Source organism: Momordica charantia (assembly GCF_013281855.1).
Source record: "Momordica charantia cultivar OHB3-1 chromosome 6 unlocalized genomic scaffold, Mcharantia_2.0 BLBB01000006.1, whole genome shotgun sequence".
Classification (NCBI taxonomy): domain Eukaryota; kingdom Viridiplantae; phylum Streptophyta; class Magnoliopsida; order Cucurbitales; family Cucurbitaceae; genus Momordica; species Momordica charantia.
In genome coordinates, this window is record NW_028275164.1 from 21,018,072 (window position 1) to 21,090,160 (window position 72,089).

The 72,089-nt window shown below is 36.4% G+C and overlaps 3 protein-coding genes and 2 long non-coding RNA genes across 7 annotated transcripts; 2 read left to right on the forward strand and 3 right to left on the reverse strand.

Annotated features, from left to right (window-relative positions):
- Positions 1–31,153: 31,153 nt before the first annotated feature.
- On the forward strand, positions 31,154–34,066 carry LOC111021014 (uncharacterized). 3 transcript variants are annotated; one of them, XR_015791751.1, is made up of 5 exons: positions 31,154–31,592; positions 31,871–32,140; positions 32,223–32,510; positions 32,906–32,961; positions 33,875–34,066. It is a non-coding gene; the product is annotated as an uncharacterized LOC111021014 (long non-coding RNA). The 3 variants fall into 3 exon arrangements; XR_015791752.1 differs by having other exon boundaries at positions 31,157–31,592; positions 31,871–32,073; XR_002602786.2 differs by having other exon boundaries at positions 31,155–31,592; positions 31,871–32,510.
- A 7,436-nt stretch (positions 34,067–41,502) lies between these two features.
- LOC148210914 (uncharacterized) lies at positions 41,503–43,420 on the reverse strand. The gene is made up of 5 exons (XM_088125246.1): positions 42,930–43,420; positions 42,355–42,540; positions 42,173–42,270; positions 41,885–42,065; positions 41,503–41,797 (listed from the first exon to the last, which is right to left on the reverse strand). Exons 1-5 carry the CDS (start codon positions 43,418–43,420, stop codon positions 41,503–41,505), a joined length of 1,251 nt encoding a protein of 416 aa, XP_087981372.1.
- Positions 43,421–44,901: 1,481 nt separating this feature from the next.
- Positions 44,902–45,531, reverse strand: LOC148210915 (uncharacterized). The gene has a single exon (XM_088125247.1). It carries the CDS (start codon positions 45,529–45,531, stop codon positions 44,902–44,904), a length of 630 nt encoding a protein of 209 aa, XP_087981373.1.
- Positions 45,532–51,547: 6,016 nt separating this feature from the next.
- On the reverse strand, positions 51,548–53,002 carry LOC148210916 (uncharacterized). Its single transcript, XR_015791756.1, has 2 exons — positions 52,799–53,002; positions 51,548–52,703 (listed from the first exon to the last, which is right to left on the reverse strand). It is a non-coding gene; the product is annotated as an uncharacterized LOC148210916 (long non-coding RNA).
- A 6,092-nt stretch (positions 53,003–59,094) lies between these two features.
- LOC111021011 (uncharacterized) lies at positions 59,095–59,895 on the forward strand. The gene has a single exon (XM_022297835.1). It carries the CDS (start codon positions 59,095–59,097, stop codon positions 59,893–59,895), a length of 801 nt encoding a protein of 266 aa, XP_022153527.1.
- Positions 59,896–72,089: the final 12,194 nt, after the last annotated feature.

Consider the following 72,089-nt stretch of genomic DNA (forward strand, 5'->3'; position numbering starts at 1 on the left):
ATTGGGTATCGAGGCCTCGAGTATAAATGGTCGGGGGTCGATACGCCAATATTGGATAAAGATGAGCGTCGAAGCCTCGGGTATAAATGGTCGGGGGTCGATGCGAGGAGTCTTTCGAAAGGAGAACTATTGGGGCCTTGGGTATAAATGGTCAAGGGCCAATAGATTGTAAGACATCGAGGCCTCGGGTATAAATGGTCGAGGGGCGATGCTGCAGGGTCGGGGCTCTGGGTATAAATGGTCAGGGGCCGACTCTGCTCGAAGGAGTTAACTGTGGAAGGCTAGAGTAGCTGTGATAAGCGTAGAGATACTTGAGATATTAGGGAGACTAGAGGTTAGTATTGGTAGTTAATGTGTTCCTGGTTGTGGTTGTCACCGAATTTTATAGAATGTGTCTGTGTTTGAATGCATAATGTGATGAAAAGCTTGACTGTGAATGTTTCATGATTTGGTTGAGCATGATGTGTGTGTGTTGATCCTTTAATAAGCATGACACGAAGTTCCTTGATAAGTATGCTGTTTGTGCGTGACCCTTCAGATAAGGGCTGCTTACTGAGTACTGTGGTTGTACTCACCCCTCTTTTCCCCTCTAGTTTGCAGGTATCGAGCTAGTTCTTGGGATGGTGATGGCGAGGAGGAGGTTTGATCGGAAGGACCATTAGCTTTGCTGCGTGCAATTAATTTCTTTTAGTGAGGATAGTGGTGGCCATTTAATCTTGTAGTTGAGTTGGTAGTGGTTGGTTTTGTTTAGTTCTATTGTCTAAAGGATGTTGTAAGGTTGCCGATCCATTATTCTTTTAGAGCATTAATTTTGTTAGCCTCTTGAACTACGGGATTGTAATCTACTTAGGATATTTATGTATACATTCGTTTAAGTTGTTCGTACTTGAATTAGTTTTTGCTTTAATGCCATTCGAGATGTTAAAATTCAGTTAGTGGATGGTTTATAGTTGGTAAAGGTTTCCTTGAAGGGTTTGGTTAACGTGAAGTCGGTATTAAATGGTTTATCTGTATAGGATTTGAGTTTCTCTTAAAACTTTAGTGTTGTTGTTCTAATTGTTCAAGCTCTCGTGAGTGTTGAAAATCAGAGTAGCGCAGCGGAAGCGTGGTAGTTCTATTGCTTAGTATTGTTGTGAAGAAAATTCTCTTGTTTATGTGAAAATTTTAGGTAGGCCTAACGGTCCCTGTTTGGAGATGGTGAAATTCCTGGGGCGTTACAGTTGGTATCAGAGCCGAGTTGTTCCTGTAGACTAGCCTAGATCCTAGGTCATTTAGTGTTATGGTCTTCCTTGGTCTCCTCTCCATCACCAGGTACGTGAGCTTGTTATCTTACGATTGGTTATTTACTTATAGACTTGTGATACTCTTAAAATTTACCGAAGTTGCTTATGCTTGATTTGCTTGTCTTTTGTATTGTTATTATTGATGCTTTACTTGGCATAGGGTGCTCCCTTAGATGCCTAGATAGTTTTGTGCTTAAGTTCGTGTATGCTTTTGCAGAGTTTTTGGTTGTTATCTTTGATTAAAGACCTTGTGTTAGTCTATTGCACGTATCAACCTAGCTAGTGACCTTAGTATTCTTTTCTCAAGGTTAAAAGTTTACCAAATGACTAAATTCTGCAAGTTCGTAACTCTTAATGGACCTACTACCTGTTGCAGCTAATAGGGTGCCTTAGTTAAGGATAAGAATTTTCCCCAGGTAGCAATACCTCAAAAGAGTGCTTGGTAGCGAACAAGAGAAGACATCCTTGCGATCACTAAAGAAGAAGTAAAAGATATGAATGTTATGGTAGCAGGTACCCTTCCACTAAATTTTATCTCTTTTAAGCGCTTGTTGGGACTCTATCATGTCCCTTGGATTTGTCGTTGTATGAGGTATTTTAGTCTGCTGGGTTTTGCTTGTGTATTTTGGTGGCTCAAGGTGAGTCATTTCCTTGTTCCCTACTTGTTGATGGCGAGTGAACATAGAGTTTGAGGTTGTTGGTTTGGTTGTTGATTCTTACTCAAGTAGTGGAAGTGGGAAAAGGTTCTCCAATGATATTTGAACCTATAAGAGCTTAAGAATTTCGTCAAAAGGTCTCAGGAAGACTTGATGACCCATGAAAGGAACTAGATGTTGAGTCATCCCTTGTTCCCCATGCCTGTGTTGGTAATCTAGTTAAGGTTGGAAGCATTAGGTTAATTGTTGTAGGTCCTCACATCGTTCGGCTCGATGTTGGTTATCATATAGTTTTGATGGTAGGAAAAGCTCTTTAAATGAGTCCATAAAGAGTTAAGGATCTCCTCTGAAGAAAAAAAAACAAAAAAACAACAAAAAAACAACGAAGACCATCACTTGACTGGACCGCAAGTTAGCTTAGGTAGGTGAAGACGCTTTTGTTTTGAGTGAGACTTATTAAGATCTCAGTTAGAGAAACCAAAAGAATGGCAAAAGAATGGACCAGGTCGAGATTATTTATAGCCTACGTGAAAGTCATTCTGGCTGCGTCATCCGAGCAATCGGGGACCTTAACTTTTTCTACCATAAATCTTCCGACAAAATCACGCAGCGACTCGTCCTCTGCCTGATAATTGGTAAGAAGATCGGTGTCGGGCGTTTTTCTGTCCTGTTGGGCAGAGAACTGGCTTATTAAAACCTTTCTCAATTGCTTCCAGGACCAGATGGTCTTGGGTTTTAGTTGTTTGTACCAAGACCGGGCTTGGCCCTTCAAAGTGACAGAGAAAGCTCTGCACTTCATTTCATCCCCTACTGCATTTAGTTACATCAAACCCTCGTACAGCTCGATGTGGTTGATTGGATCAGTTAATCCGTCACATGGCTTCATATCTGGCTTTTTCATTTTTGGTGGAAGTGGATATGCCATTATAGCGGTGATGAATGAGGGATCTTCACGTTCGCCTAACTCTACCCAATGTGCATCATCCGTCTTGCAACTTTGTTTTAAAGCTTCAAAATCACTCTGAAGCTTGCTGATTACTTCCTTAATGGAATCCTGCACTTTCGGTATATCGATCGTGGCCTGATATGTCGACGTGGTGGCAGTTGCCGCGATAGGTGGCCGTTGAATTGTATTTGAGTTGACCCCCTCCCCCCCGTAGCTGGGGTAGACCCCAAATTTGGCGTAACCGAAGTTTGTTGCCCGACCTATTGAGGTATGTTGCGTTCATCCAACGTCTGACATAGGTCAAGAGTTTCTGCCGTTACGTGCACACGCAAACCTTCCCTTGGGTAGATTGTAGCAGTTTATCTCACTACTAAATTTAGGCGCTCGCAAACTGACACCCGTGGTGGAACATCTTCCTCCTCTAACAACGCTGGAGCCTTTCTGCGCGCTGGATCCTTTGGAACGGGAGACTCGGTAGTATGTTCGTGTATGTCAGCCTCTCCGACCCTAGTAGATGGTCCTAGTGCATGTACGTCTCCTACTACTACCTCTGGGATTTGACTGCGACGCAAAGCCGCAGTTAAGTTGGCTATCTCCGCCCTCAACTAGGCGACTCCGCCCAACTTCAATCGGACCTCATTGAGTTCCATACGCAGTCCCGTTAACTCCTGGTCCATTTGTCGGGCAGTACTTGAGGAGTTGAGTCGTGCAACATTCCTTCTTCCTCCACCGCCTCGCATCAACAGTGGTCTCCCTAGCCCGCGGGTCGGAGTGCGCACTATGTTCTGTGTGCGGCTGCTGGTGAATGACTTCGCTGAGACATTTCTTCGTCCGCCATTGCTCTGTCTGGTTGGCTACCAAGCTTGTTCGATTAATTTAAAAGTTAAAGAGAACTCTCGTTCCCACAGACGGCGCCAATTGTTCTTACCAAAAAATCGATAATCACAATAAACTCCTGAGAACACTCGCGGTTTGAAACCTGTAAAAACAAGTTAGCACTCCGACAGTCTAGTTAGTCTCTGTGCCGAATGAAGATAATAATAGATCAATTATCAGTTTGTTTTTGCATACCCTCTTCATTGATTTCTGAGGTAGTTATAAGGAGACAAGAAAAAGTAACTTTGTGTGTGTGCCTATTTGAACGATGCGATTCCCACTCCGTAAGAATAGGGAAATTACGCATTGTGAGGGGGAGCAGTTGAAGCGTGTCATCGTGGGAAGCGAGATAACCGCTCTACCAGATTCTTAATTCGGCTAAATACCTAGTTAGGCAGTGGTTCGACCTAGTACATCTTACTTCTGTAGGATGCTCACCCTCGTGATTAAATAAATCGAGTGACGTGTCCTTTGGGGATCGAAGAATAAAAAGAAAGTAAAGAAGAAAACAAAAATCTTATTATTTTAAAAATCTTATTCTTTCAAAAAAAAAACTTTCATCCCAAAAATATTTATTTTTTGTTTTAAAAAAAAGTTTCCTTCTAAAACGATTTTCTTCTTCTTGTTTTTTTTTTTTTTTGTTTTCTTCTTTCTATTTTCAAACTCACCTTCTCACCTAGGTAGTTTTATTGAAGCTCGCCAGAATATCGTCGTTCGTCGAAAATTGATGTGGAAGACAATGCTCGAAGTGGTTGATGTCGTTTGCTTGGGACGCCAGTGAGGAGTTCGGGGTGTCACCGGATCTACTTTTGAGGTTATGGAGGTGTAGATCCGATCGGGTTTGTCGTCGGCTCACTGTTCATGCCACTGCCAGAGTGCTCACCGGAATAGATCGTGGTTGCCAGAGGTCAAAGGATGCTATCCGTGGTCACGGCTATTCGGAATTGTGGGAGCCACCGGAAATCGCCACTACACGTACGTGGTTGTGTTGGTGGTTGGTCTCAAAGTTCGTGAGGTAGTCACTGTAGGTCGTTGGAATGTTGTGCCGGAGCGCTCTTGTCGCCGTTGCCAGCATGTCGCCGGAGGTCTATGGCCGCCGGAGGTGTGTGAATATGGTCGATGAGTTTGCTTGAAAGTGAGAAGGGAGAAGAAGAAAAGATGGAAGAAGAACATGAGTTGTAGAGAGAGAAAGAAAATAAGGGGAAAACAAAAAGAAAACAAAATAAAAGAGGAAAAGGCAATGGGTGCTTCAAGAGTGAGAAAGATGGGTTTTCATAAGAGAGAATGAGGTTCTTTTGTTTATGCTCCAACGGTAACAAATGGGAGGGTAGAGAAAAGAGGGGAAGGAGAGGAACAAATGATGCCACGTTGTATGGCTTTGACAGAAAAATAACCAACTTAAAAAAATCAAATCTTTATTATTATGGGGCAACTTGAGATATGGCAAAAAAAAGTTAAGAAAATAAGCAAAATAGCAACAAGATTTGGATTTTTCAAATATAGCACTTTTTTTAGCAAAAAAACGGAGGCCCACGTTCTAATTGACAAGTATACCTTGTAGGCCCGAACCAACAATAAATTATTTCTGATTGACTTCTAATATACTAATGATTGACAGATGTACTCCTGATATATATGTAATATATGTTTGCTATACATATGGTATGAAATTGATATATTTCTAATATAACTATGATATCTACTACTATAGGTGACATATAATTGATTGACTTCTGATATACTATTGATTTACTTATGATATAACTATGATTGACATATATACTCCTGATATATATGTGGTATATGTTTCATATACATCTGATATGAAATTGATTTACTTATGATATAACTATGATATATATTACTATAGGTGATATAGAACTTATTGATTTCTGATGTATTATTGATTTACTTATGATATAACTATGATTGACAAATATACTCCTAATATATATGTGATATATGTTTGATATACAAATGACATGAAATTGATTTACTTCTAATATAACTATGATATTTACTACTATTGGTGATATAGAACTGGTTGACTTGTTATATACTATTGATTTACTTCTAATATAACTATGATTGATAAATATACTCTTGATATATATGTGATATATGTTTGATATACATATGATATGAAATTGATTTACTTCTGATATAACTATGATATCTACTAATTATTTCGAACATATTACCTCTAATATGTTTTCTGATATACTATTAATATATGAAATAATTTTTTTTCTAGATAAAAGCAATGGTACAAACACGAAAAATGAAATAAAAAAACATCGTCGAAAATGTTGATGTCGTTCGTCCCAAAAGACAACATAAACGAACGCCAAAAATGTTGTCTATGGAAAAAAGGAAAGCTTCAAAGATATTATCTCCAAAGACACAACAATCACCAAGAACGAAGATTGATGTCCCAAGCTTTTTCCTAAAGATTATACAAGAATGAAACTTACACTTTTCTAGACTGTTGGAACTTATGCTTCTTCTTTTATAGAATTTTAAGAATGACATTGTTAGCCTACTTTTGGTTTATGCTACTGGTTCGTTTTGATGTTTAAATCTTTAAGTTTTTGGTTGAAGGACTTTGCTGCCGGTTTGATATTGATTTTGATACCCAATAATGATGTTTAAACCTTTTAAGAATGGCATTGTTGCTGATTTGGTTTTGATCTTTAAAACTTTAAATAAAACTTAATTGTACTACTGATTTATGTACGATGTATACTTGATATATCACTGATATGTTATTGATATACAGAAAAACCCTAAGTTTCTATTTACCTCTGATTTCTAATTGATTGCTCATTGATCTTCTTCCCTTCGATTTCTCATTCACAGTTATTTCAAAAATCACCATTGACATTCACATTCACGTTCCTTCAAGTTTTCTTTCTCATTTTCAGTAAGTATAAAGTTTTTTCTCATTTTCCATGTATGCCAATACCTATTGATTTCTAATTGATCAAAAATATACAAGACAAAGGGTTAAAGCACTTAAAACAGTGATTTACTATTATACAACTGATATAGAACTTATTGACTTCTGATATACTATTGATATACTAACGTTGTCAGATATACTCCTGATATATATGTGATATATGTTTGATATATAATAACGAAAAGAAATTGAGAAAGTTTACGCGCAATAACTGAAAAGGGTAATTTGGGAATACTGAAAATTTTAAAATCAAGATTTTCAAAAAATGCTATATCTCAAAATATCAAAAAGGCATACTATTTTGTGAATTATAGAAAACTGATATGCTACCCATTGAAAATCCCCTATTATTATTAAATGATAAATAAAATTCTTTTAAAACAAAATCTAATCATTTTTTAAATTTCTTATTAATAAAATCAAAACCTCTAACATTTTTTAATTTAAGTTAATTTAAACTTTATCTTAAAACTAATAATAAAGTAAACTTCGGATATTTTAAACCAAAACAATTAAGATACAACTTTATAAAAATAAATAAATAAAAAAATTAAGCCGAACTAAATATGATGTCTACACTTTTCATTTGGTAACCCATCTATTCTTCCATAGTCACCATTAATATTTTCCATTATAGTCGTTTCGATATTTACATTTAAAATTAATAATTAAAAAAGTCATTTAAATATTAGTCTATTTTATGAAACTAGTTAATAAGTCATTTATATGGATTAAAGTTAAAATGTTTTAACACCTGAACTTCCCCGAGTAAATAACTAAAATCTTAATTATCATGCAAAATTCAAACAAATTTATAATTTTAAAATACCAATTGAGTTGGTTACATCAAAACCATATTCATGAACCTTAATAGGAGCATCAATTGATTAAATATCATTAATCAAAAAGATTTGAGACAATCTATAATCCCGCGTGTTGTTTAATTAAAAAAAGAATCACATAGATGGAAACTATAACATATGAAAAAGAAAACTATAATATGTATTATAATCCTAATGTTTGACTGTTGTTTCAAGTTAGTTATTTAAAATTTTTCAATTTAATCTATTAGGTTATAAGATTTTCAAGTTAGTCTCCCAATCGATGAAGGTTAAAATTTACTAATTATAAACTTACATGACACAATACTTAATGAATTGGCGGAAATTTAGAGGAAAAAATATTATAATACTTGTCCACAAAAATTTATATAAGAAAAAAATTATCTAAGATAAGAAAAATTGAAATTTCTATTAATTTCTTAAAATTTTGGAGGAGGAATTAGAGACACTCCCCTTAAAATTATATTTTTTTTGTCTCCTCCAAATTCTCACCAATTTCATGTAAATTTGGTTTGGACCTTTAAGGAATATCCTTGAGGTTTTGACTTCAAGCCAGACAATTCGTACAAAGGGCATACAAAGGGCAGCCGACTATTGGGTAATATAAAAAATAAAAAAGAAACTTTAAAATGATCAATCTTTGAGTTAAGTGAACCTAAAAATAAAGTTTAAAAATGATTTTTTTAAAATTAAAAACTTTTACATTAATATTATTAAAACTCTTCCCATCAACTCCCTTTTTTTAGCATTTTAAATATATATTTTTACTATTATTTTTAAATTTGTTAAAATATTTTTAGAATTGCAATAAAAAATTTTAAAACTAATAAATATTATGTTCTATTTTTAAAATTTTAAAAACAAATTTTATTAATATTTTTTTTAATTAAAAACCTTCACAATAATATTATTAAAACTCATTTACAAATTTTTTAAAAAACAATTAATTATTTAATTTATATTAAATAATTAAAATATGATTAAAAAAAGTAAAGACAAAACTCATTTTCATTCTCCCTCTTTAACCCTCTCGTCCCTCTCTAATTCCCTCCAAAATCTAAATCTTTCATTCTTCCACATTCACAGGCGCCCACAATTTTTTCTTCTCCCGCTCTCTCCGTCGCTATCTGTGTTGCTGGTCACCGCTAGGGGCAGATCTACGTTGGGCCCAGAGGGGGCTCGAGCACCCCTGTACTTTAAAAAATATACAATTAGTATTAAAAAGTCCAATTTGTTTTTTATAATGCACCAGTGGTGTAGTGGTTGTACAATACCCAGCCCCCTCCAATACTGATGATACATGACAACCCAATCGTATTAAGCTACTCGAGCCACAAGCCACTTGAATCCAATCGTATAGTTGGTTCAACCCAAAACGTCGAGGTTAGAAGGATTACCTTTGCAGTCGTTACCTTAGCAGACAGATGACTCACTATGCTCGAGGCCAGAAACACTCCACGAATTTGTTGACCAATCAAACAAGCATGCTCCGAGGGGTTCAAATACGAAGGCTTAAGTTCAACCACACAAAGGGATTCAAAATTTGAGACGGGTTTGCACAAAGCAATGAGAGAAACACTTAATTCTATTCAAAGACAATTCCAAGATGATGTTACAATTGGGGGAACAAGCCTATTTATAGGCCAGGGCCCTTGGCCTTTTAACGAAAATAACAAAATTAAAAAGAAAAATTAAAATTGATAAATTTCTAAAATGTCTAAAACTTGCCTAAAGATGAAATTTAAATTTAATAAATAAAACAATAAATAAAAATAAATCCTAAATCAAATCTCCAAAGAATAAATCAAAATCATAAGGAGAGACATCCCTTATTTGGGAGGAGTGGCCGGCAAGACATGGCTGGCAAGAGTGGCGCGCGCGTATGGGTGTCGGAATGGGGCACGCTGGGTGGGTGACATGTGTGCTGGTGATGTGCGGCAGGGATGCTGGCGATGTGCAGCAGGGCGTTGGCACTGATGTTGGGTGTGTTGCCCTAAACTCGTAGTTTGTATTTTGTAAAAACATATGTCTATTTAATAAAGTTTTATTCAATAAATTTGTTGTTGAATCATAGTTTTGCATTTTCCAAAATCCAATAAACTAAACATCCAAGGTTATTTATGATGTAATCGGGACAGTATATATACTGGGTATATAGTTGATATACGGGGTATATATTTGATATACCCCTGATATATGAATGGATAATGTCCCGTGAATAACCTAAAGGGTCAATAGTATATGGATAAGGCTGGGTACCTTATCCTGGCAACACTATAGATACGGCTCACTCTGTAAAGGTTACAGACGACTCGATCCAGGTCGTTCGTGTGGAGACATGCGAGTGGGGGTATCCTATACAATGAGTTTGTATAAGACCGGACCGCGAAATAGGCAATCTTTAGATGTAACACCGTTAACTAATAGATTGCCATTTCTTAGGATGACCAAGCAACTCATTCTCAATCCTGAGTGAGTTATGGACTCCTGCCCGTGAGGGCTCGTTCTTTGATCTGTATGGGTGAGAGTGGCCCGAGTAGCCGACTCAACATTCCCACCATTTTGGGGACGAGACCGAGTGGGGAGCTGGGAACATAACTTCACAAGATGGAATTCACTCCTCCCCAACTTTAGGGGAGTAGATGAGTGTTCCCTTAAATGCTGACTCCGGGACTTGAACAAGGGGCCCCACCCTCTCATTGGCCGAGAGGGACTTCCGGTTATTGGTTGGACCATAACCGGGTTGTTCATTAGAGGAGCAGTGGTGTTTAAGGAGTAAGATGTAACTCAGGGGTAAAACGGTAATTTGACCCAACTTGAGTTACGAACACTCGTGAAGGATTGACTCGTCATTAATGGTCATATATCCATGGACACGAAAACATTCTGCAGTGAGAAGAGTGCAACTGCGGGTCTTTAGTGGAATGGCCCGTAGTTAACGAATCTAGATTAACTCGGTCAATGAGTTTGACCGATTAATCTTTGCATCGTTGGAGCTTCGAATCTGTAGGTCCATTAGGTCCCCTTGCTAGCTCATAACGGGTAAAATGAGGATCAAGTTTTTGGAAGAATTTGAATTGTTCAAATTACTTAAGGGATTATATGTATATTGATACATTATAATATATAGTTAATTGTAAATTAAAACTATATATTATGAGAGATATTATTTGAATGAGATTCAAATAAAATTAATATGAATAAGATTCATATTAAAACTATAGGTCAAAAATAATGTGCATAAGATGTACATTAAAACTATAGGTTATACGAGAGAAATGTTTTAGAATATGATTCTAATTTTATAATAAATAATTAAGTGTTAATTATTTATGTATATATATATTTATTAATTATTAATTGGATTAATAATTAATTTTATATATATATTTATTATTATATATATTTTTTATTATTATTATATATTATATATATTAATATTAATATTAATATTATTATTAATATTAACTCCCCTGCATTGCAGGGAGTGAAAGGTTAGTGTGACGTGGGAAGTTACCCCACGTCACTGCTTTTGTTTTTTGCAGTTCTGCAAAAGTTACAGAAGACAGAACAAAGAGGTGAAACTCCAAGATCTCTCTCAAGAAAAAAGCTCTCTCTCTCAAAATTCTCCCTTACGTTCCAAATCGACGCTCCCACAAGCACGATCCCGAGACCCAAGAAGATAGCGAGGAAGACATAGTGGTGGTGTTCGAGGGAAACTTGTTGAAGAAACGTTCTTCAAAGGTAAAGTTTCCTCTGTATTTTCCCTCTTTCAATTTCGGTTTTGTATCCCGAAAATCAGCAACGAAGATCCGCTTCCGCTCCGGGATTCACATCCCTTCAACTGGGTGGTATGGCTGAGGTGCTATTGAGCGTACGGCGCGCGGGTGGCGGTAGGGTGCGCGGGTGGTCGCAGGATGTGCGGGCTCTTGGCCGTGCAGGGTGTGTTGGCGCGCGGGCGGAGGCATCTGGCACAGGCGTGGGCGGGCGGCAGCGCACGTAGGCATGGGCGCTGTGAGGCACGGTGTACACGGCAGGGGCGTGCTGTAAGGTTAGCGACACGGCGTGTGTGGCAGGGGCATGCTGTGAGGTTAGCGATAAGGCGTGTGCAGCAGGGGCGTGCTGTGAGGTTAGCGACAAGGCGCGCGCGACAGGGATGTGCGCAGGCAGGGGCGTGCGCTTGCTGGTGTTTGCGTGCGAGTGGCTCATTGATAGGCTTGTCCTTGAAATGAGGCCACTTGCTTGACTTCTCTTATTTTCCACACTTCCACTTGACCTTAAGGGTTACTTCATCGGCCTCCAAAATAGTCAAAATTTGTAACGCCCCGCGTTACTCAGGTTAGCTTGCCCCGAGTTCTGGGAAATTTTATAACAAAATGGATTTTATTTATTGATTTATTTATTTATTTCATTTTTTATTTTATTTGACTCATCAGTGATCTTTATTTAATTTTAGTGTGGCATCTCGGCTAGTGTGTATTGTTACAGATTTAGTGGTGAGTTAGTAGCGCGTAGTATTTATTAAGTTATGTTTATTACGGATTCCGCTATGTGACACTTGCTCTGGGCCATTGGTTTTGTTAACAAGGTGTGATTGGGTAAATGGGCCTTAAACAAAAGAAACTAGCCCAAGTGGGTTTATGTTGCAAAACCAAAAGAAAAAGGGGAACTTAAAACAAAACAACCCTAGCCCATCTTGTTCTCCTTCCTCATCTCCTTCCACCCTCCCCTTTGGTTTGAAGCCGCCAGCCCCCCCCCCCATCCGGATTTCTTTCTCCGACGAAGCAGTACCGACGACGGGACAGCAGCAGGCGCGGGCGTCGACAGCAGCAGGTGCGGCGTCGGGCAGCAGCAGCGCGGCGTCGGGCAGCAGCAGCGCGGCGTCGGGCAGCAGCAGCGCGGCGTTGGGCAGCGGCAGCGCGCGACGGGCAGCGGCGGCGCGTGGCGTGGGTAGCAGCAGACGGCGGTGGCGTGCGACGGACAGCAGCGGCGTGCGACGGGCAGCGGCAACGCGTGACGTTCGGGCTGCTGCAGGCGGCATCGATACACGTGAGACTGTTTCGCGGCGTCCCTTCTCCGATCCAACGAGCCTAACAACCTCGAATAGCTTAGATCCGTGAAACCCGGTAACTTTTCTTTGACCCACATTTATTCGAAGTTAGATTTGGATTACCCACATCCAAACGAAACCGATTTGGAATAACCACACCTAAGCAAAGTTGTTTTGTAGTAACGGACATCAAAACGAAGTCGTTGGAGGTCGTTTTGGGCACTTTTCGCTGCTGCAAAAACGTGGACAGCAGTGTTTTGGTGGTGTTCGGCGATTATCTTCATCCGTTCGAAGCCCGATTTACGCTACCCACACCTTTGTAAGCTAGATCTAATTTTCCCACACCTACACGAAGTCGTTTTGCGGTAATGAGCCCTTGAAACCCTCATAGAGTCGTTTTTCGAAGGCTGAACAGTACATTTAAATTGCTGTATTTTTTCTGTTTTTGGTGCTTAGGTGTGAGATCGACGCAAACTTAAAGACGTGGTTGTGTAAGTAGCACCAGGGGGCGAGTGCGTGCGTTAATTAGCGTTAACTGAATGGTTTTGATGCTGTTTTTCTTGTTAAAAATAATTTAATTGAGCACGTAGGAATTGTTAGTTTTGATTGTTGTCGTCTTTCTATTATCGAACACTTCTGAGGAAACATGCTTCCTGTTTTTTTTTTTTTTTGTTCATGTAGGTGACTAGTAGGTTCTGAATGGTTGTAGTTAGAAGTAACTGGCTCATGACGTTTTGCAAATGTGATGTAAATGAAATGCTCGCGTTGTTAAACTGATAATTTAGTTTATATTGTTCTGGTTGCGAGTTATGGATGTATTTTGTTCATTACGAGGAAAAGCATGCTTGTGAACGGTGCAGTGATTTAGAATGTGGGAAACTTACCTGTAGGTGGTCATGGGAGGGTTAGTGAAGTGGTGAAGGGTGAAGGGTAAAGGGACAGGTTGATAGTCCGTTAACTATGGGTTCTGACCTGAAAATGCATATAAATCGCTTGGAGGTTCAAAGCCTTGAGTAGTGGCCTTGGGAATAAATGACAAGGCCGAACGTCAAACTTCTGTAAATGAGTATTGGGGTCTTGGGGATAAATGTCAAGGACCAATACGCTGGGAAGTCATCGGTACCTGGGGATAAACGGCAAGGACCGGTGCACAGTTCAGGCCTTGGGAATAAATGGCAAGGCCGAACGTCAAGCTTCTGTAGAGGAGTATTGAGGCCTTGGGGATAAATATCAAGGGCCAATGCGACTCGAGGAGTTAGGCTTGAGGGATAAAAGTAGAATGGTGCTAGGCCTTGGGAATAAATGGCAAGGTCGAACATCAAGTACTGTAAAAGGAGAGGGCACGGTAACTTGGGAATAAATGTCAAAAGCCGTCATGCCTCGAGAAGTTAAGCGGGGAGTAACACAGGGGGGTGCAGAGGAAAGTTTAGTACTATGAGACAAGGGCTAGAGAATCATGAGTTGTGGTCTTGGTAGTTTCGACGCTTGGTTGTTGTATGTAAATGTCAAGTTATTTGTTCGCTATCTCTCACTGCTTATTTGATTGCCTTGCTATTGTTTTGTTCTAAATGTCAAGTTATTTGTTCGCTATCTCTCACTGCTTATTTGATTGCCTTGCTATTGTTTTGTTCTTTATGTTGTGATTGTGAGCATGATTTTTGTGCTAGTTAGGAAGTGCTACTTACGGAGTACCTTATGTACTCACCCCCCTTTGTACCCTTATATGTTTTCAGGTGTGAACGGGGTTGACCGCGGTGATGACGTGGAAAGGGCTTGACCGAGGAAGGATCACTAGCTTAGTTAGTGAGGATAGAGGGAAGGGTCGTTGGGTACGAGTAGCATTGAGATTTATGTTATTGCTAGGTGTGAACCGCGGAGGGAATTTTGTATTCTTTAGAACTACTTTATTTGTTATGGATGTTGCTGGTAAACGCGTCGTTGTTGTCGTTGGAGTTTAGGTGTACGGTTGTTTTTATTTATTTAAGAATTTTTACCACTGAGGTGAATATGAGATGTTGTTGTTTTTAAATTGCCCACGGAGGGTGAAGTCCTGACAGTTTATGACATTTATATTTCTGATAGAACGTATGGGAGTCGAAGCTTTATTTCATTTAAATTATTTTCCCAGGGAGTTGCTTATCTCGTGTTTAGAGTTAAGGTTAGCCAGGTGGATTATTTAGCGTTGCCTAGGATGTTATATAAAATCCTGGGGCGTTACAAAATTTGTTGATGTGTCCATGGAGTCCCCTTGGTTTTTGGGGTCTTTCCCCAAATTCTTCTTCCTTGTCGGTTTAGGTGTCAATGTTGGAATGTACTACCAAATATGATCAAATCAACTGATGTTCCATTCTTTCCATTGTCCTTTTTTTTTCTTTTCCGTGATATTTTCTTTTTGCTGATTTTTACCTTGCCATGCGAATGTTCGGGCATTTTTTTCCTTTTTTCTCTTTAAATTTTCTTTCATTTGTGTCATATTTTCTTTTTCGTGATTTTCACCTTGCCGTGCAAAAGTTCGGGCATTTTTTTCTTTTTCTTTTCGTTATCATCCATGTTTGAACTTAAGATTTTTTATTTATATTATTTTCTATCTAATTCGTATTTAAATAAGAAAATAATAAGTTATGAAAAATTTAAAACCTACTACCACTTGCTCTTTTAATCCTACCAAAAATATTTTTCAATCATTTGTTGTTTTTTAATCTAATTAATGCAGGTATATTTTTATTGACTTTACCTCCTATATATTATGAGTTTGATTAATTGAACTTATTTTACGCATAATAATTAGTAAAAATTTGGACCAGAACATAACATTCTCATGTTTTAACTATTTTTATACATATAATTATTTTCATTAATGTTATTGTAGATTTAACTTAAAATCTAAATAGAGTACTGCACATTCTGGTCAGAAATAGGTGCCTTAACCATTTGAGCTATGCTCGGTTTGGCGGGTTATATGTCTATTGAATAAAAGTAACATTAGTTTTGATAGATATTTTATATAATTAATTTATAAAAATTATTGGCAAATTCGAATATAAGAACAAATTATTGATTATAATTATAATATTCAAAATTAAAATCTTTTTTTACCAAAAAAAAAACTTGTTATTTCAAAATCATAGTTTTATTTTCTAACTTGTAACCCCCCACTCTAATTTCTCGATCCGCTACTGGTCGTCGCCCTCTCTCGATTCTCTCGATTCCGCTCCCTCTCCCTAGGATCTAAATGGGAAAATAACATGAATGGCCATTTCAAGAGAACTTTTTGCTTAGATAACCCACCCCTCAAAATATGTTTTCAATGGCCCACTAGTGACTTTTCTAACGTGTCAGTGGTAGTAAATGTACCCAACTACCCCTCGCAAACAAATTGAATTCTCGGGCGAGATCGTTACTTTCTCGAGCCAAACCTGAGAAAAATAACAAGATAATGACATTATGGGCGAGACTTCCGCGAGGAATGGACTGAACTACATTAATTTCCCGGCCGCGAACTACAGCTATCCCGCCCGAGATATGAAGTTATGTGGTTGACCTACATTAATTCCACGTCCGTGAAATGCCTCTGTCTCGCCCGTGAATTGAATTTTTTCAATAAAGGAAACACCTAACTGAAAATATTCCCACGAATGACTTTACTTTTCATCAGTGCATCTTGTACTCAGCTCTCAGACAACAAAAAAGAATTACGTACCTGCAAATTACCTAAGACTTTTCCATCTAAAAGTGATATTTTTCTACATGAACGAGGTAGGTGTTATTTATTTTGAAGAACATGTTTTGTCTTCATCTATGAACTCGCACATTTGCATCTCTAGCTTTTGTATAGTTTTATTTTTTTAGCTTTCATCTTCTATTGAAACGTAGTGTGGATATGGGTGAAACAATTTGTTTGTTCTGGTTGTTCTAACTGTTTCTGAGCCATTTTTGAACCATTCTCGGGCGAAAATAATGGCATTCACGCCCAAGATGTATAAGCATCACGCTCTAGAATTTACATGTTTTCGCCTGTGAATTCTGGTAATTTCACCTTGAATTAACTTGTTCGTTCGTAATGCAGGATGTCTCGTCTCTTTATTAGCTATGGTGGTATGTGGAATGAGTCTCAATCTGTATATGAAGGTGGGATTATGAGTGGTTTAGATGTGGACGATAGTATAACGTATGATGACCTCATAAGTGCCATGTTTATACTTACTAGAATTGATCGGGACCAGTTCAACATCTTGATACGTTGTGTATACCTATTCAAGCCCCAGTATCAGGTTCCAAAGTATTATATATTCGATGATCATAGTCTCAGATTTTTTTTAAGAGGGCCACCACCTCCATATGAAGTCACATTGTATGTATCTGTCGTACCGAAGGAAAGACACGGTAGTGGAAGCACTTCACGGAATCGTATCGTTCCAAGGACTGAAGCATGCCATTCAGTTCCTGACCAGGTAGAGCAAACCATTCCTTATTATGTGCCATCAGTTCCTTTTGAAGGGATGTGAATCCCGGAGCGGAAGCGGATCTTCGTTGCTGTTTTTCGGGATACAAAATCGAATTAGAAATAAAGAAAATACAGGGGAAAAACAAACCTTTGAAGAACGTTTTTTCAGTAAGTTCCCCTCGAACACCACCACTATGTCTTCCTCGCTATCCTCTTTGGTCTTGAGATCGTGCTTGTGGGAACATCGATTTGGAATGTAAGGGAGAATTTTGAGAGAGAGAGTTTTTCCTTGAGAGAGATCTGGGAAATTCACTTCTTTGTTTTATGTTCTGTAACTTTTGCAGAACTGCAAAAAACAAAAGCCACGTGGGGTAACTCCCTACGTCACAGTAACCTCCCACTCCCCTGCAATTTTGCAGGAGAGTTTAATATTATTAATATTATTAATATTAATAATATTATTAATATTAATAATATTAATAATATATATATATATATATATATTTTTATATAAATAATTAATATATATAATATATATATATAATAATTAAAATATAAAATTAATTTATTAATTAATCATATTAATTAATAAATAATTATCAATTATTAATCCAATTATTAATTAATATATATATATATATATAAACCAAATAAATAATTAACACTTAATTATTTATCACAAAAATAGAATCATATTCTATAACATTTCTCTCATATAACCTATAGTTCTAATGTACATCTTATGCACATTATTTTTAACCTATAGTTTTAATATGAATCTTATTCATATTAATTTTATTTGGATCTCATTCAAATAATTTCTCTCATAATATATAGTTTTAATTTACAATTAACTATATATTATAACGTATCAATATACATATAATCCCTTAAGTAATTTGAACAATTCAAATTCTTCCAAAATCTTGATCCTCGTTTTACCTGTTATGAGCTAGCAAGGGGACCTAATGGACCTGCAGATCCGAAGCTCCAACGATGCAAGATTAATCGGTCAAACTCATTGACCGAGATAATCTAGATTCGTTAACTACGGGTCATTCCATTAAAGACCCGCAGTTGCACTATTCTCACTGCAGAATGTTTTCGTGTCCATGGATATATGACCATTAATGACGATTCAATCCTTCACGAGTGTTCGTAACTCAAGTTGGGTCAAATTACTGTTTTACCCCTGAGTTACATCTTTTCCTTAAACACCACTGCTCCTCCAATGAACAACCCGGTTATGGTCAAACCAATGACCGGAAGTCCCTCTAGGCCAATGAGAGGGTGGGGCCCCTTGTTCACGTCCCCGGAGTCAGCATTTAAGGGAACACTCATCTACTCCCCTAAAGTCGGCGAGGAGTGAATTCCATCTTGTGAAGTTATGTTCCCAGCTCCTCACTCGGTCTCGTCCCCAAAATGGTAGGAATGTTGAGTCGGCGACTCGGGTCACTCTCACCCATACAGATCAAAGGACGAGCCCTCACGGGCAAGAGTCCATAACTCACTCAAGATTGAGAATGAGTTGCCTGGTCATCCTAAGAAATAGCAACCTATTAGTTAACGGTGTTACATCTAAAGATTGTCTATTTCGTGGTCCGGTCTTATACAAACTCATTGTATAGGATACCCCCACTCGCATGTCTCCACACGAACGACCTGGATCGAGTCGTCTGTAACCTTTACAGAGTGGGCCGTATCCATAGTGTTGCCAGGATAAGGTACCCAGCCTTATCCATATACTATAGACCATTTAGGTTATTCACGGGACATTATCCATTCATATATCAAGGGTATATCAAATATATACCCCGCATTATCCATTCATATATCAAGGGTATATCAAATATATACCCCGTATATCAACTATATACCCAGTATATATACTATCCCGATTACATTCAAATAACCTTGGATGTTTAGTTTATTGGATTTGGACAATGAAATGCTATGTTTCAACAACAAATTTATTGAATAAAACTTTATTGAATATACATTTGTTTTTACATAATACAAACTACGAGTTTAGGGCAACACACTCAACAAACTCCCACTTGAACTAAACTCGAGTGGGGTGTATATTATCATAAAGCAAAGGGAAAATACAATAAACTAGGGCATACACTATACCCAATTACATTTCTCTCACTTGCCCTAGACTAACTGTACAAAGCTCGTAAACCTAGACTTTCTAGATGGCCCTCAAACACTTTATCCGTGAGTGCCTTTGTAAAAGGATCAGCAATATTGTGCTCTGTAGCGATCTTCGTGACAATCACATCTCCTCGCTGCACTATCTCCCGTATAAGGTGGTACTTCCTTTCGATGTGTTTACCTCTCTTATGGTTTCGAGGTTCTTTAGAATTTGCCACAGCACCACTGTTATCACAATAAAGTGTGATGGACAAGTTCATGTTTGGAACGACGTCCAAATCTGTCAAGAACTTTCTAAGCCAAACCACCTCTTTTGCTGCTTCACAAGCTGCAACATGCTCAGCCTCCATCGTGGAGTCTGCGATGCATCCTTGTTTGATGCTTCGCCAAACTACCGCTCCTCCGATAAGAGTGAATACTGACCCCGACGTGGATTTCCTTGAATCCTTGTCAGTTTGGAAGTCAGAGTCAGTGTATCCTGTAAGGATCAAATCCTTAGCGCCATACACGAGCTTGTAGTCCCTCGTTCTCCTGAGATACTTGAACTGACCATCCCTACTGCAAAGCAAATGTCAAGCCTCGTGCACAGCATAGCGTACATCAGACTGCCCACTGCTGAAGCATAGGGTATACGTCTCATATCCTCAACTTCTTGAGGTGTCTTAGGACATTGTTCCTTAGATAGATGAATTCCATGCCGGAAGGGTAACAAACCTTTCTTGGAATTCTGCATCGAATATCGAACAAGCATCTTGTCGATATAAGTTGCTTGAGACAGGGCTAACGTTCTGTTCTTGCGATCCCTTAGAATTTGGATGCCAAGAACATACTGAGCTTCTCCCAAATCTTTCATTTGGAACTCAGTCGCTAGCCACTTCTTTATGTCAGTGAGGTATCCTACATCATTCCCAATGAGTAAGATATCATCCACGTACAACACTAAGAAGGCTACGGTGTTGTTGACAATCTTCTTGTATACACAAGGCTCATCAACGTTTTGGTCAAAACCATAAGATTTGATCGCAGTATCGAACCTTATGTTCCAAGATCGAGATGCTTGTTTGAGTCCATATATGGACCGTTTAAGCTTGCAAACCTTTTGCTTTTGACCTTGTTCTATGAACCCTTCCGGTTGAGACATATAAATACTTTCTTCAAGATTGCCATTCAGAAAAGCAGTCTTGACGTCCATTTGCCATATCTCATAGTCATAATATGTGGCAATGGACAAAAGTATTCTAATAGACTTAAGCATAGCTACAGGGGAGAAGGTTTCTTTATAGTCCACCCCTTTCCTTTGTGTGTAGCCTTTTGCCACAAGTCTCGCCTTATAGGTCTGTACCTTTCCTTCGGCGTCTCGTTTTCGCTTGTAGATCCATTTGCACCCTATTGGTTTTACCCCGTCAGGTTGATCTATAAGTTTCCAAACGGAATTGAAGTACATCGACTCCATTTCCAGGTCCATTGCTTTGACCCATTTGTCCTTGTCAGCATCTTCCATTGCCTTCTTATAGGTCAATGGATCCTCGACGTCGTCATCAGGTATGACAACTTGAGTTTCAGTTAAACCCACGTAGCGGTCAGGTTGTGACACAATCGTCCCACTACGTCGAGGCACCCTCAACAGTTGAGGTGGATGCGACTGACGCGGTGTGTTGGCTTCATCAACAACTCTTGTTGTAGTGCCAGTTTGATCAACACCTCTTTTTGACATGTTTGTAGCCTCTTCGGAAATCTCGTTAATTACTACCTTACTCCGTGGTTTATGATCTCGAACATGGCTTTCTTCTAAGAAAGTAGCATTTGTCGATACAAACACTCTGTTTTCTTTATGATCGAAGAAGAGACCACCTCTCGTCTCTTTAGGGTAACCTACGAATAGGCATACTTTTGAACGAGGTTTCAGTTTCTTCGGGTTAGTCATGAGCACGTGTGCCGGGCATCCCTCATTGCGAAAGTGACGTAAACTAGGTTTACGACCCTTCCACAACTCAAAGAGTGTTTCAGAAACACTCTTTGATGGAACTACGTTCAAAATATAAACTGCAGTCTCCACTGCATAACCCCAAAACGAGTTAGGCAACTGAGCATAGCTCATCATTGATCGAACCATGTCCAACAAGGTTCTGTTTCTCCTTTCTGATACACCGTTTTGTTGAGGTGTACCAAGGGCTGAGAGTTGGGACGTGATTCCATGTTCTATCATATAGTCCTGGAATCTCAAGTCCATATACTCTCCACCCCGATCTGATCGAAGTGTTTTAATGGTTTTACCTAATTGATTTTCAACTTCAGTCTTGTACTCCTTGAACTTTTCAAGGGCTTCAGACTTATGTTGCATTAGGTATAAATAACCATACCTTGAATAATCATCGATAAAAGAGATGAAGTATTCATACCTTCCTCAAGCTCTAACATTCATCGGACCACAAAGGTCTGAATGTATAAGTTCTAAGGGCTCTTTGGCTCTATAACCTTTTCTAGTAAAGGTCTTTTAGTCATCTTGCCTTCAAGACAAGACTCACATGGTGGTAAAGAATCGTCTTCTAACTCACTTAGAATGTCATTCTTAACCAACCTCCCAATCCTATTGAGATTAATGTGACCTAATCTTAAGTGGCAAAGATAGGTATCTTCCTTTTGAGAAACTTTTTGTCTTTTATTTTGAGTTCTAGCATATATAAACAACTCGGTATTTAAAAATGCTTTAGTTATGGTTGGTCTTAGCACATACAAGTTGTTTTCAAGTAAAGTTGAACAAATATTAACACCATTTCTTGAAATGAACGCTTCATTTAAATGAAATGAAATTGAATACATCTGTTCCAACAAACAAGAAATTGAAATTAAGTTCCTTTTAATTTTAGGAACAACGTACACATTATCTAATAATATATACCTATTCTTGTTTGTAAACAACTTGAGCTCCCCTACTGCCACAGCTGAGACGATCTCTCCCGTTCCGACCTTGAGAGTCATCTCTTTGGTGTCAAGCTGCCTCCAGGAATTAATTCCCTGAAATGAAAAACAAACGTGATTAGTGGCTCCTGAATCCAATATCCAGGCGGAGTCATCATTCTCCACTAAACATGTTTCCAATACAAGTAAATCATATTTACCTTCGTTGGCTTTCTTCTTTTCGGCCAAGTACTTTGGACAGTTGCGCTTCCAATGCCCGTCCATGTTGCAGTGGACACACTTTCCTTTCTTTGTAACCTTGACCTTGCCTTTCTGGGCAACAGCAGCTGAGTCAGGTTTAGACCCCTAACCAGCAGCCTTCTTCTTCTTAAAAGTCTTACTTCCAGAAGAAGAGGGCGCAGACCTGGTTCCAGAGGACGATCCTCTGTTGAACCTCTTTGAGGTGGCAACATTTGCCTCCCCTTCTTGTCCCTTACATTTCATAAAAGACTGGTAGGTCTGCAGCTCGTTTAGGAGCGTGGTAAGAGTGTACTCTAGCTTATTCATAACCGCATTGCTGCAGAATGGAAGGAAACTCTTCGGAAGAGATTCCAGAATAAAGTTGACCTGACTCTACTCGTCTATGACGACCTCGTTCGACTCAGCCACGTTGAAGTGGACCATCAGGTTGAGAACGTGTTCTCGCACTGATGAACCCTCCTTCATGCGGGAGTTGTAAATGAACTTAAGGGCTTCATGTCGAGCCTGTGAGGACGGTTGTCCAAACATGCTCTGCAGCGAGTCCATGATCTCCTTAGCGGTGACCGTGTCCTCTTGCTTCTTGGCAAGCACATCAGATATGCTCGCCAAGATGTAGATCTTGGCCTTGTCATTGGCCTTGATCCACCTGTCATAAGCGTTGCGCACCGCCACAGTGGCGTTAGGCGCAGGAGCTTGAGGACAATCCTCTTGCAAGACGAACCTAAGATCATCTATCACGAGAATAGTATTTAGGTTTGGCTTCCATTGTTTGTAATTTTCGACATTAAGTCTTTGTGCGGCTAAGAGTGCAATAATAGAAGTAGACATGCTGAAAGTAAAAACAAATCTATATTAGTTTCATGCATTAGCCTTTTACACCCAATTAAAATTTTAGCAAAAGTAATTAAGCACCCTAACAAAATTGGTTTGCAACGACGCTTCAGTGATTTAGAGCAACAACCACCGTAGGGCGGACAGGTACTCCTTCACTGAATTGAGACATTCTCAACTAAATTTTACACCAGAATAACTCTTATTCCTATAAATTTTAGTCATCGTTTATTTGGTCAGGAAATTGCTAACTAACTTAACAACTCCTCGTAAGTGTGACCCAACATTTTCGGACCTCAGAGGTCCACCCCAATAATCCTGCCGTAGGGAAGGAAAATATTGGAGCAAAACCTAAAAGACTCCTATCCATTTCTGGAGTTTGCCTTGATTTTGATTTCCATACAATGAACCCTCCGTAGGGATGGTCGCTCCAAAACGACACGCAGGTCATGTATGAAACCTCACGGTGCAAACCAATGGGCGAGACCGCAGGATGTGTTGTCACACGTCCTTCTCCCATTTACTATGAACACTATCTCCATTCACCTCGATATTGAACCATGCAAACACCTTCCGTAGGGAGGCCGCGCCCAGGGCGACACGAGGCCGAGCATGGAATTCACAGCGTAAATTTAAAGGAGAACGTGAGAGAGAGAGAGAGTAAAGTATGTTATATATACTTTGTATATCAAATATATACGTTGTATATTACATATTCTCTTTTGCTCCCACTTAGTATTCTAAGACTAGGGTATATTACTTAGATAAATCCCGGCTAAGTGAAATTAACTAAGTGTATTTTTAGTCGGCCCAATATAACTATTATATCGAAAGTTGTACAATAATGTTTTAGTTCGTTAAACACTTTAATAAACCAACGACATTATTGCTTGTATATAAAATATTGACTAATTCAACCCCCAGGTCGGTTCCCAGGTAGAGGTGTTCCCTTACAGTCAGCTTAAATACCTCAACCTAAACAGAACCTTCCTTAGACAGGGTTCCCTTATAGACAACATTTTATATTTAGTCTTTTATTATTTCATTTTAAACCTAGTTAAAACAAAATAAAAGACTACCCCCTAATCACATTAGAAGATATAACCTAAGGTCTAATTAATTTTAAACCCCTTTAAAATTAATTAACTTAGACCTTATGTTTGCATGCAACTCTTTATTATAGATTTTAATTTCTATCTACTACATTTTATAACTCTTATAAAATTTTAAGAAATTAAAACTATAAACATGCATTGAAAGCATACATTAATATAACAATTATATTATCCAAAATAATGTCATGCTCAATTCAACTTTATTTTCATCTAATTAATACAACACTTATATTAATTATGAAAATAAAACATGCATTCATACATTATAACATTTATAACAATATGATGCATAACCACACATACATACTATATATCAAACATACATATTATGCATGTAACCTATGGTGGGATTTTAAAACTATATGGCATACAATATGCAATATCATTTTAATTAAAATATACATTCATAATGCATAAAATAATTAAATAGTAAAGTTGGATTGGTTTTTGGCACCCTAAGAAAACGAAATAATAAAAAATAAGAAAACTGACTGCATCCGCTCTCGAACCGCGAATCGGAGCCTCGGAACTGCGTCGAAAACACCCGGGACAGCGCCTCGGCGCCTAAGGGCAGCGCCACGACGCTACTGCAGCAGCAGCGCCGTGGCGCTGTGTGCTGTCCCGCAGAGCCATGGTGCTGCTGCATATCGCCATGGCACTGTCTGCGCAGTCTGCTTCGTCTTTTTCGCCGTTTTCTGCAATTTTCGCTCAATCCGACGCCACGAACGACTTTCGAGCGACCCGAACTTACAAAAACAATACAGAAACTAAATGCCCAAAACATCGGGCCCTTACATGATCAAATCACGAAGAAACACGCTATCTAAATGCCAAAAACCGGAAATTTTCCAACCCGCAAACCTATATTTCGAAAATATGAAATCACCCACCAAACTCAGCGATTTTGATCCCAAAAAATCTGAACTACAATTTGGCTCTGATACCAATTGAAGGGATGTGAATCCCGGAGCGGAAGCGGATCTTCGTTGCTGTTTTTCGGGATACAAAATCGAATTAGAAATAAGGAAAATACAGGAGAAAAACAAACCTTTGAAGAACGTTTCTTCAGTAAGTTCCCCTCGAACACCACCACTATGTCTTCCTCGCTATCCTCTTGGGTTTCGGGATCGTGCTTGTGGGAGCGTCGATTTGGAACGTAAGGGAGAATTTTGAGAGAGAGAGCTTTTCCTTGAGATAGATCTGGGAAATTCACTTCTTTGTTCTGTGTTCTGTAACTTTTGCAGAACTGCAAAAAACAAAAGCAGTTATGTGGGGTAACTCCCCACGTCACACTAACCTCCCACTCCCCTGCAATTTTGCAGGGGAGTTAATATTATTAATATTAATAATATATATATATATATATTTATATAAATAATTGATATATATAATAATTAATTTATTAATTAATCATCTTAATTAATAAATAATTATTAATTATTAATCCAATTAATAATTAATATATATATATAAATCAAATAAATAATTAACACTTAATTATTTATCACAAAAATAGAATCATATTCTATAACATTTCTCTCGTATAACCTATAGTTCTAATGTACATCTTATGCACATTATTTTTAACCTATAGTTTTAATATGAATCTTATTCATATTAATTTTATTTGGATCTCATTCAAATATTTTCTCTCATAATATATAGTTTTAATTTACAATTAACTATATATTATAATGTATCAATATACATATAATCCCTTAAGTAATTTGAACAATTCAAATTCTTCCAAAACCTTGATCCTCGTTTTACCCGTTATGAGCTAGCATGGGGACCTAATGGACCTGCAGATCCGAAGCTCCAACGATGCAAGATTAATCGGTCAAACTCATTGACCGAGAGAATCTAGATTCATTAACTACGGGTCATTCCACTAAAGACCCGCAGTTGCACTATTCTCACTGCAGAATGTTTTCGTGTCCATGGATATATGACCATTAATGACGATTCAATCCTTCACGAGTGTTCGTAACTCAAGTTGGGTCAAATTACTGTTTTACCCCTGAGTTACATCTTTTCCTTAAACACCACTGCTCCTCTAATGAACAACCGGTTATGGTCCAACCAATGACCGGAAGTCCCTCTCGGCCAATGAGAGGGTGGGGCCCCATGTTCAGGTCCCGGAGTTAGCATTTAAGGGAACACTCATATACTCCCCTAAAGTCGACGAGGAGTGAATTCCATCTTGTGAAGTTATGTTCTCAACTCCCCACTCGGTCTCATCCCCAAAATGGTAGGAATGTTGAGTCAGCGACTCGGGCCACTCTCACCCATACAGATCAAAGGACGAGCCCTCACGGACAGGAGTCCATAACTCACTCAGGATTGAGAATGAGTTGCTTGGTCATCCTAAGAAATAGCAACCTATTAGTTAACGGCGTTACATCTAAAGATTGCCTATTTCATAGTCCGGTCTTATACAAACTCATTGTATAGGATACCCCCACTCGCATGTCTCCACACGAACGACCTGGATCGAGTCGTCTGTAACCTTTACAGAGTGGGCCGTATCCATAGTGTTGCTAGGATAAGGTACCCAGCCTTATCCATATACTATAGACCATTTAGGTTATTCATGGGACATTATCCATTCATATATCAGGGGTATATCAAATATATACCCCGTATATCAACTATATACCCAGTATATATACTGTCCCGATTACATTCAAATAACCTCGGATGTTTAGTTTATTGGATTTGGACAATGCAATGCTATGTTTCAACAACAAATTTATTGAATAAAACTTTATTGAATATACATTTGTTTTTACATAATACAAACTACGAGTTTAGGGCAACACACCCAACACCTTTGAATTCCACGCTTCCGGATGGTGGTCCATCATTTAACCTAGATGATGATGAAACAAACTATTGCGGTCAATGGGATGACAATGATGACAATCACGTGGAGTATGAAGGTGAGGATGATGAGAACCACGATACTGAGTTCGATCGAGATCATGAGAACCAGGATAATGAATTCGAGAGCGATGCTGATGTTGTGAACGAGCAAGAAGTAGACCTAGAGGATGTAGCCACTCCATCTTTGGACCCCTTGACCGAAGTGCACACGGTTAGTACGAATGCACCGTGTGCAACTGGTCAAGCTTCTTGCTCAAGGGTACTCACTCGGATAGGTGAGGACAATGAAGTTGGTCTGTCAACTGAGGACATTGCGATAGGGAGTACCTTTCGATCGAAAGAAGAATTACAGTTCAAACTATCTGTGTCTGCGATGAGATTGAATTTTGAATATCGCGTGAAAAAATCTAATAAGAGCTTGTATACTGTTGGATGCTCGGAGGATGGATGCAAATGGAACCTGCGTGCAAGGAAGATTAAAGGTTCGGATACTTTCCTTATCTCTACGTTTCATGAGTTGCATAGTTGCATACGTGAGGTAATGAAACATGACCACCGACAAGCTCGAAGTCATGTCGTGGGTCAGCTCATAAAATCCAACCTGGAGGATGTAAGTCGTCGTTATCGTCCAAAGGATATTGTTAATGACATATAGAAAAATTATGGCGTAAACATCTAATATGAAAAGGCTTAGCGTGCGAGAGAAAGAGCGTTGGATATACTAATGGGATCGCCTAAGAAGTCCTATACGCTCCTACGTAAATATGGCGAGGCATTGAAATCAGTGAACCCGGGCACGATTTTTTCCCTGAAGCTAGAAGATGATAAATACTTTCAGTGTGCATTCATGGCTCTAGGCTGCTCAATAAGAGGCTTTAGAAGTTGCATTCGATCTGTGCTTGTCATTGACGGTGCACATCTGAAGGGAAAGTATAAAGGTGTGATACTTATAGCCTCCTCTGTCGATGTGAATAATCAGATATATCCACTAGCATTTGGAATTGTGGACAAGGAAATAGACAGCTCATGGACTTGGTTTTTGGAGCATGTGAAGATTTGTATTGGAGACATTAGTGGATTGGTTTTCGTGTCCGACCGGCACCAAACCATTAATCATTCTGTATATGCTGTCTTCCTCGACGCGAAACACGTTACATGCATGCATCATGTAAAGATGAACTTGAACGATAAGTTCAAGTGTAGGACCGAGGATATGGAGAGGCTGTACATTCAAGTAGCTAAGGCATTCAAGAAGTCTACGTTCAAGTATTACTGGAACCAACTTGCAGGATTCCAAAAGTGCAGAAGTATCTAGAGGACATCGGGTTCGACAAATGGGTACGTGCATATCAACCTAGACTGAGGTACAACCAAATGACGACTAACATTGCGGAGTCCATGAATGCCGTACTTGTGGAGTCCGTGCATATCTAGAGGCTTTCTAATTGCTTTCAAATCAGCCTCTATGCCACCCATACGCTCATCCATATGATGATTCATCGTCCTCAAGTGCTTCTCAACCTTCTTCAAGCGCACACTAGTGCTGCGAACTTTTTTCTTACCCTTGGACTCCTCATTGTCCAAATCAGGGTCTTTCCCAACCATCTCAACGTCCACACCATCCAATTGTCCCTCACATACAGCCGATGGTCCAGCATCATCACCTCGGCCCACATCCGGACCTTGTGCGCCCTCTGGTACAGCCGATGGGCCAGCATCAACATCCATGACGTCATCATCTTATGGTTCAGGTGGTTCGAAGGTTCGCCTCATTGAAGTTCGTCTCTGCATCAGTTGCCTCTAATCTTCGCGTTCTTTCCTGAGTCAATAGTAAGGTAGAGTCGGGATAAATATGAGAAATAAAAATGTGACACGACAAACATTCAAATCAAACTTACAGTTGTAGATCGAAATATCTCCCGGTCGAGAACATGTCATGCAGTTGAATGGCCGCACCTTCACCGAATAATACATGGCACTGCATCCTCGAGAACTTTATTTGCAACCCGACCGATAGGGAAGATATCACTTCGTACGCCCACACCTGTACGAATAAGCAATTCGCATTAGAAACCATAATTGATAACAACGGCCCAGAATATAAAAAAAATATATTTATGTCCATGCCTGGAACACCTATGGAAAACCGTACAAGTTATATGATTTCCCCAACCCTCCGTCTTTTGCCATCTTGGTCGGGCCATGATGAAGACTACTTATCGTCTTCTCGAACGACAGAGATGCCCAGTCATGGCTGCAACAAGCCTCTCAATCATCCACACTCCTAACAGTGTTTGATCAAACTTCACCGTTCTCTCTTTCCCCAGCAATACCAGTTTTACCAGGTAAACAATCGATACCTTGACCGCATCGAAGTCATCCTCAAATTGGGTGGCTATGTACAGTTTTTCTAACTCACTCAAGACAATGTTCGTCCTATTGTTAAAGTACAAGGCCCTAAGTCTATGAGGATGTGTAACTTTCCTAACTGGGTTCCTGTCATAGTGTAGGCCACTAATAAGGTCAAACTCCCTCCGTCCAAACGACACCTTCCTCCCAAAAAGGTTGAAACTAATCGTGTTCGGTGTACTATCCTCAACCTCCCTAAGTAAGATATTGCGTATCAACGGTCCGTTAAAAACGAGGTCCACATCCAGCAGATGACCGAAAATAGTTTTCCTAAACATGGCTAGTTGTCTAGGGGTGAGTTTTTCCTTAATATCAGTGCTTGTCTTCGCTAGGTGCGATAGACAGGTCACGTTTGCAGAGGCAAAGATTGCAGGGTCAATTTTCGGTCTCATTTCCATACTTCCAACCTGAATACGAGTAAAAACATAATTGAATACGATAGCCATACAACCATAAGCAAGAAATAAAAAACAAAAAGAAGCCAGTGGTCAAGCAATGTTCTGTCTTAATTCTCGGGGGCAATCTCGCTCGACATCGGGTTAACTACAATTTCTCGTGTCGAAAAAAAATCAATACATGAATATTCAATTTCTCGTGCCAATCCAGGGCGAGATACCCCCGAGAAATAACATATAAAACTTAGCGCGCGAGATAAAACGAGAAAGCATGCGATAGAAATATTGCTTCTGGTAAATTTCTCGGGTTACCTTTGCCTGAGAATACCCTGAGAAATTTACCAGAAACAGTACACCACATTTGAATTTCCCGGGGTACCTCGAACGAGATGCTTCGATGTAGTTAAATCACGCCCGAGGTACCCCGAGAAATCTCCACGAGAACTAAAACCCAGAAACCCGAATTAGCCCGTAAACTTGTCAAAACCAAATCAATTCGCCCTAAATAATTTCAAAAACCTAATCAATCCGCCATAAATCGCCTGAAACCCACATAAATGTTCAAACTTAAACCCTAAACCCACAACGTCAAACAAGAACCCCACAACGAAATTAAACAAGAACACCGCAGTGATTAAGTGTAAGTTTAGTGAAATGGCTAGGCCATATTTACCGAGTAGAATGAATGTATGTGGATTGGACGGCCCAATAATATGGCTCGGTAACATATCGCTTCTTCCGCTATGAGATATTCCCAGTGCAAAAGCATATGAATGCAGAAGACTCTTTTACTTCCTAACCTTGATTTCGCGGGTGAGGCGCAGACGAAGGAGTTAAACAATCCGCGAAGAAGGCGTTCAATAGCACGCACAATAAAAGAAAAAGGGGGAAACGAAGAGGAAGAAGCGCACGAACGTAAGCTTCAAGCGGCACAGACGAGAAAGATGAAGAGAGGAAGAAGGGGAAGAAGTTGAAACGCACGAGAAAGACGAAGAGAGGGAAACGAAAAAGCACAACCATTGTTTTTTAATTGAGGGCATAAATGTAATTTCATAATTTTTAAATTCATTTAAATAATATGATGGTCCATTCAAAACAATTTTTTAGGGAGGGGTTATACGAGCAAAAAGTTTATTTAGGAGGGTCATTCATGTCATTTACCCTATCTAAATGATGATTTGAATGAAGATGAAGAAGAACATAAGCCCAAACGCCTTGCTCTCCCCTCTTCGCCTTGGAACAATATTTCACCTCCTATCTTCAATTTGTTTCTTCTTCTTCCATCGCCATCACTATCCACGCAAAGTCGGGCTCCAAAACCACAGATCTTTCTCTCTTGTTGCCTTTGATTTATGAACTTGCCCACTAACTGTTTGATAAAATGTCTGAATGTATCTATGTCTTAAATGTGTATGTTTTCTTGGAATCGGATCTCGGGTCTGTACGGGTGAAATCAACGAGAGCTAAGAAGTTCTTGGAAAAAACTGGATTAGAGAAAGATGATCATTACTTCTAGAATCAAGTTGCCTACGCTCTACAGTATACGTATGCCCTAATTGGTTAAATCAAAACTACTTTGAGGTATAGGGTTATTATCGTGGTATTACATTTCATTTAAGCAATTACCTTGATAGATTATGAAATTGTTGGAATTAAATTATATCCTTATAACTATGCTAATGGTGGGTATCCATAAGGTTTAATCATAAAATTGTTGACCGTTCAAAGTGGTTTTTATTAACTAAGTTACAATGAATTGTTGTGAATTCATTAGTTAATTTAGACTACCTGCAATTAGAGTAACTCATTAAGGTAATTGGTTAAATGAAATTTGATTTTTGTGATATATGATGAACCAGGTTGTTCGGGGATACAATATCCAATTGCCACGTAGAGGACGGAGATTGGCAGTCATAAGAGATTGTTTAGGAGAGTTGTTTTGCAAAGCTCCTTCGCGGAACCTTTCGAGGAGGGAAGTTCATTATTCATTGTATTACAACCTCGAAAGTATCCAAGTTCGATCTACTCGAACCCGACACATCCGACCTCAAAACCGACCAAGGTAACTGCTTGTCGTGACCCATATCGGGATCTATACCTATAAATAGAGGGCCTCATTTCACCATCAGGTATCGATTTTCTCCTCGAACTTAATATTGAGTCCGAGCTACTTACTGACTTGAGCGTCGGAGATTTTGCCCTTTTGTGCAGGTCTCCCCAGTCTTTTAGGTAGGAGCTAGGATCGGGTTCGAGGCAAAGAACCGTTGTGCAAATTCTTGCATAAACACAGGTGATGAAGAAGCAACGGAGAAGTTCATTGTAAAGGGAGAATGATTGGAACAACTATAGGTCCAATGAGGATGCCTGATTTAGATAAGGATTCAGATCATTATCAGAAAGAATCACAAAAAAAGAAGCTGGAGCTAGAGGTCTAGAAGCTGTGGTTGAGGAATGAGGTCATTTCGAAGCTTAAGGAGAAGGACTACGATGTTGAGTGAGGTAATTCTTGGATAGAAACATGGAAATTATGATTGTCTAATTTGTGCATGTGTTCTTGTTGTTGTGAAAGTTTTGAAAGAGCCATTTGCTTCTACCATTCATGTTTCCGTGTTTGTAGTCCTCTTGTTAATATACGACTTTCTCAATCACAACAATTGCTCCACTTTGTCGAATGACATATTTACACTCTAGGTGATATGTGGTATCTTCTGTAGCTCATCTTGTATTGAATTGAACTCACACATCATGTCTCCTGCCACTAAATTAGCTTCGACCATATCACTCTTTGTCCATGTTTTGTTGACATGCGTTATTGCTTATTTAGCTGGTAGTGTACTTATTTGCCAACAACATCTAATTGTTAATATTTTGTTTATGATATATGACTTGTCTAGGTATGTTGCACAGAATAAGTTGTTTAGAAGCCAGCTTCATATTTACAAATGAGGAGGTAAGATCTCTTTGAAATATATTACAATCTATTTGTTCCCGGGCTCAAATAATGAGTCTGCTCAAATGAAAAATCTCGTACTTAATTTTAGATCATCCATATTATAAGCATTTTGAGTTCTGCTTTGATAAATTTTTAGTTGAAACCTGGAGTTCAAAATACATAAATTGTGATTGTTTTAATTGGATATATACTTGATGGTTCTTTTAAACATTTTGCTTTGCTTTCTTGACAGATTGAAAAATGAAGTTCTAGTTTGATACATTTTGTTTTAACTATAAATACAGAAATCTTCCTTTGCCTTTTATTAGCTATGTTTGTTGGTAATATTAAATATGGATGGGAGAGTAGGTGGATTAAATCTGACAGGAAGAAAGATAGGACTTAGAAAGGAAAGTCCTCTTATGTAGAAGTGGAACTATAGATTTTCGTATGGAGGGAAAAAATTTTACATTCAATCCTTTTCAATTCCCAAACTTTACGGACAAGTTATTTAGAAACCTGCAGATTTATATATATTGTTTTACTTTTTCTTAATCTTAGGATTTAAAAAGTAAAAGTAGGGGTAATTGCCCCTATTCTTCCTTTTTCTCTCTGTCCCTACTTTAACGTTTAGGTTAACCGTTTAGGTTAACCATTTGTTATAAGTTGTGATCCAAAAGGTTGTCGCAAAGAAGTAATTTAGAGTTATATCATATGTTGTCCTAAACACTACCCCAAAAACAAAATGTCTTCCGTCTATTATATTCGTATAGGAATGGAGAAAGAATGTTAAGGACACTTTTGACATACCGTAGACGGATATGCTTTATAAGTGATACTCCATAGAATGATAATATGTTAGCGACATACTATACTCTGTCACAAATTACTATAATATGGATAAATGTTTCTGATTTGTTTCATTGTTTAGGTATTGCAAGATGCCCCATGGTAAACCGTCATTTGAATGTTGTGATTGTGGTCATTCTTTGGTGGGATTAGTATGCATTAGATTATTGATGTACAGTTGAATAGTTTGTTTAAATAGTGTACTAATACTTCGAACTTTCAATATATTATCTTACTGCATATGAATACTTTATTTATATACTTGGTTCATCTACATTTGAATATAGTTTAATAATGCATGAAGTTGATGTAAGACTATATAAGATAATGTATGTGAAATATATCACAATAGGCAGGTACTAGCTATAGTTGTGGAAAATAACTTTAAAAAACGTGTCATTATTTAGTTATATGAAAATTGTCATCAATTTCATAGTTATGACAGTTTAGTGCAATAACTGTCAACAAAAAAAAAATTTAATTTGTCATAGTTAAACTTCTTTTGACAATGTCCAAAATTAACTATTGTCGTGATTAAAGATTTTATGACAGTTGTAAAGGTCAACAAAAAAGATTTAAATTGTCACAAAATAATTTTGCGTGATTCTTAAAACATGTCGTTATTACATATACTATGACAGTTGTTAATTGTCATTATACAAATTTTCATGACAATGAATAGAATATCATTATTAAATATTCCATGACATTTGATAAATTGTCATTATACAATTTGTCATGACATTTAAAAAATGTCGTTAAAAGGGTTTTCTTCACAATTAAAAACCACCGTGAATTTCACGTCTTATTAGACTGACCATTTTTCTAGCAATGTAAACTCAAGCACTCCCTCTCCCTACCTCTCAACCACATATTCCCTCCCACCAGCAGCCTCCTCTGGCTAGCAAATTCTCCTCTTCCCTTCATCCTCTATTTGCCAAACGACGTGGTTTCCTTCACCGTTGTCAAGACCGACTCCGACTTCCACCATGTTTTTGGCAACCATCCACGTCAGATCGAAGACTCTCACCCCTTCATACCCATGATCCAACCATCTAATTCTTGTGCCGCCGTTCCATCAATGGCCGTATAGGTTACTTATTTTCCAAATCATGGGTTTCGAATGCCTTTCTTCCCACCATTTACTTTTAGATGAAAAAAGTTTCAGCTTTATTTAAAAATTCTAGGCTCACATCAACAACTGCCAATTAGAATTATTGTCTCCTTATTATTGTAGTTTGTCATCTGAGTTCACCCATCATTTTAAAGGCCTACTAACGTCCACATTCTCACAAGTACTCCTTACGTCTCCATCCATCTGGATTCTAGGCACATTTGAGTTAACCCCCACACACATACAAAAGCTGAAGAAAGGGCCGGGTATTGGAGTAAATAGAGAAGACTTCACCATTATCACTAGAACAAGAAGAAGAACTGCATTTATCAACATTTGTGGTGGCATATATTGTTGGGAAAAGAAATATAGATAAATTGATCCTCCTATAAGTTTTTCACACAGGAACTATTTGATTTTCTCCTTCCACAGGCTAAAAGCAGATAAGTAAGTAACAATCACAAAGGAAATAAGGGATATGGATAGAAAAACTTAACACCAGTGATTATACTAGTTCACCCCTATCTTGGGACTACGTTTAGTCTTCTGCGAAAAAGCAGGTTCAACTATAGTTAGGAATATTATAATGGAGATCTCACTCAAGATATTACTATCTTGCTTCTAATCATCCTTACAATGGGTACCTAGGATTACACAATTGGAAATACCCTCACTAAACTCATGAGATACAAACTACTTTTTCACACACTGCCCACAACCACTCAAGTCTCTCTTATTTGGATTCTGTACAAATGAAACCTTAACAAAAGGGTTCTATTTATAAGAGCTCTCAAATATCTCAATCCTTGGAAAACAATATTGTAAGACAATAATATCCTACTCCTTATCAGAATTGGTAGTAGTGTTGAAAATTCTTTCTTTCGTAGGATACGAGTCATCTATTTTGGCTCCATTATCTCAACAATATGCGTATGTATTGATATGTTTAATCAAAACAAAACAAGGGGAGTGTAAATTACTTGTGCACTTATCATTGGCTGTAGATGCTCGTGGGTTGTTGAACCCTCAATTTCAAGCAATTATTTTGGTTATCCAAACAGATAAACGAAATAAATAAACAATCGAAGATTCCATATATGAGCGGTAAAGGACACCGAATTAAGCAAATATGCAAAAATTTGGAGCTAAATTGTGACAGATTAATAAGAATAATGGATTTTCCAATTCAGTAGCGTATGTGAAGAGGAAAAAGAAGGAAACAAGGAGAAATAAAAGAATAAAGTAATGGATGAACGAATCAAGGAATGGAAGTCATACTAGGACAAGGCAGAGAACAAGAGCCGAGCGGACCAAATATGTCGGGCGATTAGGATTGGGAGTAACAGAGGAGTCACAGGACTGACCAAATATGTTTGCCTCCCTAGAAGAGAAAAACAAAAGAAAAAATTCTCAAATTCTTCTTCTCTCCTATTCCTCTTCCTTTGAAAACCTACCTATCCAAACATAAATCTAAAAAAATAAAAAATAAAAAATAAACATGCAGAACCCAAATCCTTCTTCTCTCATCTTCCTTTTCCTTCTAAAATATACTACTGATCTTGCAAACACAGATCCGAAAAGAATAACAAAAAGCAAAACCCAATTTCTTTCAAAATCACAAAAGCAAGTCCAGAATAAAACTTTATCAATTTCAAATCGAGTAGTAAAATAAACATTTTTTAGGATTGGGTTCCAGATCTCTGTTCAATCGCTGCCGAAGGTGTCGCCTGTCGGAGAGATGAAAATTTTTTGTGCGTTGTTGAAGCTTCCGAAGAGAACGAGATTGTTGGCCAAGAAAGGGGAGCTCCCCTTTGTTAGTGTAATAGGAAAAGCCTTTAATTTTCATTAAAGTCCCACGCGCGACCCAAAATTTTCCCTCATTTATTTTTCATTTCGTGCCAGTTTTTTATAGCATTAAAATGTCAAATGCAATAAATTAATGCTAAAAAAAACTAGTATTTGCTGTAGCGGAAAATAGTCGAGAATTGTAATATTAAAAAAAATAAAAATAATAACGCCCATCAATTTATTAAAATATTGGTTTAAAGTTCACTATGCGACTTTTTTCTAAAAATAGTCGGGAGCGGTAATTTTAAAAAAATTAAGAACAAATTTTGTCCGACTATATATTAAAATAGTTGGGAATATAAACTTCCCCCGACTATTTCAAAAATCGTCGAGAGTGGTAATATATAAAATCAAAATTTTACCCGACTATTAGGCAAAAGCGTCGATAAGAGTAACTTCACCCAACGTCTAGAATAAAAGCGTCCACAATTTATTCCTTTCCTGATTATTTTAGTCAATAGTCGAAAATGTCCCGACTATTATTCTTTAGTCGGGAAGAAGATGTTTGCTCAGTGTCGAGAATAAAAGCGTCGGAAAAAACTCATAATTCTTGTAGTGTTGGTGATCAATTATGTGAATTTTCATCATCTAGGTAACGGATCTTGAACTACGGCGCGAGGAAGATGAAGGATGACGGCGAAGGTAAAAGAGCGCGAGGAAGATGATGAACTTTAGGGGTCGTTTGTTTTTGGGAATGTAAATGTCTAAGCATTTATAGATGTCCAAAATTTTAGATTTCTAGCATCTTCAGATAACCATGTTTGTTTCGTAGGTAAATTTATGAAGATATCCGGAAATATTTGGATAGTCATATTTGTTTGCAGGATTTATTATTGAGAATGTGTTAAATTTATAGAATGTTCCAAAACTGCCAAACGGATATTTATATAATTTATAAATTCATTTAATATAATAGATTTATTTGAATTAATTTAATTTATTTTTTTATATGTTATATTGTAGAACAAATTAATTCATATTAACTTAATATATATTTCATTCTCGACTTTAATAGTTTTCTAAAAATACAATCATATAATTTATACTATCTTGGGTGAAATTTATTCATCCTATCATCACATTATATTTTTTTAAAAGGAAAAATATCAAGATATGTTGGTCGTAAAACAAATGTTGTTGTAAAATTATATATTTATACTAAGAAATATTATTAATAATGTAATTCCTTCAAAATATTAAAAATAAATGGAGATATTATATAATTTAATTGCAATTTATTTTACATGTAAATATAATGTACAAATATATTTAATAGCATAAAATTGTTTATTAGATCACGAGTACATTAATTTATTTTAATTAAAATTTAAAATTTTAAAATAAAGAATTTTTTGAGAAAAAAAAAATTGATTAAAGATATGGAGAAAAAAATGAAGGGCAAAAATGTAAAAAATAGATGCCCTAAATACGGAAATCTTGAAAACCTGTGTTTCAAAAGGGCATCCAAAATTTATAAGATGTCTCCCGTATAAGCATCCTAGGATACCCGGACATCTTAAGATTCTCAGGTATCTTACATTCTCGCAAAACAAACGTGAGAATCAAGATATCGATCCAACGAGAATCTCGAATTCCCATAAAACAAAGGGCCCCTTAGTGTTTTTGAAAGAACATTGAAAACAAATAAGGAAGAAAGCAGTTCGCAAAAAAGCGTGGTTTGATTTAATTTATTTTAATTTTATTTACCTAAAATGAAAAATATTATACTTGAATATTTCATAAAACCAGCTTAGTTTGTTAGTGTTAGGTGTGTCTATAAGTCTCACGAATCTTCAGTTCAATTCACACTAGTAACTAAATATGTTATCATTTATATATGTTATTTTTTTTATAAAAAAAATATCTACTAAGTTTTTATTTTTCATTTTATTGAGAAAAATTATGACTTTGTTTCTACTATTTTTAAAAAACTTCCTACTAATATTCTTAAAAATTTGGACAAGAATCTAATGAAAAATCTAATGAAAAAAAAAGGCAAATTTCTAAAACTAAGATTTAATTAAAATATTTCTATCTAAAATTCAAAATTTTATGTTATAAAAGATTTAGAGGTTCATGAACCTAACTAGTTTCAATTTAAATCAAAATTAATTCTTTAGCATTCGATTAAGTTAGACTACCTTTCATTCCAATAAAAAAAAATAAGGTATAATTTAAATATGAATATTTTATTTACGTAATGTTCGGTGAAACTAGAATTAACTTATATTATTTTATGTTTATCATCATATTTTCATTTTCATGATGAATTAAATTTATTCAAGGAAATGTGGATATGAAATAAATATATTTTTTAAATGGAAAATATAATTAAATTATTTTTTTCGTAAAAAGTAATTTTTCGTAAAAATATAATAAGAGAGGGTTGAAAAAATAATTGAAATTCATTGGGCTTAAACTCGGGACGGAAGAGGAAAGACACAATTACGAAGGATATGACCACTATACCAAATATTTCATGGAGTATTTGGAGAAACTATTAATCATAAATCTATACTCGATACGACCAGAGAATCCCAGAATAATTAATATCATCCATAAAGCTGCAGTTTTTCTTACTGAAATGAAACACGCTCAAAATCATTTGTAACACTCTTTGTATGTCATAGATTCTCAAGATGGTTTAGGTAACTGTCACGGAATACTTGAAATTTTTTTTATTTTACTTGACAACTATAAAATGTCATAAAATATGGAAATTTTCATTGATCACTGTTTGTTCGGCCAAAATCGCACCTCCAAAATTTCGTGACAGCTTTTCACTTCATTGAAAATTCGGTTTTTTTAACTGTCATAAAACTAACAAAATTTTTAAGAGTTGTGTTTTTCTCGCAAAAAACGCACCCCATAAGTTTTTTTCCTCCAAACTTTTTTACTGTTCACAACTGTCATGGAAGACCATTTTTCTAGCAGTGGACTAAGGTTGGGTAAGTCTTCTTTCTCCTCATAAACTATCCCTCTCTCACTAGATCTTTACTTTTGTTTCTTGTTGCTAGTTTGGTCTCTGCCATGGATTTAGAAATCTGTCGTAGAGAAATTTGCTGAGAATAATAAGAATCGAACATGCCACTAAGACTAATTTGAAGACACTTGAATTCAACTTTCATCGATGATTATTTGTAAATAATCACCCACTCACTATTTCATAATTTTTTTTATTACAGCATATGAAGAAACAAAACTAAAGGACTCAATAACCATAAAGGAAGTTCAACAGTCCACTCCATCTCCAACCTTTCTTCCATCGCAAAATGCGCAATCTTGTGTGTCGTAGTGTTAGCATTCCTCCTTACGTATTGTATCACTTGCAATCGCTGTCCACCGTCACAGTTCCTAATATCTTCAAGAATCCATGAGATCTCCGTGAAATCATTCATTCTCCGTTGAAGAAGTTGTACAGACTCCATGGAATCTGATTCCAGATGAATCGCATTTGTACCCTCGTCGCAATTGTTTCTAAACCTTCACGAATTGCCATTAACTCCAGGTAGATAACTCCCCAATCTTTAAAAATGGGTTTGCACCCTGCCTTAACGACTTTTCCTCTTTCGTCCCTACAGATCCAACTGATCTGGCCTCTTCCGTTCTCCGCATGCCATGCCGCATCCGTATTAAGCTTCCAGTAGTTGCCTGAAGGGGGTCTCCATCTACAATCCATTGCAACCTCTTAGCGACGACTCAGTTGAGCTTCAACGTCCTGCCTCACATTGTGTAATCTTATGGGTGTCTGATTATTGAATGTTCGGGTCTGCATTTCTTGAGATACCACCGAATTGTTGTTTGAATTTGAACCATGATCTCTAGTGGAGTCAATTCTGTTCATCATATCAACAATATCTAGCTTGTCTCCCCAGAAAAGTGCTCTGTTTCGTGCTTCCCAAATCTGCCATGCTACTGTCATTATTCGAGCTCTCTCCTCCTCATTTTTTATCTGAAAAGCTCGGTCCCAGTAGTCTTTGGTAGTCCAGCCTCTCCTATCTATATAAACAAAATTAACATTAGGCATCAAATAAGTTTGCCAAAGTTGTTGGATTTTCTTACACTTCCACGTTACATGTTGTATTGATTCCTCCATTCTTCTATAAAAGATACAAGATAAGTTAGAGATTACTCCCTTTTTAACAAGATTATGTCTGGTAGGTAGAATGTCGTGATAATTCTTCCAACAATGAATTTTGACTTTAGGCATCACTGGTGTTCTCCAGAAGCTCTTCCACCACTGCCTTTGATACTCATCCAATGAGGTTGAGCAATCCTTAGCATCTTCCAACTTGAGACCTAGCTGATAGGCACTTTTAACTGGGAAAACCCCTCGTTTATCATAAATGCCACAAATTTGCATCTTCACGACTTGTTCTTGGCAACGAAATTTTAAGGATCATCTCAGCTTCTTCTTGACAGAAATTGCCTCTAATCAACCCTTCATTCCACCTGCCTTCTTGCTGCACAAGCCAAGCCACCGAATTGTCTTTAATTGAAACATTAAATTGAACAGGAAAGCAATGCCCTTCCCTCGGAATCCAAGGGTCATGACCAATTGAAACAGCCCCATTTCCAATTCGCCATCTACAACCCTTCATTTAAAGCTTTTTTCCCCACATAAGACTTCTCCATACATATGAAGGTGTTTTCCCTAGCTCTGCTCTCATATAATTTCCATGTTGGTAATATTTTCCCCTTAACACCCTCGCGAGAAGGCTATCTGGCATCTTCAAAAGTCGCCAGCTCTACTTAGCTAGCATTGCTTGATTGAACAAATTAACCTCCTTAAAACCCATTCCACCTTGCTCTTTACTCCCACATAATTTCCGCCAACTTCTCCAATATATTTGCTTGCCTGAATCTGAGGAGCCCCACCAAAAATTTGCACATAGAGCATTAATCTCTTTGCACAATTTCAATGGTAACTTGAAGTAGCTCATTGTGTAATTTGGAATAGCCTTTCCGACCGCCTTTATTAGCACCTCTTTCCCTCCAACTAAGAAGATCTTTTCCTTCCAACCCTGAAGCACCCTCCATATTCTTTCATTTATCGAAATAAAAGATTAGCATTTATTTCTCGAAATTTGGGAGGGTAGCCCCAAGTACTATCCCAACGAACAAGTATACGGGACAGAGAACTCTCCTCTAATATGATCAATCATCTCCTCTCTCGTTTTCTTGCTCACCATGAAAGCCAACTTTTCATAATTGATAATCTGGCCTGAGGAGGCTTTCTCATAAGAGGACAAAATACTCTTAATAGTCTCACAATCACTGAGAAAAGCTTTGAAGAAAAGCAAGCTGTTATCTGCAAAAAATAAATGTGTTATAGGAGGACAATGTTTATTAATGTAAAAACCTAGGAAATGTCAGAGTTGCTCCCCCTATTCAGAAGGGTCGAGAAGCCCTCAGCACATAGGAGAAACAAATATGGAGATAGCGGGTCCCTTTGTCGAAGTCCTCGGCTAGGGCGGAATTCCTGTGTAGGGCAGCCATTTAGAAGAACTGAAATCCTGACAGTTTCAACACATCACATAATTAAATGTATCCAAGAGTGAGCAAACCCCATTTTCTCCATAATCTGCCTTAAAAATTGCCATTCCACCTGGTCGTAAGTCTTGCTCATATCCAACTTCATAGCCACTATACCATCTTTCCCCGTTCGCTTATTGTTCAAAGAATGAATGCACTCAAAACCAATCATTGCATTGTCAGTTATAGAACGTCCAGGAACAAAAGTAGATTGCGTTGGGGAAATTACTTTACCAAGTACTTCCTTCAACCTGTTGCAATGACCTTTGCAATGATTTTATAGATCACATTGCAAAGGATAACGAGTCTAAAATCCTGCATTCTGGAAGGGTAATTTTTCTTAGGGATTAGCACTATAAACGTTTTGTTCATCGATTCCAACTCAAACTCCCCATTAAGAAAGTTCAGGCACAACTAAGTTGTATCTGCACCCACTAAGTCCCAGTATTTTTGATAAAACAACGCATGATGCCCATCCGGACCTGGAGCTTTGGTTGGGTGCATGCTTTTAAGGGCCACTTCAATCTCTTCTTTGGAGAATGGTCTAAGCAACTACGCACTATCCTATTTTGTTATATTTGTTGGAATTGAGTCCAAAATTCGGCCAGTCTCATTGTCTGGTGGATCCGTTGGTTTAAACAAATCAATGAAGTATGAAGTAGCAATTGCGCTCATTTCAATATCATCATCTGTCCATCTACCATTTGCACTTACTAGCCCTTTCACTCTGTTTGTCTTCCTTCTTTGGCTGGCTCTAAGATGGAACCACTTTGTATTACGATCTCCCCACTGAATCCAGTCTTTCCTAGCCCGTTGTCTCCAATAAATCTCCTCCTCTTCAAGCAACCGTTCTAGATCTTTTTCTGCCTCCAAAGCAATGTGCCTCCAATTTGAACTTCCCCTCATCTGGACCCTTCTTATTTCCTCCTTTTTTGAAGCAATGGCCCCCTTCAACGACCCTCGAAGTATATCTCTATTCCACTTATGGAGCTCTCTCATGCAACAGCTAAGCTTCGTTGAATAAACCTCCCCACTTAAGTTCCCCAAGGTCGGCCAATGTTGAGTAAGTAGTTCTCTGCATTCTTCAAAATTTGTCCAACTTTCCTCAAATCTCATCAACCTTCCCCTCATGCTCCGTCTGGGAGGTGAGAGCCACCAATCCTAGGAAGCAAGGTAAGCCTGTGGTCGGATGCCAAAAAATCTAAATAATGCACACTAATATTAGAGCATAGATTAGCTAACTCAATATTTAATAAAAAGCGATCAAGTCGTTCCCAGATAACTTGGCCACGTAACTTCTTGTACCAAATGAATATATCATTATCTGCACCAGCATCTATCAGACTACAAGAATCAATAACCTCTATAAAATCTTCCATAAGCTTTTGTCGTCTAACAGCCCCACCAAGTTTCTCGGAATCCCCCGTTATCTCATTGAAGTCTCCCCCCAGTATCCAAGGGATTGATAAAATACTATAGAGACGTTTAATTAAATCCCACGTCTCCACCCTTTTTTAAGGATTCGGTTGTCCATAAATCCCTATGAACCTCCATCGCCAATCATCTTCTTTCAGAAATACATCAATATGTCCAGATGAATAAGACATTACTGTGACGTCAATCTCCCTTCTCCACAAAAGCATTAAACCACCGCTATTACCATTACTTGAGATTTCAATATAACAGTCAAAATTAATACTCTCTTTCACCTTTGCCTCCATCTTTTTACAGATTTTAGTTTCCATTAAGAACACCAATTGGGGATTATTCCTACTCACAACGAGATGTAGGGCTCAAAATGTTCGGGGGTTGTAATATTCCAACTTAAGATTTTCATTGAGTTCGGCGAACTGCCTCCACCGATTGAATATAATCATTGTGAAATACACCATCACATTGTCTCTTTGCCTGATTCTCTTATGTTCCTTTGTCCAAATGATGCTTGTGTCCCACCATCAATTGTACATTGTTCGCATGATATCCATCATTTAAACCCCCTTCCTTTTCTGCCTTGGTATGTCGTTTCCAGGTCCTCTGTTTTTTACCAGCTAGGTTCATATGTAGTCCAGCCTCTTTTGTTACTATTGTTGTCGAGGTTGGATATATTGGGCCGTTGGTGGGCCCATTTATTATGCAAATATTCTTTGTAGCTATAGAATTATTCTCCAGCTCATCACTAGCTCGAATGTCCACACCACACTTCCTTTTTTGGTTTCCCCAAAATCAGGGACAACTTTCATTTTACCTTTATTAAGGCAATCTCCCATTAATGTCTTTATCGTTTGATTTGCCCAATACTCTCCCCTCTTTGATTATCTCCATCAATGCCCAATTCAATGCCATCCAAGTTAGCCGCCCCTTCCAAAACGGACTCCCCATCAACTCCGGCTTCCGTTTTCCGATTTCCTTGTTTTTCCAGCGATAAACCAGTCTTATTTCAGTCGCCTGTATCCTCCCATCCCTGTCGGTTATCGTCTTCCTTGTTGACCATTGAAAATCGACCATTGAAAATTAGTGTGATTTCCTCTACCTCTCCCCCGTCCACGAAACTCATCTCACCTTCCCTCACCACACCCTTTACTAGGTCGTCGGGTTTTAATAGGTCCTCTCAATCAAGACCCATATTGCAAGTTCTCTTCATTTGGATCCTCAGTTGACTCGCAATCCTTAAGGACGTGACCAATTATTCCACATCCGTAACAGAAATGGGGAAGCTTTTCATAAGTTATAGGGATCCATCTTTCATCAGCCATCGCCCCCACCTTGAACATCATCCCCCGCCTTAGAGCCTTTCGAACATCCAGCCGGATCCTGACTTTCAAAGTTTGTCCCCAACATCGTCCATCTTCGTCCGTCTCTACTTTCTTGAATTGGCCAATCATGTTTCCAATTGCGATTGCCATCTTCTTGGAAAAACAAGCAAATGGTAGTTCATGGAAATGCAGCCAAAATGATGCGTACCTGAATTCCAATTCGTGGAAATTGCAGTTGGCCTTTGGCTCCTCTAGAAGCATCAACGCTTTGTTGAAAAGCCACGGACTGTTGTTGATTATCTTGATTATATCCCGCTGAAACTTCAATTTGCAAAGGAAGATGTTCTTCCCCACTTGCTCAATCTTCACAGGGATATTTGTCCAGATTCGTGGCATCATGGCTTTAATGATCTCTCCCTTGATATCCTTAAGTGTGAGAAGTTTGCAAACTAGAGTATTATGCGCTTGTCTATCATATTCTCTCTTCATCTTTTCCAATATCAAAAACATCTCACTTCTACACCACTATCAACTTCATCTTTTCAATACGCTTGCTCAAAAAATCATCCTCCATTGTTCACCTACTCTTTCCCCAATACCTATCCTCACCGGCAGAGTCAATCCTGCCGCAAACAACACTCCGGTTGCAAATCTCCACGAAGCCTCAGAGAGAGAAACGGGAGCCCCGTGTAGTTTATGTAGTTTTTTACTCACTATTTCATAATTATTTTTCAAGATGGTTACCAGATGATGACAATTCATAAAACATTTAATTATATAGTGTTAAACTATAACTGCAAAAGGTATTGAACTCTCCTTTAATTACTAGATATTGGTAGATGGAAGAAACCAAGTTGAGTACACTTTCATGGGGTGGAGATATTATTTCACTTGTGTCATTGTGTCATTGTTTTCAAAATATTTGAAGACTCTTCTTTGTCTCATATGTATTGAGGATGGTCTCTCGACCTACAATACTTTATGCAATGTATTTATAAGTGAGCTTTTATATATATATATATTTATATTTATTTATTTATTTATTTATTTATCTACTTTCTTATCTCTGTCTTGTTTATTGATTTACCTAATTTTGTATTGGTTTCTTCGTTAGGTCTTGCACGAACTTGAAAAGAAGTCGAGAACAATGAAGATAAATAATTGATTTTTATAGGCTTTTTTGTTTCATTCTGTAAATTTAATCGTACTAGTTTCATTCTGTAAATATAATTGTACTGTGTAAAAAATAGTCATAGCAAATTGTATCATAGTTTGTCTGTATATGTATATGAATGCTTTGATTTTATTAGATACAATTTTGTTATACAATTTCGTGTTTTCGTGATGATGAACAGTAAAATATATTGTTTATTCTTTCGTGACTTTTATCAGCATTATAAAATTCGTTTTTCGTGACATTTATTAATCATTACGAAATCTGTTTATCGTGATGTTTTTTAATAGTCACAACATCTATTTTTTAGTAACGTTTTTTAAACATCACGAAATCAGTAAAAACGTCATAAAAAATATAAGTGAGTCGTGACGGGGTATAGGTGATGTTGTAAAAAATGTCACGAAAGGGTTTTGTGACGTTTTTTAAACGTTACAAAAAGTCAAATTTCTACTACTGTAATTGATACTTAAAATATACGTTCCTAATTTCAGGGTTATTTTATTTTCATGGTAAATCTTATTGAATTTTGGGTATTTATCACAATTTTGACAAGTGATCACACATAGTTCTTTTAGCTAAAACTCGCTATATTTCTTGAATGTTAAAGGTCACTATTAGATAATCTCTAATTAAATATACAAGCAATTTTGAAGGATGTCTCTTAATTCTAAGGGGCCATTTTTTTTTCTGGGAATGTAGATGTCCGACATCTTTAGATGTCTGGAATCTCATATGGGTGGAATTTTAGATGTCCGAAATTTCAATTAACCACGTTTGTTTTATAGGTAAATTTATAAGGATATCTGGGAATATTTTTTATAACCACGTTTGTTTTGTAGAATTTATTCATGCTAATATTGTAAATTTATGTAATGTTCCAAAAACGCCCATCGTCATATAATTTATATGTTAAATTTAATATTATTTGAATTCATATAAAAATTGTACTTTTATTAATTTAGTATTATATTTTTATATCAATTTTAGTTTATGGTTGGTAAGTATTAGAAGAGTAAAATAAACGAAATATTGCACCCTAGATTTGAATTAAAAACAAATTAAGATATTAAACGATTGACTAATGTTTATTTTATATCTAAATGTAGCATATAAATAAAATTATATTTAGACATTTATCAATGAATTAGTGCATACATTTATTTTTAAAATAAGATAAAATAAATGAGAAATATATATTATTGATGAAAAATATTATAGAACAAAAACGATGAGGGACAAAATTGTCAAAAGAAAATACCCTTAACACGGGAATTTTAGAAACCCATGTTACAGGAGGCATCTAAAACTGCTCAGATGCCTCCCATATAAGCATCTTAGGATGTCCGGACATCTAAGAATGCCCGAGAATCCAACATTCCTATCAAACAAATACGGACATCTGGATTACCATACCATGGGAATCTCATATTGCCATCAAACAAACAACCCTAAATGATTAAAAATGTCAAAAGGGTAATTTGTTAACAATTTTTATGATGTTATCTAAAATTTCTAATTTTGAGAAAATTAAAAGTTTTCAAATTAAAGTTTTCTATTGAAGTAAAACATAACCTAAAGTTTCCAATAAAAATATGTTCATGATCATACACATATTTAAGATTCCAATAAAACATGATTTTTAATATGCTATGCAACATAGAAATCATATATAATTCAAGCATACAATTAAAAATAAACCAAATAAAATATAAGTACATCTAACCTACACGAAGGCATTTTGAAAGTCGAGTAATTTATATTGATAGCACTAACGTTAAAAAAAATATTCTCTTAGATTAACTTGAAATAATTCATTTACTTGTCTATATATTATGTATCTTTTGTTTCAGTTGTTTTTGCCAAATTCCACAAGATGGGATTCGTCCAAACTGACTAGAAAAGCTAGGTAGGGAGACAAGAGCAAACACTCCAACGTTTAATTCAGTCCAAAGTTTGAATCTTAAGTCGGTTTTAGAAAGAATTACATTCTTGACTGAGTGAAAGGATGATATATTTATAGGGGTTGGTGGGAATCCCAAGTCTGTTACTAAGATTGTTGAACCGTTCTCATATGTACGAGAAAGTTGTGGGATTCTTAGCTCAGGTGAGATGAGTTGAAGATCCTTTACTTATGTGAGGTTCTAAGTAGGGGGCAACAAGTTTTGCAGGTCGGCACCATAAGGTCGCTCGCGGCTTATTGTTCTCGTCACGTGGTATGTTAAGATTCTTCCTCTCAACATTAGTTAACTTGTTTACGAAATTTTTAACTAAAAGATTATTTTTTTTTAAGTATGCATACTAAATTATTATAGATAAATTTATTTTAAAAATTCAAAATATAGGATTGAATAATATATTTTAACCTATATTTTATGAATTTATGTCGCTATCAAAGTTTTTTTTAGTAACATATGCGGGGGGAGATTGAACTCACAACCATGGAGGTATATACCAATTACCACTAAACTATGCTCACTTTGGAATGTCACTATCAAAGTTTTACTATAGTTATTGTCGCTGTCAAAGTTGTACACATAGTTATTGATGGGATAATTTTTAGGTGAAGGAATCATTTCAAGTCAAGTGTCTATTTTATGTAATGGGTCCAATTTTATAACTATCCTAAAAGCTATTTAAGAAAGTTTAATAATGGGTCCAATTTTGACTTTGAATTGATTTAGAGCTTAAAATCTAAAAGTTTAAATCTCTACCCATATTTTTTCTTTTGTAATTTTATATTCTATAACAAAAATTATAACTAAACAAAATAACATATTAAGAATTCAAAACATACAAAACTTTATGTTGACTATTCACATAGAATATAAAAGTTTACAAATTTTTTACAATTTATTATATAATCAAGTGGAGATACTAAAAATATTAGAAAAAAAATCTACATAAAATAGGGTTATATTCTAATATTTTTAGTATCTCCGCTCGATTTTATAACGGGTGCTTAACCAATACATATACGACAAAAATTTAAATGAAACAAGGAAGAAAGTGCAACCATAGAAAAAATTTAGGTTAACCTAATTATAAATACAAATTAAAAAAATTAGGTTCTTCGTCCCTTCGCTTTCCCGAATTACTCCAAATTACTCCACTCGAGTTAGAGTCTTTACACATTCACATCAAATTATTTTTTATTATGTTTCACCATACTCACTTTACTTTTAATAATTTTTTTATTTTGTTTTTCTTCTTTAACCTATTCACGTCAAAAGAAATTTTATTTTATTTAAAAAATATAATAAAATATTTTAAGTTCATTATCTTTCATCTTCCTTTGCAGATAAATCTTTCTTCTATATTTATATAAAATAAAATAAAATAATTTTATTTTATTTTAAACAAATATATATATATATATATATATAATCATAAATTTTATACTTGTTTTACAATAATTTTTACGGTTTGCACTAAATAAACTAATGTCATGCATATATAGTTTAGTTTTCAATATTACTTATTAATCTACATCTTTAATAATAGATGCATCTAAAATTATATTAAAAAAATATATGTTTTACCCATAAATTTAGTAAGTTATATTAATTTTTGTCCTAAGCTTTTAATTTCATAAAATTTAATCCTAATCTTAGATAAGTGTTACAACTCTCTATTAAATTTTAATTAATTCAATATCCATTAATTTAAAACAAAAATAATGTATAAAACTTAAAAAAAAAAACTCATTAATTTAATTAAAATCAAGCTTTGCAAAAATTAAATTTTATTAATACACAAAATCAACAATTAAATAACTTTACAAATTTAACCAAATATATATATGTATATAGTGTCGTTTTTTCTAAATCTTATCAATTTCATATCAAATATATGAAATCTACTTGGTAAAAATTGCTAACACTTTTTAAAGGAAGTGAAGATTGCAACACATATCCAAGTTTAAGATGCAATTTAATGAAATTAAAAGTTTATGGGTAAAATTGATACATCTTGACAAGTTTGAGGTTATATTTGATTTATTCGCATTATTCGTTGAAGCGTGAATTTGGAGGCCAATCGAACTGGACGGTTCAAAATTGACCCGATAAGTAGTGAATGTGGGAAGGACGAGATTTTTGTCTGAGAAACTGAGGTGTATGACAACCTGCACAAATAGAGAGAGAAGAGACACCGATGTAGTGCCAGCCTACAACACTCTGATGCTTAAGTTAGGGTATGAGCTTAAGCTTTGCGAGAATAAAGAAGAATGGAGTGGAATATGATACTTGAATTGTGGATACTCCCTTATATTTATAGGCTTATGGGATGACCAATGTTAGCATGGGATTTCTTCTTCTCCAAGTAAGTAATCTCTTAATGGTTGGGCTAAGCTATGGTTGGGGTGACTTAGCTTTGTGGTCGAGGTGATAGACTTGGCTTGTGCTCGATGTGAACTTGGCTTTGTGACAGTACTGATAGACCTGGCAGCCGAGGTGGATCGACATGTGGTCTAGGTGGCCGACCGGACTTGTGGTCGAGGTAACCAATCTGGCTTGTGGCTGAGGTGGACCTACCACACGTCTGCCTTGGGCAAGGAGAGCTTGCGCAGCAGGGATGGTGGACCTCCTTGGTGGGTTGACCTGAGATGGCCCATGGTTGCCGAAGTGGTGAGTGGTTCTCCACCATGGGTGTTCAGGTTGTCCTCCACGTAAATTCAGTGTGCGTGGTCTAAGACTTTTTGTCAACCCTTTAACAATATATGTATTTGTTTCTTCGACATAAATTTGTGAATCTTTCGTCGGACAAGATTGGACAAGAGAAAATAAGTAATTTTGTACGACGCATACTTCATATATATTCCTCTTCCTCCTTCATATTTAGTTTCTTGTTTGTTCTTAAATTTTAATTGTTTTATTTTTAAATTATGTTGAATTTATCCCTTCTTCCAGAGTCTCGAGGGAGCTTATTCATTTTATAATTGATTGCTTTTAATTTTCAAATTACTTTTCTTTTTTTATGATTGTTTAAATTATTGTGTTTTTATTGTTGTTTTTTTTACTATTGTAGAAACTTGATTTTAGGCTTAGATTCTAGCACTCCGAGGGAGGGGAATTTATGACAAATCTTAATAATTTAATGACGAAATGGTTGGTTGAGTCACGTAATCTCTAAATCTTGAGATACATAAATAACTTATTCTTAATCAATTTATAATTTATAATTTTATATAGAGATATTGGGATTGAATTGGTTAGGCATTAGGCCTAACTTATCTGGGAGAGATATAGTTAGATGCAAATATCACTTAATAATAGAAAAACAAATAAACAGACACGAGAAAAATAAGGATTGAAATTAAAAAGATAAAAATGCAAGAAAATCAATAATTAATCTAAATTAAAAGCAAAGTTTATAAGTAACACTACTATGAAAGATTTGAACACATCACTCGAGCATTGGTGCTAAAAAAACTTGTAGTGATCAGAATTGGTTACAATGTTATCAGAGTAGGAGGCAGGAAAATAGGCCGAGGATTGTGGCTGATCTAATCGAGCCTGGAGGACAATGGAATGAGCCTCTGATCCCTGAAAATTTTGAGGGAGAGGAAGCTGACAAGATCCTTAGGATTCCCCTCCCTCGAAATGACTGTCGAGATCAGATTATGTTGACTCATTCTAAAGATGGTGTCTTCTCGATCAAGAGTGGTTATCATGTTGCAAATTCTAGGAAGCCTAGGCCAAGGCAGTCTGAGACTAAAAACACAGAGCAAGAGTGGAAGTAGTTGTGGAATTCAAAGATCCGAAACAAGATTGAAGTTTTTGGGTGGAAGCTGCATAAGAATTTTCTCCCAACTGGGGAAAATTTGTGTACACGTGGAGTACAAACTTATGACAGGTGTGGAAGATGTGATGCAAGCAGAAAAGATGTTTTTCATGCTTTGTGGAACTGCAAACACAGAAGAGTTGTTTGGTTAAGTACCCCATATTACTACACTGAATGGCCAAAAAAGGTGGCCAATATTCCGGATTTGTTGTGGTGTTTTAAAGACAATGTGGGAAAAGCTTATTTTGATCTGTTGTTGCCTATGATGTGGATGGTATGGAGGGAACGAAATCAGGAAGTGATGATTGAAAACCATTGATATGGTCTTCCAGCAGGAGGGGAGCAGCTATAGGAGTGGGTTCCGCAATACATTGAACAATTTACTATTTGTAATACCGAAACTAAAGAGAAAAGGTAAAGGGACACACCTAATAAAACTATGAGCTTCAGCAATAATCGGTGGAAACCCCCAGTCGAGCTAAATTCGGATGCGTGAATTAGAGCGGAGGAGAAACGTTTTGGAATGGGAGCGATAATCAGAGACAAAAAAGGTGAAGTTTACCTTACCTTTCTTCAGAGTAGGCGAGGCTTATTATCTGTTGCGGAGGCTCAGGCGATGGTGATCAGAGACAATTTGTGGACGGCGATTGAGATGGGATTCACCCAGCTGATTATTGAAACTGATTCTCGAAGTGTTTTCTCACTGATTCATTCAAATAAAGAAGATCTTTCTCAGTTAGGGTTAATTATGGATGAAATCAAAACTCTTTCGCGGTTGTTAAGAGATGCGAAATTTACCATTGTCGCCGCAGTTGCAATCAGGTGGCGCATGCAGCGGCGAAGCTTGTCGTCGAGGAGAACATCGATGGCGTCTAGTTAGAGGAAATGCCTACAAGAATGGAGCGAATTGTGCGTGAAGACGTCGCACATTTACCTTTTGAGGAGAGTTTTTTTTAATATCCCCTGTTTTATTGTTTTGTTTGTTTTATCTCAAAATAAATAAATAATTGGTTACCATAAATGTATAAGTCTAAGTTTTAATGTAGTGATCGTCGATGCATAAATTTAGCATATAGAAATGACCAAATTTGCACCAATATTTTAGAATAAAAGGGATTCGATGAAACCTGCAAAATGGATATATTACGCACCGATGTGGTGCTAGCCACAAACACTCTGATGCTTAAGTTAAAACGAAACTTTGTGTTAAAAAAAAAAAAAAGAGTTGGATTTTTGTAACGTACCTTGATTATGAGTATTTTCCCTCTATTTATAGAGGGAGAAACTTAAAGTAACTAGAAATATCTGGTTATAAATAAAAGGGAAAATGTAAGGTCACAAGAATATCTTCTCTTTTCTATGATTCCTAAAATGAGGGGCATCCAAATTTTTAAGGACAATTCGAATGCCTTTGAGGAATTCAAATTAGGGAAACAACGAGCATTTTCCTACCCATAAGAGTAGCCCCCACCTTCAAAGTAGAATATAATGAGTTAGACGAAATGTCGGACTTGTGCATTGAGAGTATTTAATGTAAATCTATTGTTTGGATTATCTTGAAAAAATGTGTTTGCTCATCGCTACTTAGTTTGAAATATCTTATATGTTGGGCTATAAAGTAGAAGAATTGCTAGTTTGAGAAGAAGAGAAACACAAAATGATGTTCCTCAATAAAGGGGAAGAAAGTTGATTGATCATTCTTGATTGGCCATTTTTGGTCTGTCATTCTTTGTCGACCATTCCTTGTGGTTATTACTGGTCGTGATCTTGATCAGCCTTCGGCTTTGTTTATCTTGATCGACCTTCTAGCTCGTTGATATTGATCAACCTTTTCGCTAGTTGTCTTGATCACCTTATGCTGGTTGATCTTGATTGGTCCTTTGGCTCGTTGATATTGATCGGCCTTCTGACTCGTTGATATTGATCGGTCTTTTGGCTCGTTTATCTTGATCGACACAATGGGCTTTTAATCAAGTCTATTTGGCTTATTAACCAACTTGACTTGTTTTTGTTGGAAAAATTACTTACCAATAATATTTTTCCCTTCCATAGTTCATCAGTGAAAATAAGCAAACCACAGTAATAAGAGAAAAATGGGGAAAGCACATAAATAACATAAACAAATTTATACTGGTTTACCTCAACTGGCTACATCCAGTCTTTCATGACTACGGGTTCTACTATGATTTTAGGATAACACAATAGGAAAAAATAATAATCTCTCAAATCTAAAGGTCTCGACAAAAGCCACTTAGCTTCTAGGAACTACAAAAATAAAATCCTAGGGAACATGAATGAAAAACCTCACCAAATACCCATGAGAATAGGTTGCCAATGATGCTCTACAACTTCGGGATCCCACCTTTGAAACTCTATCAAATACCACAGCCACTGCCCTTTAAAAATTTGTGCACCTACACATTTAGCCAGCACTTTGATGTGCAACAACGCATAAACAAAACCTACACAAAAGGACTCTATTTATAGGAGGCCAAATATCTCAATCCTTATAAGAAAAACAATATTATATTCCTTATAAGAAAAAAATATCTTACCCCTTATAGGAATTTGTAGTAGTGTTGAAAATCATTTTCTTCGTAAGACATGAGTTTCCTGTTTTGGCTACATTATCCCAACAATCTCCCACTTGTAGATAAAACATTGATCCTGCCTCCTACTGCACAAATAGTGTCTCATCATTTTGGCAACCCCACCAAGGCACAGTTCTAACTGCACCAACAGTAACTGATCAACAATTGCTCGGCCCCAACCAAACTCCGTCTGTTATTGCTCCGAGACTAAGCAATCCTACGTAGTTTTGTCTCCTAGACACTAGAGACACAGCCACGTGCTCCCACTTGATCTAAGTGTTCCCCGATGCAGTTTCCTCTTTTTCTTGCATTTATGTTTTCCTTCCTCGATCGAACCCAACGACCTTTAAAGGAAGGTTTCCCTCTGATGACTTAGCACTGCTACCCAAGTCCATTGCCACTCTAGAGACATCACCCTCGACCTCAGCACCAACTGTAGTATGTTTCCTCACTACATTTGTTTGCCTATGCGACTTCATCAGCTCGTTAATTCACCTGACAACTGGGACATTATCCTGACAGTCTACTAAAAAACTCGCTGAGCTATTTCCCTTTCCCTTTCCTCTATTTCCCAACTGTTTTACTTGAAGCGATGGTAGATTCTCATAATTTGTCGTGACTGTCAATGCTGCTAGTTATTTCAAGTCTCCCCCTTAACTATCTGCAGCCTTGTGCATAACATGTTTCTCCGATCCTCTAGCAATGTCAAACCTCAACACATACGCTGAAGCTTCTCTATGGCCAACAACCACTACCTCATATCCCCTCATGAGTTTCCACCTGTTTTTTGTAAACTCACCTCTATCGCCTTTATCATCCAACTTCCCCATTAATATCAAATTCATCCTAAAACTGGGTATATACCTGACACCATGCAAAACTAACTCGATCCTACTATCAGTCCTCAAACGCAACTCCTCAATTCCTCTGACCTTGGAAAGTCTCTCATTCCTTGTCCTCACCATGCCATGATTGTAGGTAATGAGGGATGTGAACCAACTTTTGTCTGGAGATACATGTACCAAAGCTGCACTGCACTACCTATTCTGATGATGAATCCACAAATATCGTGTCGCTATCAACACAAGCTAACAACATGTCATCTAACACCACATTTGTCTAGACTTTCTTTTCCTTACTCTCTCTAAGCTTCTTGTAGTGTTTCTTGAAGTGGCCTTTCCCATGCCAATAAAAATATTCAATCTCACTACTCCTACTCTTTTGGCTATGTTCCTGCTATTTCTCATATCTCATCTTCCCTTTGTCTTTACCTTTGCCTTTGTTATGCACTACTAACGTAATTCCATAGAGTTCTTCCTACCAGAAGTGGATACAGAATTCTTCCCACTTCATTTACTGCAAATCTACTCAGCAATTGCAGCATCACAGATATCTGAGAATTTCAGACTCTTATCCCCAATGAATTCGACACCACCGTCTTCATTGTTTCCCAAATCTTAGACAAAGAAGACAACAACTTTATAGCATTCACCTCATATGAAATAATGATCTCCATTGACTCCAGCTAGTTCATCAATTGAGTGTCCTCATTGATGCAGGAGTTCATCGACGCGCCTTCCTTCATATGAATGCTAAAGTATCTCGTAATGAGATACACCTCACTATTGGTAGAGGGTTTTTCATATCTATCCATCAGCACCTTCATCAATCCCATCACTATTTTCTGACTCACTACAAGACTTGTCACATTCATCGACAACTACAACTTGATGATCGCAAGGCATGTTCATCAATCTCCACCAATTCCTTGTCTATCATCCCAGTAGCCAGTCATTCTTTGAGTGTTTTGTGTATCTTCTTGTATGTAAGAAGATCTATCACTTGCATCTTCCAACACCCGAAAATTTTTCCATCAAATCTCAAAACCTCATCGATTTAGTGATGTGACTTTCCACTAGATCCCATGACACAGAACCTTACTGCTCTGATACCACTTGAATGGGAAAATTACTTACCAATAATATTTTCCACTTCCACAATTTGTTAATGAAAATAAGCCAACCACAATAATTAGAGAAAATAGGGAAAACATAGAAACAAGACAAACAAATTTATACTGGTTTATCCCAACCATGGGCTACGTCTAGTCTTCTACGACAACAAGTTCTACTATGATTTTAGGATGATACAATGGGCAAATACAGTAATCTCTCAAATCTAGAGGCCTCGACAAAAGCCACCTAGCTTCTAGGAACTACAATAATAGAATTCTAGGAAACAGGAATGCAAAATCTCACCAAATACCCTTGAGAATAGGTTGTCGATGATGCTCTACAACTCTGAGATCTCGCCTCTAAAACTCTGTCAAATGCCACCGCCGCTGCCCTCTGAAAATTCATGCACCTACACGTTCAGCCACCACTTTGATGTACAACAACACATAAACAAAACCTAAACAAAAGGGCTCTCTCAAATTTTCTGATCCTTATATGAAAAACAATATTATATCCTTATAAGAAAACAATATCCTACTCCTTTTAGAAATCTGTATTAGTATATTGAAAAACAATGGACACTCTCTTGATGAGATTCGACTAAATTGATAATGATCATGTGGCAGTCAATCTGTATCTCGAAAGTAATAAGACTTTCGTGTTGGGTCTAGTTATTTCATTTTACGCGATTTTTCATAGTTGTTCACCTAATAAGTTATGGAAGATAATTTTGTTGGTCATATAGTTTAGCTTGGTGAAGTTCTTCGGCTTTGTGAAAAGACGATCCAACTTAAAGTCTTTTGATTTTCGAATTTTCACAAAGTCTTCTAGTGCCTTTTGAGTTATGGTGGATCTCTGAATGGCTACTTAATAGCACACTATGTGAGCTATATTTCATGAGAATTATAAGTAGATTATTTGTTATTTTTCGAATTCTCTATGACAGATTTATGCACATAAGATATATTTTGTAGGAAGGAATAATTAATAGGGAACGAGACATAAATGGATGAAATTAAGATGAAAATCAAAGTCCGATCAAATAGAGAAGACAACACAACAAATGAAAGAAGCCATGAACCGAGAGAAAGATGATGGGGTTTTTTTCTCTTCTGAAGTCTGTCATTCCTCCCTAAGGTGGGTGACTTCATGCAGTTGGGGCTCCGGTCGGCATTTTCTCCATTGGAGATTAAGTTGTCATCTTTTGGAGACACTGAACCGATGGTACGATCTGACCTCGTCTCCTTAAGGTCGTGTAATTGCACTTGTACAAATCTTGTTGCTCTCCTTATGGGATTTTATGAAGGTTTTCATACTCTCATTTATGTCAAACTATGATCAGCGTGTTCCCTTGATAGAGCACTACTTCTACGGTTTTTGTCGCTTGAACAATGCTTTTGTTAATGGAGCACTCTTTAGTTGCTTGAGCATTTCTTCTGCCACTTCTTGCTTGAGCACTCTTTATGTAACTTGAGCATTGCTTCTGTCATTCCCACAAACGACGCCAAATGTTGATATATTAATTTGGCCTACTAAAATTACCAAATTTGCATCAATCCTCTAAAATAAAAAGAATTCAACGAAATATTCAAAATAGAAAGATTACACATCAATGTTTTACTAGCCACACACACTTTGATGCTCAAGTCAGAATCGAAGTTTTATGTGAATCATAGAAAAAAAGTAGGTTTTGTAGCGTACATTGATTATGAGTATTTTTCCAGAGGGGAAAACTTAAGGTCACCATTATATGTTCTCCTAAAGAGAGGAGAAAACATAAGATCATAAATTAGAACTTGTTTATAGACACCCTAATCAAACACCATCGGGTTCCATTAAATACATTCATATTCCATTAGAGAACCAGAATGCATTGAATTTAATGTTCTCTATTGCACCGCCATGTCCACAATTAATGGAATTATATGTGAATGTTAGAAATATGACGAATGTCCCATTGGACCTCGATGGTGAACATGATATCCCTTTTGAATCAGTGGACCTCGAGGGACCCAGCCAATGTCTTGACCATAGTCAATGCATTGATTCCGAACCTTAGTTTGTTGTACCTCCAACGACTAATTTAGATGAAGATACGGACTTAACTGCTGATAATAGGTTTATAGAACCCAGAATAGCGACAGATGATGAGTTTGATGAATTGGAACTCGAGGGTGAACATGAGATCCCTTCTCAAACATTTAATGACATGGACAGTGTTAACAGTATTGCAGAACACGAGTCTATGTTTTGACCAGTGACAATTGAAAATGATATGTTGTACAAAGGGTTCATGTGTAATGATAAAAAAAAACTATGCAACATATCGTCAAACGTTTTGCTGTAAAGAGTCACCACCCTTACGCAGTTGTATAGTCGACACCCTACATGGGCAGTTAAATGTAAGAAGTGGCAAGATGGATGCAACTGGCGACTTCGTGCGATTCTTAAGAAAGGTATTAACCTATGGGAGATTACAAAGTACGTGGACCAACATTATTGTGTATATACAGAATTTAATCAAAGTCATTGTCAATTGGATTCAAATATGATAAGTAGAGAATTTTGTGATGCAGTGAGAGCTAATCCTTCTACGAGTATTGCGATACTTCGAGATTTGATCAAGGAAAAATTTGGATATCATGTTCCTTATAGGAGGGTCTGGGAAGGAAAAACAAAAGCTTTGGCTCGTATTTTTGGTGACTGGGATGAGTCATATCAACTTTTGCCAAAGTGGATGTACATGTTGAAACACACTAATCCAGGAACAATTGTTGAATGGAAAATTAGGAACTATGGACAACCGGGTCATGACATTCTTCATTCTGTATTTTGGTCATTCGGTCCTTGCATTGCAGCCTCTCAAAAGTTTTGCCTCGTGCTTCAAATAGATGGTACTCACCTTTACGAAAAGTATAAGGGGAACCTATTGATTGTAACATCAGTCGATTCAAATGGACATTTGTTACCTCTTGTTTTTGCCATTATAGACGAAGAGAGTCGTCAGACCTGGGGATGGTTTTTAAAAAACCTAAGAAAAGTTGTTACGCATGAAGAGATATGTTTAATTTCAGATCGACATGGTGGTATTATCTCTACGGTTAATAATTCAGATAATGGTTGGACTAGACCTAAATCGCATCACAGATTCTGTCTACGACATGTTTCTAGCAACTTCAACCATAAATACAAGTGTACCGAATTGAAAGATTCTGTATATCGTGCCGGTGCTCAATTCCAAATTCGAAAGTATAACGAGGTGGAAAATATTAAATTACTGAATAGCTCTTGTATGAATTTCTTCCGCAACATTGGGATTGAGAAGTGGACCCTGTCACATGATGGTTGATTTAGATATGGGTGGAAGACAACCAATCTTTCCGAATGCATTAATGGGGTGTTGAAAGGAGCTCGGATGTTACCCATCATGCGTTGGTAGAACTTACATTCCACAGGTGCGTAAAATATTTCGAGAAACGGAGGGAGGAGACAAGAGATGCTTTAAGTAGAAACGAAAAATACACCAGGTATTTTTTAATCGGTTGTTTAATGTCCTTGCATTATGTCAATGTTGTTAACTTACATTATCAAGTTTAACAAGTATGCTTACGATAAACTTGTTAGATGGGCGGCGAGATCCACCAAACACATTGTAGTCAATTATGATCGAGTCGTTGGTGTGTTTCATGTGAAAACAGAGCTTCATTATTACAATTCGAAAGGAGGGAACACACAAATAGTGAGAATTATTGCCGAAGGACGTTCATGTACATGCAACAAGTGGCAAACGTATGGCATGCCATGTTCTCATTTAATGGCAGTTTGTTCACACTTAAACTTTAATTACGAGGACTACATTGAAGATCCTTACGAGCTTTCGTGGTATGCTAAGTCTTACGCTCCTCAATTTTAGCTAATCCCACATGAAGATTATTGGATCGCTCACCCAAACTTACCTATATTGCACCCCGATCCAACATTATTGAGATTGCTTGGAAGACCAAGGAGCTCGCGTATTCAGTTCGCGTATTCATAACGAGATGGATTGGGGAGAACCAAGTGTTCAACAAAGATGCAGGCTTTGTAATCAACTTAGTTACAATCAAAGAAGCTGATCCTCGAGACGATGGAAAGCACCTTCATAGATGTTGATGTAATTGAAAACTTTAGTCTGAATCATTTATGTTAATTTAATTGTCGATGTAATTTAATTTTTTCATAAAAACTCTATACGATTATACATTTAGTTTAATTGATTCTCTGTGTTGTGACTATTGTTTTAAACTTTAAATTTAAGTTTCCAACTAATGATTATCTATCATATTAGATTATGGAATTAAACCCAAGTCCTATCGATCGTTCTGTATTGTATGACCAAGCTCGACACCGATCAGAGATAGTTTGGCAAGGTCAGTGTAACGAGGAGTTGCATTGCCGACGTAGAGAGGCAGTATTGGATCGCACCATTCCATTGCATCCTTTGATTGAACCTGCATTGCGCGCTTCTGGATTTTACGGATTTGCCAGACCAAGATTCATCCAATTAGATTGGCATTTCATTACTACATTTGTGGAACGGTGGAGGCCAGAGACTCATACATTCCACATGCCGGATGGAGAGTGCACTATCACTCTACAAGATGTAGCAGTGCAGCTTGGGTTACCAGTAGATGGCGAGCCTTGTTACTGGTCGTGTTGATAATGATTGGAGAGGCACCTGTCAAGCATTACTTGGGATGACTCTAGGTGCTGCGCACATCAAAGGCTCTAGGCCGAGTCTACCTTGGCTAGCTTCTCAATTTCGTAATCTAGCTGACAATGCTGATGAGGAAACCATTGCCAGATACGCTCGTGCCTATATTATGCAGCTTATCGGTGGTAGTCTATTCGCCGATAAGTCTAACAACTTTGTGCATTTAATGTTCCTCCCACTGTTAGTAGATTGGGCATAGTGGTATGAAGTGTGTCAACCTTGATGCCTCAAGTTTGAGTCTTTATATGTGCCATGATTTTATTTTATAATGTGGTACCGTTTTCGAACGGGTGTCGTAAAGTGCTAACACTTTCCCTACGCTCAGTCGACTCCCAAACCAATAATCTGTTTTCGCAGACCTTGCCTTCATTTTTAGGTGACCAATCACACCTCGTAGATGATTGGTAGCGACTCCAAACCCTTATCTCGAAAGAGACCCTTTAGGGAATGACATCGACCGCTCTGCGTCGCGATGACGTTGCGACACAAACAATGGAAACTATTAAAAGGTGTTAGAACAGAGGAACTATGAAACTTTTTAAATAATAGTAGAAACTCAATTAAATAACTTCTAGACATTAAAGACTAAATCATATATTTAGCCTTATATTTAAATTGTATCAATTTTACCTCAATTTTTTTTCTTTTTCTTATTCGAAAAACTCTCGTCATAATTGAAAGACAACTTTCAAACACGCAACATAAAATTGAATTGAAACAAGTATTTATGTCAAAAACAAACTTCAACCTAAAAAAAGATCTACCATATAGAATTGGTTTCAACTTTACCCCAAACTATTAAAAAGTTTTAATTTTACTCTCAATATTACACCATTTTTAGTTATTTTAACCAAACTTTTAATGGTTGTAGAACCATAAATTTTGAGTCAATCATAAATTGATAAAACTAGATTTTATTAAATTTGGAGGGCACTTATAAATAATCCCTCAATTGAAATTAAAGACAAAAAATTACAATTCCCAAATAATGTCAAATTGTCTTTCATTAGGTCATTTGAATTAGTTTTAATTGGTAGAATGTGGTCATAAAAAATTGGGAAATCCTTACAAATGGCTACACACAGGTTATCGTTAAGAAAAATGGCCAAAGTTTTTCTAAATTGCATGGCATGGCCAAAATTGGTTTCCTAAAATTTGGGGAGGTATATAATTCCTTATTTATCCCTCCACACATTTCATGTCCATATTGTCCTTGCAATCTTTTCCCATTTTACCCATCCACGTTTTAGGCCTCCCACATTACCTTAAATCGGTCCCTAACTAGCAATGTTATAGACTTAATATTGAAACCAACCTAACTACAAAATCTACGTAATTCCTAAAATCTTTCCACAAAATTTAAACCACAAAATCTACCTATATCATAGGTAATATTGAAACCACCTTTAACTACAAAATCTATATAATTCCTAAAATCTTTCCACAAAATTTAAACCACCAAATCTATATATATGATTCAAACAAGTTTAAAATGTGTTTAATTTTTTTAAACAAACCTAACTAATTGGTTTGAATATCCCACTATAATCAGCAACCTTAAATACAATGTTTCTTTAATATTCTTACACAAGGTATCATTAATCCCCACCCATTTTATTTTTATATTTTTTCAAGAATTAAATCAATCAATGCGGGAATATTATGCGATTATTGTTAGCCACGATTTTAGTTGGGAGGAGCACAACAATTATCAAGGGTTCATTACCGAGCACGTTTCAATTCCATTCGATTCCACCCTACAACAACTTTGTGAATGTATCTCTACAGATCTTCATTTCCTGTTGGCGGACGTCAGGTGCAGCGACTACTGCATAGTTGTAGATACTAACCCCGTATAAAACACCATCTACAGGGGTAGTGAAAGTTCAGACGCCGAAAATAGATTGAAAACTATCTGTAGAAAATAGTCATATTTTGCATTACATAATCTTTCTTTATCACTGCATCGGAACAAAGATCAATGCATAAAATATGGCAAAAAGGTAACCAAAACCAACAAAATCAAAAATGCATATTAGCAATCAAAGAAACATATATTAATATTTACCTAAGGGGAGATACGATGGATGTGTAAATATATGGCTACTAGAGGTTATCTCACAAAATAAGCAAGAGACGTCAATACAACTGGGTAGATATAGGATTCTATAGAGTAGATGGCCATTTTGACTAGGTTATCATTGTCCATCAACATTCATGACTAATATGCCACGATTATTACATTCTAAGAAGCTGTATTTTAATTCTTGATATATGAGAATTAGTCATCGAGTTATTGAAACATTACTTGAAAGAATCTTCCTATTGCAGCAAACCCAGTTCTTAGAAAATTAGATTATTAACGAAAAAAGAAAACTCGACAAGATTCAACCATTGAATCAAGTCCAAAAAAAATTTGTCCGGTAGAACCAACAAATAAGAATGCGTATTCTAATATTGTTAAAATTAATTAGTTCATAATGAGTATCAATTAGTACCACATATTATATTCCTAATGAGTATCAATTAGTTCTACGGGAATCTAATTGGATGTTCTTGATTTTTTTACAATAAATTTTAAATGTTTAACAATAAAATGGTTACATTGAGCTAAAAAACATCAGAATTGACAAGTTCAAGGTACTAATGATATTTATTGAAACATCATAATTGAGGTATGAGTTTAAATTTATTGAAATTTGAAATTTAAGATGAGATTTAAGATTGGAAATTTATTTAAATTTATTTTATTTTTATTTTTTTTGCAAACTAAACTACCTGATAATCTAATTTTAACAATATTTTTATTATTTATTATTTAATCTAAACTATATTTTCAATATAATCTCCCCAACTGACCATATCTACAAGGTGTCCTAAAAACAGGTTGTGTCCAACAAAATCCCTTGAATATCGAATGTTGCTAACAAACGGTCAATTATTTAAACCTCATTTATTTAAACAACATTCAAAATCGATCGATGAATACCCTTGTTGGATAACAAAAACAATGAGGTTTGGAGTATTACAAAACAGTCGATTACAAAAAAAAAAAAACAATCGACTACTTACCCTTGAAGGAGGAACGTCGAAGTTTGGAGGATTTCAAAAGGAGGATTTCGATGGATGATTTCAATTTTTGATTTTAATGGATTTTGTACCCGAAAGCTTCAAGGGATTTTGCCGAAGGAATGCAAGAATCTAAAATTGGGATTTTGTACCCAATTTGAAATCACACAGGATTTCAACTGAAGCTTTAAAATTGAAATCATACAATCACCTAGAATTTCAATTTTTTATTTCAAGGGATTTTGCCTAAAGCTATCCACCCATTGAAATCAAGGGATTTTGATTTCAACTAGAGGAATCAGAGATCACGAAGCTAGGAAATTGTGTACCCTAAGAGGGACACCGAAAGCTTACCTGAAGGAGGTTTTTTAGGTTTTGGCAAGAGTGGGAAGAGGGATGCCGAAGATTGTGTAAGCCGAAGAAGGACGCTGAAAGCTTGAGGCGCACGAGGCTTGAGGGGCTTGAGACTTGATTGAATCAAATTTTATTTGATTTTAGGAATGAAGAGTTAGGGCAAGTCTAGGAAGAAGGAGTTAAAGGCAAAAGTGGGGAGGAGTCATTTGAGTTGCCTTCCTTTCCATAATAGATCCTAACATAGTATTAATCTTCAACTACTCCATCTATATTTTTAAAAACAGTACTTTACAGCTTCAATCTTTATTTTTTCACTTTTCTAATTTGATTTTACTTTTTTTTAGTCTATTTTACACTCAATCTTTGTTTTTTATTATTTCAAAGTATGCATTCAACAGATTTTATCTTACATTTTTTTAAATTTCTAAATCTAGATGTTATTTAAAATTTTTGAACAGTATAATTTTGATTTACTATCTTGTTTCCTAGAATTTAGGTGTACTAAAGATTTTGATGATGAGTATTTTCGTCACAATTTTATAGGGGTAGTGTCAAGATAAATTTACCTATTTTAATTGGAGGGTAAATTTGTCCACATAAAATCTCGTAGTTCAACTCTAACTGCCTTTTAGCCATTTTCGTGATATCTGATTATTTTGGCCATTTTCCAAATCAAACTATTTAATATAGTCATTTCTCTTGTTGCCCCTAAAAAATTAGATCATGTATCAAGTTAATTTACAAATCCATCGGATGGTATTTTGGGCTCGAAACCCAAATTACAACTATGGTGGATTGATATTAAAATAAGTCTAAATCCACATAAAGAATTGGGCTGAGTCTAATGACCAAAACTAAATCTTTTGAAATTAAATTGTGCTCGTAATCCAAATATAATCTAAATCCATGAGTTATGTCAAAAATTACCCAAACTCAAACCTTTTTTGAAGTTAAATTGGACTCATGATCCAAATCTATGAGTTTGGTCCAAAATAACCCAAGTCAAAAGTCCATTGAATCTATGAAAAACTCTATAAATAAAGGGGTATCTATCATTTTCAAATAGTCACAATTTCATAATTGAAAAAATTGACACCAAATTGAAGTCTGGAGATTGAATACACTATACAATACATCTAAAAAAATCAAATTTCAACTTCACAAAATATAATTTTTCGAAAATTTCGTATAAATTGAGGTAATTAACATAAATTAAGAAAATATATATCAACTTAAGCCTAACCAATAAGTTAAAATATTATACTCATTCTTAAAAGTTAGAATATTTAAATCTTGGCTCCTATCAACTTAAATTAATAATAATAAAAATAAATAAAAGGAGTGGAGATACGATAAAAATTTAAAATTTTAAAATGTTAATGTCTATTTGTTTCGTCAAGATTTTAAATGACTTTAAATTATATAGTGGATTTTAAATCTACTCTTCTTGTTGGTATTCTTTAAAATGAAATGATTTGTGATTTCAAATTCTATTTTTTTATCTTTCAAAAAACTTCCGAACAAAAATGGTGCAAGTCTGCTATATTTCACCATATTTCAAACTAAATTACTAATAACCTCGTTTTGTTTTAGTATTTTATTTATACATTAGAATTGAAATTTTATACTAGTAAATATTTTACGATAATACATCAAAGGGGCAGTTGCAAATATAGCAAAAATATTTAGTAAAATAAGGAAAATAACAATCACATTTAGTTTTTTTAAATATAACATTTTTTCGAACAAAAACGAAGGCCCAATTTTAAAATTACAATTTTAGCCTGCAATATATCTGACACACGTCTATAATATTTCTGACTAGTGATATATGTCTCTGATATACCGTTGATATAATAATGATATAACTTGATTTATTTCTGATATAACTATGATATCTACTATACTTCTAACATGACTTACTACTGATATACGTATGATAACCATTTATTTACCATGTCGATACAACATTTATATATATGTGATATATACTTGATATAGTCTCTAATTTACCATTGATATACAAATGATATACCATTGATATAACTTCTTATATATGATTATATGATTTACCACTAATATAACACAAATATATATTTGATATATACATAATATACTTCTAATTTATCATTGATATATCTCTGATGTAACCATGATATCTACTAATATAACTATGATACATGTGTCGATATGATACTATTATATCAACTATTTTTTCGTATGAAAACAATGATGCAAAAAAAAAAATTTTGAAATATAAAGCTATTGTATAAAAGGTTTATGTGAATCGTGTACGTTAAAAAATAAAAGTTAAAAATCGGATATACTTTATAAATTTAAACCGTTTATATCTCTTATATTTAATATCTAAGTAATATTAATATAGAATAAATAGTAGTGACACTACTACAAAATTGGCCTGTAATGTCAGTAGTACATCATACATATTAGATGACATCATGATATAGTAATCAATATTATTGATAATATTGGTATATCAACCAACAAATTGCAAGGATAAACTAGAATTTAAACAACCGATGTACCTTATATTTAGTATATCATAAATTTGAGGTATATCATAGATACATATATATATATATGAGATATAATACATATATCTAATAATGTATATTATGAGTACATCTAATAATATATATCAGGAGTACATCAGATGTATATCGAAAGTATATCAGAAGTACATCAAATGTATATCAAATATAGATTGAAAATATATAAGATACAAATATACATTGGATATATATCAGATATAGATATATATTGGATGTATATCAGATATCATAAAAGTAAAATCGGAATAATAAAAATTTCGAAAATAAAAATTCAAATATTTTGTTATATTTGAAATTTTGAAAGGCTAGTGACATTTTTTGAAGTACATAAATTATTTTTTACTACCCACTACAATTATCTCTATTTTTTATAAGTTTTTCTTAATTTAGTTTTTAATCTTTTGTGCTTTGTTTGGTATTAAGATTCGAGTGAAATTTTGAAAGTAATTTCGAATTTTAATTACATTTATCACCCAACAAATTTTGATGGATTTTAAATAAGTAAAAAATAAAATTTTTTATTTGAATGATGGCAATAGATTAAAATAAAATATTTATTTTATAATTTAAAAAAAAATCTAACACCTCCATTAAAACAAAATAAACCCTACCCCTTTTGTTATGAACCATCGTTTTCCAGCGTCATTGCCTTCATCCTTTTTCTTTTCTTTCATGTCTTCTTCTCCGTTTTCTTTCTTCGCTTTTTATCTCATCTCCTTCTCATTTTCTTTTTTAATCTCACGGCACCAATCCATCTCTAACTAACATAGATAAAGCTCAATGTATATGATAGAATTTTGTTTTCTTATTTTTTGGGTTCGTTTTGATTTCTTCAATTTAACTAATTACAAGGATAAAATTGTAACGTGGTCAAATTTCAACTAAAATCCTATTTGATACGTGATTTCAAATTCTATTTTATTAATTCCAACCAAATACGGGAAATGATTTTAAAATCATTGTAATTTGAAAATCCTTGTAAATTGGGTTCCAAACAAGGGTTAAAATTCTCAAATTTATATGTAAATTAGCATTGAGCTTTATCTATATTTGGCATGGCACTTAGCTTAAGCTTTTATATTAAAAAAAAATATTAATACATTCTTTATGGCATGATTTCATTAGGACAGTTTTTACAAACCTTAGGATAAAATTAAGAATTTTAAAAGATTTAGAATCAAATTTAAAATTACCTAAAACATTAGCTACTTTTCTTTCTAAGTATTTTTTATTAAAATCCTTTCGTACAAAAGTGTAGGATGGGTAAAGAGAGAGTCTGAGTATAATTTAGACCAGAAATCTCATTCCATGACATAAATTTAATACGTATTTTTTAGAATATCAATTTTTTTTCTTTTTTCTTTCTTTCTCATATATGAATCATATGACATAGTATTTACCTTATATTTGAGTTTGATTTTCTCTAAATTTATGTCGGCAAAACTTTAACTTTATGCTATATTTGAAAATACATATTTATTTTTTAATTTATGTAAATGCCTCTAATTTAAACCATGATTTTATTTACAAGTTTGTGTCGTTAAATTGTTGGAATAAATATTTAATTTTAAGGACCAATTATTCCATGTTGTGTGAGTCCAATAGAAAATAGCAAGTATAAATAATTTAAACAAGTAGAGGACGTACACAAGTAATTTTAACGTGGAAGAACCTCCTCAAGTGAGAGTAAAAAATCACCGACAAAAGTCAAAATCTCCACTATAATCAATAATTAGTTACACCAAGTTTTCCATAGTCACAATCACAACTAGAGGCACACAATAACAGACATCTCGAGACAATAAATCTTGACAAACACGACAATATTACAATAGAAGAAATTAGAAATATCTCACTTAAAGTGACACCCAACTATCCATTGTAATTTGATTGTAGGTAGCTTCAAAATAAATCTTCGGTGTCCAAATTGAAGACACTTGTGTTGTGAACACGATGTAAAATTTCAACTTGATCGGACTACAGATCGACCTCCAAACGTGCTAAAAAACTTATATACTTTCTATTTTATTTTTCTCTCTTTTTCTCTCTCTTTCACTGTCTCTCTCTCTCACGACAAAAATGATCGGCGGCTGCTCCTTTTGTTTTTGAACAAAACAAAACCTAAGCCGAGCAGGGCTTAATAAAAAATTGAAAAACCCAACAAGTCTCCATCTTTTTATTGTGTAAAGGAAATTGTAATTCCACTAATGGAACGATAAAATTCAACTTTTTCTCTTGTTAGATTCTTTGTCAGCCTATCAGATCTAGCAAATCAATATGTATCTTCCCAGGTTCAAACAATACGTTATCGAGAGCATCTCTCATCCAGTGATATCTTACCTTACTCTATATGTTTAGTTATGGAATGAAATGTTGAATTCTTACTTAGATAACGCGATTTGATTATCACAAAATATCACATACTATTGTTCTTTGAAACTATGTATAGAGTGCAATATAATCTTGACTACCAAGACACTTCACCAGCTGGGAATGTCATCAAGTCGTCAGAAGTAGACTTTCGATTATCTACATATCCTACCATATTTGAATCAGTGTAATTGACAAGCCTTGGATTTACGATCCCATAAGTGATCTCCAAATTGGAAGTATGCAAAATTATCTAATAATCTGCTTGATTGCCTCCCAATGTTGTTTTCTTTAATTGGACATAAAACAAATAACAACACCAATAACACGAGCAATATCTAGTCTATTGCATATCGTGATATACATCAAGCTCCCAACTGCTGAAGCATATGAAACTCTACTCATGTCTTCCTTCTTTTTATATGTCAAAGGACTCTACTTGCTACTTAGTTTGAAGTGATTGGATAGAGGAGAACTAACTATTTTAGATTTTTGATCATGTTGAATCTTTCAAATACCTTCTCTATGTAATGCTCTTGAGATATATACAGTTTCTTGGATACTCTGTCTCGTGTTATACGAATTCCAATAATCTTCTTCATGGTCCCAAATTCTTCATTGCAAAGGACCTACTAAACTGTTTCTTCAACGTGTCAATTTTGGAATATTCCTGCCAACAATCAAAATGTCACCAACATGAAGTAAGTATAATAAAGTCATTATCAAAAACCTTTACACAAATACGCAATAATCAGAAGTAGTCTTTTTGTAGTCTTACTCCCCATAACTGCCTCAAACTTTTTTTACCACTACCTCGACGCATGTTGCAACCCATAAAAAATTTTCGTCAACTTGCACAAAAATTCTCCTTGCCTTACTTGTCAAAGCCCTCTGATTGTTTCATAAAAATTTATTTATTTAAATCACCATAGAGAAATGCAGTCTTGATATCATATCAATCTGGTTAACCTTTAAGTTAATGCTGGCTGCCAAACTCATAACTACACGACAAGGTATCTTGACAACAAGAGTAAAAATTTCATCAAAGTCAATACCTTTCTTCTGACCGAAACCTTTAACTACCAGTCTCACTTTGTAACACAGTGATCTTGAGAGATGCTCTTCTTGTTTCACCCAATCAATCCACTTATTTTTCAGTGTAGGTCTCTTTAGACAATTTGACAAACACAAAAGTGTGGGTTTCATGCAATGTTAGAGTTTTATGTCTTTCGGGACCTAGTTGAAGGGAGATTTGAATTTCATATTGTTGGATGCGAATTGGGACCTGCCATGTGTCACGGTAAGAGAGGTAAGCCGATTTGACGTGCAGATGGAATTAGAAATTTTCCTAAGGATTGTTCAGGTCAGCGGTTACGGACCGAGCTAAGAGGAGGAGCCGACCTGAACGAAGTCCGTAAACGTATCTCTTCCGAACCCGACAACACGCCGTATTTTTAGGGTGTGTCAGAGTTCCTGTTGAGCCCAGTTTCTATAAATAGAAACCTTAGCCTTAAATGCAAGGTACGCAATCCTAGGTAGACTCGACAAGTTAGCTCGGACCAGAACTGACTTGCTCGTCGAAGTGCTAACTTTGTTTTGCAGGTCTCAGGAGTATTCGGAGGGGGTGCTGGGCAGTTGGCTATAGTTCGTCCTGATAGTTCTGATCTATTTCGTACCCAAGCTCACCCATTTCGAGCTCAAACATTTGGCGCCGTCTGTGGGGATTACGACACATAGAAATCAGTTTCGCCTTTTGCAAGCTGAGCCAATGGCCCAAACCCGCTCTCAGCAGTCACGATCTCAACTTTCACTAATCCGCTCCTCGCTGAGGGATGCTGCCACTTCCCGTGCCCATCCTCGACTCACGTACTCTCAGGTGGCTGGGACTCCTGTCATCGAACGCCGACCCCAGGTGAGAGTAGTTAAGGAAAATGGAGGTCGGCCGGCCACATCCGATCCTATAGCAGTTCGGGACTTCCACCTCACCTCAGATCAGTTTCCGCCACTACAGCCTCAGAGGAACGGGTTGCCGCCCCGTGCGCCACGTCTCCACGGCTGGGGGAATACAGGTGCACGCTCTGGAGCGAGCGCCGACGCGGGCGTGGACCCCGTCGTGGTAGCTAACGTGATCGCCGAGCTAACGGAAGTCAAGGCGAGGCTCGAGGCGGTCAAAAGAGGCAGCGAGGTGTCCGGCTCTTCTGTCTTCAGGGATCTCGTTCGAGGAAAGAGGCCGATGCATCCGACCCAAAGAACGGAGTATCAGTTCCGACCTCGCAGGGACGCCCGAGCTGGAGTACCCTCACGAAAGCCACAACGAGTAGCGGGGACAGGCTCCCTGGGAGCATAGGTACGTGACCACCCTCAGCAGGACGACCATGCGGAGGACCAACGCCCGAGGGTCCGACCAATTCGGGCCCCCTTGCG

Bases quoted from the DNA above. Each gene is read 5' to 3' on its own strand.
- LOC148210915 (XM_088125247.1), bottom strand. From the start codon at position 45,531: ATGAAGAGAGAATATGATAGACAAGCGCATAATACTCTAGTTTGCAAA.
- LOC111021011 (XM_022297835.1), top strand. From the start codon at position 59,095: ATGATAAGTAGAGAATTTTGTGATGCAGTGAGAGCTAATCCTTCTACG.
- LOC148210914 (XM_088125246.1), bottom strand. From the start codon at position 43,420: ATGAGGGGAAGGTTGATGAGATTTGAGGAAAGTTGGACAAATTTTGAA. The intron at 42,271-42,354 runs GCAATTTTTAAG...TGAAACTGTCAG, and splicing joins ACTTACGACCAGGTGGAATG to GATTTCAGTTCTTCTAAATG. The intron at 41,798-41,884 runs GTATACTTGTTC...GATAAATGAAAG, and splicing joins AGAGGAGAGTTCTCTGTCCC to AATATGGAGGGTGCTTCAGG.